The sequence below is a fragment of the Hyla sarda genome, chromosome 10, assembly GCF_029499605.1.
Source record: "Hyla sarda isolate aHylSar1 chromosome 10, aHylSar1.hap1, whole genome shotgun sequence".
Classification (NCBI taxonomy): domain Eukaryota; kingdom Metazoa; phylum Chordata; class Amphibia; order Anura; family Hylidae; genus Hyla; species Hyla sarda.
In genome coordinates, this window is record NC_079198.1 from 38784275 (window position 1) to 38856363 (window position 72089).

A 72089-nucleotide genomic window follows, 5' to 3' on the forward strand; every position below is an offset into this window, starting at 1 on the left:
AGAGCGTTTGTCAGGATCCATTTGAAGGCCTTGGCTGGACACAATGTAACCCAAGAAAGGTAGACTACTGCGTTCAAAGAGACACTTTTCAATCTTAGCATAAAGGTGATTTTTGCGTAGGCGCTGTAACACCTGACGGACATGGAGGCGATGTTCCTCAGGGATAGAAGAAAAAATAAGAATGTCATCCAGGTAGACTACTACACAGGTATATAGCATGTCACGAAAAATGTCATTGACAAAGTCCTGGAAAACTGCTGGGGCGTTGCAAAGGCTGAAAGGCATGACAAGATACTCAAAATGTCCGTCACGGGTGTTGAATGCAGTTTTCCACTCGTTTCCTTCACTTATATGGATAAGATTATAAGCCCCTCTTAGATCGAGTTTGGTAAAAATTTTCGCTCCCCGCAGACGGTCAAACAGTTTAGAGATAAGGGGGAGTGGATAACGGTTCTTAACGGTAATTTTATTTAAAACGCGGTAATTGATGCAACGAAGAAGAACCCTGCTCCAGCAGGAGACAAAGATTTTCTGATAAATCCTTTTTTTAGATTTTCTTGAACATACTCGGACATAGCTTGGGTCTCTGGGGCAGAGAGAGGATAAATTCTGCCACGCGGTGGAGAAGTACCAGGAAGCAAGTCAATAGGGCAGTCAAAGGGTAGTGTGGTGGTAAGGCCTCTGCTTGCTTTTTACAAAAAACATCAGAAAAGTCCTGGTAGGCCTTAGGCAGGCCTGGCAGAGAAGAAGCGACGGTTACTTGACTGATGGGTAAGGTCTTAAAGCATCGCTGGTGACAGGTAGGACCCCAACTTCTAATGTCCCCAGAAGACCAGACGAGAGTAGGAGAGTGGAGCTGGAGCCAAGGCAAGCAAAGTAGAACTTCAGAAGTACAGTTGGAAAGCACAAAAAATTCAATCTCCTCATGATGGAGGACACCTACGTTCATGCGCAAGGGCACTGTGCGATAGCACACGGTACAGTCCAGATTCTGTCAGCTCACAGAAGAAATGAAGAGAGGCTTGTCGAGACGGGTCACAGGGTTGTTGAATCTGTTGACTAATGAGGCCTCAATGAAGTTACCTGTTGAACCAGAGTCCAGAAAGGCCACAGCAGAAAAAGGCATATTTAGCAGGCAAAGAAATCGGTACAGAAATAGTTAAGCGTGGAGAGGTAGAATCCACACCCAGTAACGCCTCTCCCACGTTTACTAGGTACGTGCGTCTTCCCAGACGCGGAGGACGAATAGTACAGTCCTTCAGGAAATGTTCGGAGCTCGCACAGTAAAGGCAAAGGTTCTCATTCCTGCGGCGAGTCCTCTCAAGTTGGGTCAGGCGAGACCGATCCACTTGCATAGCCTCCTCGGCAGAAGGCACAGTCACAGGTTGCAGCGGATGCTGGAAGAGAGGTGTTGGGCGGGGAAACCGCCTGGTGTGAACGAGATCCTTTTCTTGGCGTAGCTCCTGTCGCCTTTCTGAAAAACGCATATCAATGCGGGTGGCCAAATGGATTAGTTCAGACAGGGTTGAGGGTATCTCTCGTGCGGCCAGAACATCTTTGATGTGGCTGGATAAACCTTTCTTGAAGGTCGCGCAGAGAGCCTCATTATTTCAGGCTAATTCTGAGGCAAGAGTCTGGAACTGAATGGCGTAATCTCCCACTGTAGAGTTTCCTTGAACAAGAATCAACAAGACCGTCTCGGCTGAAGAAACCCGGTCTGGTTCCTCAAAGACAGAGCGTATTTCTGAGAAGAAGGTCTGGACTGAAACGGTGACAGGATCGTTGCTGTCCCAAAGCGGAGTGGCCCAAGACAACACCTTACCAGAGAATAAGCTGACCACGAATGCCACCTTTGACCGTTCCGTGGGAAATTGGTCAGCCAACAGCTCCAAGTGCAGAGAACATTGGGTCAGGAAGCCACAGCACAACTTAGAGTCCCCATCAAACTTATCCGGAAGAGAAAGACGGACTCTGGTGCTGGAAGTGGCAGCTTGCAGTTGAGGAACTGGCGGAGAAGATAGCTTTAGAGGCAAGAAGTTGCTGAACCATTGCAGTCAGTTGTGGCAACTGATGTCCTTGTTGGACTACCTGTTGAGACTGTTGTGCCACAACGGAGGTAAGGTCTCCAAGGCTAGGTAGCGGCACCTCAGTGAAATCCATGGCCGGATCTACTGTCAGGATCCGGGTTGGCGGAGGGTGAGGACACTGGAAGTGGAGCCTCTGTACCAGAGAGGTGATGGCGTGGGCCGTACCAGGGGAACGGAGTCTAAGGGGTTACTGGTATTCACCAGAGCCCGCCGCAAAGCGGGATGGACTTGCTGCGGCAGGTAACCCCCAGGTCGTTTCACCCGGTAGCGACTCAACCTCTCTGGCGGCTGAGATGGGGCGGTACAAAAGGACAAGGCAAGGCAAGGTCAGACGTAGCAGAAAGGTCAGGGCAGGCGGCAAGGTTCGTAGTCAGGGGCAACAGCAGAGATTCTGGAAACACAGGCAAGGACACACTGGAACGCTTTCACTAGGCACTAGGCAACAAGATCCGGCAAGGACAGGAAGGGGAAGTGATGTTTTATAGGGAAAACAGTGATTGGACTAGATTGGGCCAGGCACCAATTAGTGGTGCACTGGCCCTTTAAATTTCAGAGAGCCGGCGCGCGCGCGCCCTAGAGAGCGGGGCCGCACGCGTTGGGATGGGATAGAGGAAGGACGGAGCAGGTGAGAAGAGACATGGGATGCGATCCGTGAGCGGGCACGTCCTGTCCCGCGGTTCGCATCCCCTCCGGTGACACGGTAGCAGCGCTCTCGGTCAGCAGTGCTGACCGGAGCGCTGCAAGCAGAGTAACGCCGCGAGCGCTCCGGGGAAGCAGCCGGACCCCGAGCGTTCGGCGTTACTCCACCTTTCTCCTCTCTCTGCGTTGCATCTCTCTGCGTTATTATAAGGTGTGTTAAGTAGTACTATTCCTATTAACCCTGTTATATCCCCTAACAGGGGATGTGTATATGGCCTCAATTTTAGGAACCGGGAGATGGAAAAAGATGCTTGGTCGGTCCTTCTACTTCAAATTTGGGGCACACGTGTGAAGGAAACTGACTGCTCTTATTTCACAGTCAAATTTCTATTTTTTTTTTTATGTACACTACTGTTACACCAGATATGAGTTGCACTGGTTGTGACACTGTGCCCTGGCAGGCCCTGAAACGCACACGTGTGAAGGAAACTGACTGCTATTATATTTCAGTCAAAAAAGTTTCTTTTGTTTTTTAAATGCAAGCTATTGTGACACCAGATATGAGTGGAACTGGGCAAGTGGGCACAGTATACGCTGTGTGCCTGACACACACGCTGGCAGGCAGGCAACTGCAATTAGATTACACAGGAAAAAAAAGCAGACTGATGTTCTAGCCCTAAAAAGGGCTTTTTGGGGTGCTGTCCTTACAGCAGAGATCAGATCAGGACTGTAGTGGACACTGAATACACTAGCCTAGCTATTGATTTCCCTATTAAATCAGCAGCACCTACACTATCCCTCCTCTCACTAAGAATGCCGCTTCAGAATGAAGCTAAAATGGATGCTGTCCAGGAGGTGGGAGGGTCTGGGAGGGAGGGTCTGCTGCTGATTGTCTGGAATGTGTCTGCTGACTGTGAGGTACAGGGTGAAAGTTTACAAATAAATTTGTACCTTGGACATTAGCATATTTTCCTTATATAATTATTACACATGTACCTCGTATTTTTCATAATTTACTCTTCTCAGCTATCAATATTACTGAATCACACTATAGAATGCCTGTACATTACATTTAGTCCCACTAATTTCAAACCACTGTACGTCCCAGTTTATTCACAACAATACATATAAGTAGTCCTTGAGAACCTGCCCATTTGTCAAATTTTCTTTTTACAATTAAAATGATACCCATGATTACATACTTTTCTATTATTGCACCGCTTTAACCAAATTAGTACATTTAAATCCCTCTATTTTGCTGACCTATAGCTTTTTCATTTTTCCGTATAAGCGGCGGCATGAGGGCTCATTTTTGTGCCGTTGTCATGTTTAGTGCTCCGACCGCACATGCTGGCCCTGAGCGCATGGCCCTGTCTCCTGCTGCTGACGGCGGGGCTGGAATTCCCAGCCTGTCATTCACCACCTACTCCTCCTGCACTCTCCTCGGCTTCTGTGCTCCAGCATGCTTGCCACCGTCCCTTAGGGCGCACGCGCCGGAGCTCTGAAGTTTAAAGGACCAGTGCGCCCATTAATTAAGTGACACCTTGCTCACGTAATATATTCCTCCCCCTCCTACACTTCCCTGCCAGATCTTTGTTGCCCTAGTGCCTGAGAGAAAGCTTTCCAGAGTATTACCTTGCCGTGTATTGTACCCTTGTTCTGTGACTTACCTTGCTCCTTTGCTGCCTACCTACTGACCACCTGCTGCGTTCCTGACTTCGCTACTGTGCCGCCTGCCCTGACCTCCTGCTTTCCTGACCACAAGTTGCCTCATCCTACCTTTGCCTCGAGTTTCCTTAGCCACCTGTGTGGTCGAGCCGTGCCACGGGTAGCGACCTGGGTGCCGCCGGCCGCAGCAAGTCTATCCCTCTTTGCGGCGGGCTCTGGTGAAAACCAGCGGCACCTTAGACTCCGCTGCCTGGTATGGTCCGTGTCATCTGCCACACAGGTCCAGTGGATCCACTACCACCTGTGTCCTGTCTACAAAAACGTAAGTGTTACAGTAAGATCCATCATGGATCCCATGGACGTCTCAGACCTTTCCTCCATTGTGGTACATCAGTCTCAGCAGTTGGCCTGACAAGCACAGCAGCTTTCACAATTACACTGTGCTCCATGCATCTGGAGCTCATGTCCGACCAATTCCCAACAGAACGAGCTAAGGCTGCCTTTGTGGTCAGTCTGTTATCCAGAAAAGCCTTTGCCTGGGCTACTCCTCTTTGAGACCACAGTGACCTGGTTACCTCCAACTTGACTGCGTTTCTAGCGGAATTTCGCAGCGTCTTTGAGGAACCCGCACGTGCCTCTTCTTCCGAGATGGCTCTTCTGAACCTCTGCCAGGGAAATTCTTCCGTTGGTGGCTATGTGGTTCAATTCCGCACCCTAGCCTTTGAACTGGCATGGAATGATGAGGCCTTTTGTGCTACTTTCAAGAAAGGACTGTCTAGTAGGATAAAAGATGCTCTCGCAGCACGTGAGCCTCCATCTTCTTTGTCAGAACTTATCCACCTGGCTACACGTATTGATGTGCGTTTTGCTGAAAGACATGAGGAACCTCATTTGGAGAGAGAACATCCACTGGCACCAGACTGGCACCCGTTTTTCAACATCCTCCTCTACATTATCCTGAGCCTCTTGCCGAAGAGGCTATTCAAGTGGCTCGTTCTCGCTTGACACAACAGGAGAGATCACGACTAGTGTTGCTCGCGAATATTCGCAATTCGAATTTTATTCGCGAATATCGCATATTCGTGAAATCGCGAATATTCGCGAATATAGCGCTATATATTCGTAATTACGAATATTGTTTTTTTTTTGTTTTTTTTTCACAGTACATATCACAGTGATCATCCCTCTCTGCTTCCAGCTTATGTGGTGTAAGAAGGCTCTAATACTACTGTGTGAGACTGGCGTGCAAATTTTCGCATATGCGAATATTTGCATATGCAAATTTTCGCATATACGAATTTTCGCTTATGCTAATTTCTGTATATGCAAATTTTCGCATATGTTAATTTTCGCGCACACGAATATTCGCATATACGAAAATAAAACGAGAATATTACGAATATGCGAATATTAGCGAATATGGCGAATATTCGTCCATATATTCGCGAATATTCGCGAATTCGAATATGGCCTATGCCGCTCAACACTAATCACGACAACGCAGTGAGAATTGGGGCCTGTATTGTGCTAGCTCTGAGCACTTCCTCAAGGATTGTACAGTTTGTCCTCAGCATCCGGGAAACGCTCGCACCTAGGGTATGTGGGAGAGGCGTCTCTAGGTGTGAATACTACCTCTCCTTGCTTAACCATTACATTACCATGTACATGTCTTTGCTTCTGCCAAGTCTTCCTTCAGCGCTACAGCCTTCTTGGATTCTGGTTCCGTAGGGGACTTTATTGATGCTTCTTTGGTCCACAAATATCACCTTCCTGTTACTTGGCTTGCCAATCCCTTGTTCATCTCCTCAGTTAATGGAAAAAATCTGGACTGTAGGTGCACTTCCGTACTGAATCTCTCGTCATGCAAGTGGGAGTCTTGCATAAAGAAAGGATAGAATTCTATGTACTCCCTCACTGTACTTATGAGCTTCTTCTTGGCCTTCCACATCATTCTCCACAATTGGATTGGAGAACTGGAGAAATTCTTCGCTGGAGACAATTCTGCCAAAATCTTTGCCTCCAACCAGTTCAGTCTGAAGTTGTTTCTTGTCTACCTTCTTTACCTGGCCTGCTGCCACCTTACCAAGATTTTTCTGACATATTGTGCAAGAAGCAGGCTGAATCTCTGCCTCCACATCGTCTTCTGCTTGGTACCACTCCACCACGTGGAAGGATTTACCTTCTATCGGTTCCTGAGACCAAAGCCATGGCTGAGTATATCCAGGAGAATCTCCAAAAGGGATTTATTCGTAAGTCTTCTTCTCCTGCTGAAGCTGGTTTCTTCTTTGTAGGGAAGAAGGATGTCTCACTTCGCCCATGCATTGACTACAGGGGACTTAACAAAATCACGGTCAAGAATCGTTGCCCATTACCTCTTATCTCTGAACTTTTTGATCATCTCCAAGGTCTTCTCCAAGTCGGACTTACGTGGAGCGTATAACCTCATTTGTATCCGCAAGGGAGATGAATGGAAAACGGCCTTCAATACTCGTGATGGACATTTTGAGTATCTCGTAATGCCTTTTTGACCTCTGTAATGCTCCAGCCGTTTTCAAGAGTTTGTCAATGATGTCTTCTGTGATCTTCTCTACACCTGTGTTGTAGTTTACCTAGATGACATCCTGATCTTCTCTACCAACTTAGAGGAGCACCAAACTCATGTTCGTCTGGTTCTACAGCATCCACAGAAGAATCATCTCTACGCCAAACTGGAGAAATGCCTATTCGAGAAATCTAGTCTTCCATTTCTTGGTTACTTTGCCTCTCATTAAGGCCTGCAGATGGATCCAGATAAATTGTCTGCAGTATTGGATTGGCCTCGTCCTTTGGGCCTACATGCTATTCAACAATTTCTGGAATTCGCTAACTATTATCATCAATTTATCCCACACATTTCTTCCTTGGTTGCTCCAATTGTAGCTCTCACTAAAAAGGCTTCTAATCCTGAAAGTCTTGGCCACATGAGGCCGAAGTGGCCTTCTCCTGTTTAATGTCAGCGTTTGCCTCTTCTCCCGTGCTTACAAGACCTGATCCGGAGAGGCACTTTGCTTTGGATGTTGATGCCTCATCTGTTGGTGCCATTCTTTCTCCTAAAAACACCAAGGGCAAGACTGTAACTTGTGGGTTTTTCTCCAAGACCTTCTCTCCTGCTGAGAGGAATTACTCCATTGGAGATTGTGAACACCTCACTATCAAGCTAGCTTTGGAGGAATGGCAAAATCTATTGGAAGGATCTTCTCATCCGGTCAGCATCTACTCTGATCATAAGAATCTTCTATACCTCCAGTCTGTTCAGCGTTTGAACCCCGCCAGGCAAGGTGGTCTCTGTTCTTTTCTAGGTTCAACTTCTTCATTCACTTCAGTCCAGCAAACAAGAACATTAGGGCAGATGCTCTCTCCAGGTCCTCTGACATCATTAGTTTGGACTCCACACCTAGACATATTATTCCTCCTGACCGTTTGATTTCTGCCGCTGAAATTCAGCAAGTTCCTCCTGGAAAATCCTTTATTCCTGCCAGATTGAGAAGCAAGGTACTGAAATGGGGTCATTCTTCCTTGACAGCAGGACATCGTGGAACACGTAAGACTCTACTACTAATCCCTCGGCACTACTGGTGGCCCCATCTTGAATGTAATGTCTCTGATTTTGTCCGTTCCTGTGATACTTGTGCCAAAACTTCTCGGCAGAGACCTGCCTTTACAGCCTTTACCAATTTTTGAGACACCCTGGTCCCATATCGCCATGGATTTCATCACCAATTTGCCACCATCTCGTAATAACACTGTCATTTGGGTCTTGGTAGATTGCATTTCCAAGATGGCTCATTTCATTCCCCCGCCTGGTCTTCCTTCTGCCCCACATCTGGCGAAGTACTTCTTTCTGCATATGTTTCACTTACATGGTCTTCCTCATCATATCGTTTCGGATTGCGGAGTGCAGTTTATCTCTAAGTTCTGGCGAGCCCTATGTACCCGTCTGGACATCAATCTGGACTTCTCCTCAGCTTACCACCCTCAGTCCCTCAGTGGAGAGGGTTAATCAAATTCTCGAGACTTATCTTCGGCATTTTGTTTTAGCTCGCCAAGACAATTGTGTCGACCTTCTCCCCTGGGCCGAATTTTCCTATAATCAGAAGGATTCCGAGTCCACGAGGTCGTCTCCCTTCTTTGTTGTCTACAGACTTCCTCCCCGTTCTTCTCTTCTACTCCCAGGTTCCTCCGGTGTGCCTGCTGATGATGAGCTGGTCCGTGACTTCTCCACCATCTTTCAACAAACTCCTCAGTCATTATCTCAGGCTCCCTCACACATGAAGGCGCAACTTGATAATTGTAGAAGACCTCCTCCGTCCTTCTCTCCTGGTGACATGGTGTGGCTTTCCTCCAAGTACATTCATTTCAAGATTCCCTGCTATAAGCTCGGTCCTCGCTAGCTTGGTCCCTTTCAGGTCCTGCAAAAAATTTATCCTGTCTCCTACAAACTCCGTCTGCCTTCTGCATTACGTATTCCCAATTCCTTGCACGTCTCACTCCTCAAGCCTCCTGTCATAAACCGGTTTTCTCAAAAGAATCTTGTCCCCATACCTGTCTCTGGCTCTTCTGACATTTACAAGGTTAAAGGGATTCTCGCCACAAAGACTGTGAGAGGTAAACAATTTTTTCTGGTTGACTGGGAGGGTTACGGTCCTGAGGAGAGATCTTGGGAGCCAGAGGAGAATAATCTCGACCGTGAACTTCTCAGGAGTTTTCTGAACCGTAAAAAGAGGGGGAGACCAAAGGGGGGGTACTGTCATGCTTAGCGCTCTGGCCGCACGCGCTGGCCGTGAGCGCATGATCCCGTCTCCTGCTGCCGTTGGCGGGGCTGGGATTTGCATCGCGCGACGTGCCCCCATGCAAATCTCCTTGGCTTCTATGCTCCGTGTCCCCATCCCTTAGGGCCCACGTGTGCTGGAGCTCTGATATTTAAAGGGCCCATGTGCCCATTAATTAACACCTGCGCTCACTTAATAAATTCCGCCACCTCCCACAATTCCCTGCTGGATCTTTGTTGCCCTAGTGCCTAAGAGAAAGCGTTCCAGAGTATTACCTTGCCGTGTATCGTACCCTTGTTCTGTGACCTGAGCTTGCTCCTTTGCCGCCTGCCTACTGACCACCCGCTACGTCCCTGACTTTGCTACTGTGCCGCCTGCCCTGGCCTCCTGCTCCCGCTCCTTGGTATGGTCCTTGTCATCTGCCACACAGGTCAGTGTTACAGCCGTGATCTGTACTTTTTATTGATACCACATTTGCATATATAAAACTTTTAATAATTTTTTTTTTAAAGAATGTGGGAATCCAATGTTATAAAAAGCAGCAAATATGGACTTTTTTTTCTTACGTTCACGCCATTTACCGTATGGGATCATGATAGTTCAGATATTTACACATGCGGCAATACCAAATATGTTTATTTATATATATATATATATATATATATATATATATATATATATATATTTTTTTTTTTATTATTATTTTTTTTTTTTTTTTTTACACTTTTTGGAGGTAAAATGGGACAATAAAAAAATTTTGGGGTAAGGGGATTTTTCTAATTTTTTTCACTTTAATAGTCTCCATAGGGGACTATTTATAACAATCATTTGATTGCTAATACTGTTCAGCGCTATGCATAGGGCATAGCACTGATCAGTATTATAGGTCATCTTCTGCTCTGGTCTGCACGATCTCCGAACAGAGCAGAAAACCCATGGAAGGCGGCGCAGGCAATTGAGGGGACCTCTGTCCGCCATTATGGATGATCGGATCGCCGCGGCAGCACTGCGGGTGAAGCGATCATTCATTCTAGTGACCACACTCTCGCAGATGCCGTGATCTGTAATGGTGGACATCTGTTCGATCACGGATGTCGGCCATTACCAGCGGGTCCCTGGCTGCAATCAACAGCCGGGACCTGCCGCGCATGACCCGAGCATCGCTCCAAAGCTCGGGGTCATGTACAGGACGTAAATGTACTTGCTGATGCGTTATGTACCACCCCACCAAGACGTACATTTACGTCCTGCGTCATTAGGGGTTAAAGGGGTACTTTGGCCCTAGATATCTTATCCCCTATCCAAAGGATAGGGGATAAGATGTCTGATCGCAGGGGTCCCACCACTCTGGACCCCGCAATCTCTCCTGCAGCAACCACTTATCATCAGCTTCACGGAGCGAAGATCGCTCCGTGTCTGATGACTCAGCGGTGGGACCCTCCGATCAGACATCTTATCCCCTGTCCTTTGAATAGGATAAGATGCCTAGGGCAAGAGTATCCCTTTAATACTTGAAGGTACCCAATAAAAATTACAACTTATTGAGCAAAAAATAATAAACCTCTGTCAGTGCAAAAATAAAAATGTTATGGGTCATTGAGGGGGAAGAGAAAAAAAACATAAGCTAAAAATCATGATTTGTTGATGACTTATATGTAAGGCTAGGTTTCTACTTTACCTTTAAAAAAAAAAAACTGGAGAAAAAGCACCACAAAAACTACCACTAGATTTTCCTGCATTTTTGCTTTTTTTGTGGCATTTTTCCTGCCATTTTTCCCTCTGTGTGGAAATTGCATTTTTTGCCCCTTTGTCAGGGTTTCCCTGCAGGCATTTTTTAGGAAATTTGTTGGGTACCATTAAAATAAAAATAAAATAATAATAATACAGTAGGGATGCAGGAATTTGTATGGAATTAATTTTATCATTTTTGTAATGATTTTTTATTTTATTTTTTTAAGCAGTGAACAATTACCAGGAGCGGGGCAGGGGATTAATAGCGGTCAATAATATAAAAATAGTGAAAATGTCCGATTTTTTTAATGTGTCATTTAATCATTTATTTTGTGTAATCAATGTATTGTTATGTGTAATGTATGTGTGTTAATTACTTTTTTTAAATTTTTCCTATTAGGTACTTTAAATTTCCCTCAGTGCTGCGCTATTTCCATCATGGAACAGCCTTTGTTCCATGATGGGAGTAGTAGTCCAACTGCTGAGGGATTAATGGCACCGGGTCTCTGCACCGCTCCCACCTACCTACATACAGAACTACAACTCCAAGCAAGTCCTAACACTGAGGACCTGCTGGAAGTTGTAGTCTTGTCTATATTTAGTGGGGAGCTATGTCGAAGCAAGCGGGGCTAAGGGGCTCAATAATAATGTGCTAAAATTGATTTTTAATAAAATTCAGGAAGATCATTTATACATATCAGCAAATGTGTATAATATGGGACCAGTGGGACCCGCGGACAGTTATCAAACAGCACAATGTACTTGTTTTATAACTGTCCACAGGTACTGCCAGTCCCAGATCATGAATAGTTGCAGATATGCATACATTTTTTTAATGAATTTTATTAAAAATTTTATTAAAAATCTGCCGCCTGCTTCCCTGGCTTTCAAGTTATGATTGCAGTGGGTTTTAGGAGTGAGACCCGATGCCATTGATCCCTCAGCAGCTGGACCACTACTCTCATTATGGAACAAAGGCAGTTCAATGATTGAAATACCGCAGCGTGGAGGGAAATTTAAAGTATTATACTACCATCAGCTCTTATTAATCCCCTGCCTTGCTCCCAATAATTGTTCCCTGCTTTAAATAAAAAAAAAATATATAAAATTGTTCCCTAAAATTTCAGCCATCCTTGCTGTATCATGTTTTTTTTTTTTTTATGTTATCCTAAGCCATCCCTTTTTTAGATGGCTAAAGTAAAATAAATGCCATAGACTTCTATAAGAGAAAAACACCAAGTTTTTTGTGAAAAAACTTCTCAACGTGCTGCAATTTTGAAAAACTGCCAAGGAACATAAAAACGCCAAAGAGGAATGAAAAACCACCAAAGAGGAGAGGAAAAATGCCAAATGGATATTGCATTTTGCGTTTTCACATTGACTTAAAGCTACCGTCTGAAAAAACACTACTCAGCAGAATTGGCATTTTTATTGGCATTTTTGCGAAAAAAAAAAAAAAAAAACAAGTGGAAACCTAGCTTAACTCAGCAATTGTTCAATGTTCATTATGGACAATTTCTCCTCAGACTTATGGTATAGCTAAATATTCGGCAAAATTAAGCTTGTGGAAAACTAAAATGCTATGTGTAGAACTGTGAATTATGTAACTTAAAGAGGTACTCCGCTGGAAAAAAAAAATTTTTCTTTTTATATCAACTGGTGCCAGAAAGTTAAACATATTTGTAAATTACTTCTATTAAAAAATCTTAATCCTTCCTGTATTTATTAGCTACTACTGGTGGCCCCATCTTGAATGTAATGTCTCTGATTTTGTCCGTTCCTGTGATACTTGTGCCAAAACTTCTCGGCAGAGACCTGCCTTTACAGCCTTTACCAATTTTTGAGACACCCTGGTCCCATATCGCCATGGATTTCATCACCAATTTGCCACCATCTCGTAATAACACTGTCATTTGGGTCTTGGTAGATTGCATTTCCAAGATGGCTCATTTCATTCCCCCGCCTGGTCTTCCTTCTGCCCCACATCTGGCGAAGTACTTCTTTCTGCATATGTTTCACTTACATGGTCTTCCTCATCATATCGTTTCGGATTGCGGAGTGCAGTTTATCTCTAAGTTCTGGCGAGCCCTATGTACCCGTCTGGACATCAATCTGGACTTCTCCTCAGCTTACCACCCTCAGTCCCTCAGTGGAGAGGGTTAATCAAATTCTCGAGACTTATCTTCGGCATTTTGTTTTAGCTCGCCAAGACAATTGTGTCGACCTTCTCCCCTGGGCCGAATTTTCCTATAATCAGAAGGATTCCGAGTCCACGAGGTCGTCTCCCTTCTTTGTTGTCTACAGACTTCCTCCCCGTTCTTCTCTTCTACTCCCAGGTTCCTCCGGTGTGCCTGCTGATGATGAGCTGGTCCGTGACTTCTCCACCATCTTTCAACAAACTCCTCAGTCATTATCTCAGGCTCCCTCACACATGAAGGCGCAACTTGATAATTGTAGAAGACCTCCTCCGTCCTTCTCTCCTGGTGACATGGTGTGGCTTTCCTCCAAGTACATTCATTTCAAGATTCCCTGCTATAAGCTCGGTCCTCGCTAGCTTGGTCCCTTTCAGGTCCTGCAAAAAATGTATCCTGTCTCCTACAAACTCCGTCTGCCTTCTGCATTACGTATTCCCAATTCCTTGCACGTCTCACTCCTCAAGCCTCCTGTCATAAACCGGTTTTCTCAAAAGAATCTTGTCCCCATACCTGTCTCTGGCTCTTCTGACATTTACAAGGTTAAAGGGACCCGCGGACAGTTATCAAACAGCACAATGTACTTGTTTTATAACTGTCCACAGGTACTGCCAGTCCCAGATCATGAATAGTTGCAGATATGCATACATTTTTTTAATGAATTTTATTAAAAATTTTATTAAAAATCTGCCGCCTGCTTCCCTGGCTTTCAAGTTATGATTGCAGTGGGTTTTAGGAGTGAGACCCGATGCCATTGATCCCTCAGCAGCTGGACCACTACTCTCATTATGGAACAAAGGCAGTTCAATGATTGAAATACCGCAGCGTGGAGGGAAATTTAAAGTATTATACTACCATCAGCTCTTATTAATCCCCTGCCTTGCTCCCAATAATTGTTCCCTGCTTTAAATAAAAAAAAAATATATAAAATTGTTCCCTAAAATTTCAGCCATCCTTGCTGTATCATGTTTTTTTTTTTTTTATGTTATCCTAAGCCATCCCTTTTTTAGATGGCTAAAGTAAAAAAAATGCCATAGACTTCTATAAGAGAAAAACACCAAGTTTTTTGTGAAAAAACTTCTCAACGTGCTGCAATTTTGAAAAACTGCCAAGGAACATAAAAACGCCAAAGAGGAATGAAAAACCACCAAAGAGGAGAGGAAAAATGCCAAATGGATATTGCATTTTGCGTTTTCACATTGACTTAAAGCTACCGTCTGAAAAAACACTACTCAGCAGAATTGGCATTTTTATTGGCATTTTTGCAAAAAAAAAAAAAAAAACAAGTGGAAACCTAGCTTAACTCAGCAATTGTTCAATGTTCATTATGGACAATTTCTCCTCAGACTTATGGTATAGCTAAATATTCGGCAAAATTAAGCTTGTGGAAAACTAAAATGTGTAGAACTGTGAATTATGTAACTTAAAGAGGTACTCCGCTGGAAAAAAATTTTTTTTCTTTTTATATCAACTGGTGCCAGAAAGTTAAACATATTTGTAAATTACTTCTATTAAAAAATCTTAATCCTTCCTGTATTTATTAGCTGCGGAATACTACAGAGGAAATTATTGTCTTTTTGGAATGCTCTCTGATGACATGACATCACGAACACACTGCTCACTGCTGACGTTATTATAATAATAATAAGACTTTATTTATTGTTGTCCTTAGTGGGATTTGAACCCAAGGCCCCAGCACTGCAAGGCAGCAGTGCTAACCACTAAGCCACCATGCTGCCCTTAGCATACATCTGCTATGCACAGTTGCTAAAATGGACAGAGATGTCAGCAGAGAGCACTGTGGTCGTGATGTCATCAGTGTTCCAAAAAGAAAGGAATTTCCTCTGTAGCATTCAGCAGCTAATAAGTACTGGAAGGATTAAGATTTTTTAATAGAAGTAATTTACAAATATGTTTAACTTTCTGGCACCAGTTGATTTAAAAAAGAAAAAAAATGTTTTCCCACAGGAGTACCCCTTTAACACACATCTGTATGTATCTGAAATTCACAGGGCTTTGTGCATTGTACTGAACATGCTTTGTAATATTTTTCTACTCAGATACATAAAAACAAAGGGAAAAGACCTTTGTGACTCATACTGTATGTAGTTCTGTGGATGCTATTAATCACTGTCTGAAAAGTCAACTTCATAAATCTGGATTTTCTGAAAAAAAGACTTTAGAAACATTTCCTCACAGCTTGATGAATCTATGTCCTTGTTTCTTAACTTCAAAAGAGCTGTGATAATAAGAGGGGAGTAATTTATACACTATACTAACTATTGATTAAGATTTCAGTTGAACTGCAGGAACTGTGTGTGCATCACTTTTATATCCTCTAACCTTACTATTTCATTAAAATATGACAGTGATCTCTGTCTCTATATTTCGTACAACCTCCATTGCTCCTTCTTTCATAAAAATAGAGTCTGTACTGTACATATCCATGGCTCGTGTGCTAAACATACCTATGCATATATTGGCAAATAAAAGATGGCTTTTGCCTAAGGTGTAGAAACTCTGTAGCAGAACTTCAATTCTCCAAGGTGAATGTAATATGCTATTAATATCTGTCAATCAGCTGTGCTGTCATTTATAGGACTTCCATTACAATGGGAGAGAAAACCAGGACACAAATGTTTTCTCAGTCTATAAATAAAATTAATTTAGGACTCAATAGATGTAAAATAGTTATAAAAAAAAACACTCATAATAAAATGTTGTAATTGGGTGATACAGTTGTGCTCATAGGTTTACATATCCCAAATGGATATGGGTACCATTTTTAGAAAACATAATTCATCAGATACAACACATCTATTATTTTCAATGTGTCTTAAAGGGAACCTGTCATCATCACATTCAGTAGATATGAAGAGCAAAATTCGACCCATACGTCAGGCACTGTTCCAATTTCCAAGGTAAAATAAATGTAGCCAAAGCAATATGGCGGTTATTTATATGGCAGTATATTTATTTGGTTCTTAAATAAATATAGTGCCTGCTGGCACTTTAACCGCCATATTGCTTTGGCTACATTTATTTTACCTTGGAAATTGGAACAGCGCCTGACGTATGGGTCGAATTTTGCTCTTCATATCTACTTCACTGAACAGGAGTGGGTTCCCCATTCCTGTTACCCAATAGGCTTCGCAGTTCATTCTGACCAAGCTTCTGTCTGCACCCCTATCTAGGGGCGATAAGCGCAATTTATCCACTATAAGGTGAGCGGCCAACCATAAGGCTGGTATCCTACCCTAACCCTCATTCCACTCTGTGTCTAATACACGAGGTAATAAATGAGGTAATAAACGAGGTAATTACACGAGGTAATACACGAGGCGCGGTCCCTCTTCTTTCTCTTTTATCATAGATATATCATCACATTCATGCTGCCTGAACCACGACCAAGGTCATTAATGATATGGGTGGATTAGAGTACTAAGACAGGTAATCAAGCTTGGGTTTTTTAGTCTGGATAAAAGACGTCTTAGGGTAGGATCACACGGAACGGATCTGACCCTACGTTGTGCTTCCAGCTGTGCCTGCTCGAGGCAGCGGATTGCAGACACACAGCGGTCTGTGAGTCACCATGTAGATGCTCAGTGTACTCGCAGACATCGCGACCACTCCCACTGCTCCCTGAGCTAAGCCGAGAGCATCCGCTATGAGTGCGAGTACACTGTGCATGTCACTGAGGAAAGGACCTAAAGTGGTCATGAAAAGCGTCTGACATCATTATTATTCACACTGCATTTGGATTTCGGATAAAGACAGTGCATTTTTTTTTTCCTTTTAAAGCATTTCCCTGATTTTATCCAAACCTGGTTTTCCAGCTTGCTTTTCAAACATTCCAACTTTAGGAGGCCATACCAACAGTACTCCATCCTGTATACTACCATCATTCTGCCAATCTGGTGGATGCTCTCGCTTTTGGACATCCAAAGCATTGACTGAATAGACACGTACCAGCTACCTCTGCACCAGACAAGCGTCATCGGCACAGCGGCAGGATCCTGTTTGCTCACCCCACAGCCAGTGTGCGGATTACACAGACAGCAGCTGTTATTGGAGGCTGGAGCGCTAGCCGTTAGTCCTGTAGCACACCGGTCGGATGAGCTGTTTAGTGCACTATATGCATGCAACACTTTATTACATCAAGGTGATGACAAGTAAGCTCCTGTATACTGTTTTTAAACAGTGAGGAGACTGCTGTGACATTTTATTAAGAGTGTGATACAAGCTTTTCTATGGGATTAAGCTTTATACCATTGGAAGCTCACATTTTGGTTAATATCCAGGACTTTAGTATCATATAAAGATCAGAAATGTTGTAATGGGAGGCATTTATTATTTAATTGTACATTACTGTTTACTGTCTGACTGAGTAAATTAGTCAGGTTCTGCACTCAAGGACCCTGTGGTGACATATTGATTGGATGTTCTTTTTAATTAATATTTTTAATACATTTATATTGCTTTATCTTACTTTTTATGGCCATATCCTTGAGCCCAATTATATTTATTTTTTCCTATGTCTAAATTACACATTTGTTTGAGTTTCTGGAACCAGTTGATTTACACCGGAGTACCCCTTTAAGCCACATGGAAGAGAGAATGATAAAGAATCACATGACCTCCTGGTAGCCCATAGATACTTGAAAACAGCTCTTCTAGCCAATCAAGAGGCCACATTTTTTCCAGACTCGAATTTTAGGTTGAACTTGATGGACTCTTGTCTTTTTCCAAACAGCTATGTAAAATCTGTTTCATTGCAAGTTAAGTAGGACATTTTTTGTATACTAATCAAAAAAATATAGTGAATAGAGAGTTTTATGTCATTTTTGTACACAGTCTGTTTAATTGCAAGTTAAGTGTAGCAGTTTTAAGCCATGGGACACCTATTTTTCTGAAAAGCAGTGCATAGAGAGTTTTTTTGTCAATGTTGTGTACTTTCAAGCCCAATAGGACTCCAGTCCTATTGCCACTCTCCAATACAGGAATTTTTTTTTAACGCTTGTAAAAAGCCATTACTTCTTACAAAGTAGCATAGTTTATAATGTTGAAAAAAGACAACAGTCCATCAATTTCAGCTTAAACCCCTACTGTGATAATCCAGAGGAAGGAACAAAAAAAACAAAATAAAAACAAAACATGAGGCTGATGCCAATTGCCCAAACATCCTTTCCAATTCCAATATGGCAATCAGAATTAATTCCTAGATCAAAATTCTATCCCCATCTAGTATCCAAACCTTGTAAAAGTATATTTTTCCAGAAAAGCATCCAGGCCCCCCTTCACTATGTTTATTTAGTCAGACATTACAACATGATGTGATAGAGAGTGCCATAGTCTCACTGCTCTTACAGAATCTAAGTCTGTGATGATTGTAAAATCTTCTTTCCTCTAGACATAGAGGATTCCCTCTTGTCAAGGCACCTTTTTTAATCTTAAAAATGCATGAAAACTACTAGTACAGTGTGGTTTTTGCCTACAGTCAAGCATGATGGTGGCACTTGAGAGCTACAGTTTATTGAGGGAACCATGAATGCCAATATGTACTATGACATACTGAAGCAGAGCATGATCCCCTCCTTTCGGAAAGTGAGCCACTGGGCAATATTCCAACATGATAATGTCCCCAAACACACCACCTAGACCACCACTGCCTTTATAAAGAAGCTGTGGTAATGGTAATGGACTGGCCAAGCATGTCTCCAGTCTTACACTCTATTGAGCACCTGTGGGGCATCCTCAAATGAAAGTTGGGGAAGTGCAAGGTCTCTCACATTCATCTGCTCTGTGATGTCATCTTGGAGGTGTGGCAACTTGTGAAGCTATGTTGAACTCCATTTCCAAGAGGCTTCAGGCAGTGCTGGAAAATAACTCTGACCACATAAAATATTTAATACTTTGGACACTTCCACTTAGAGATGTGTTGTCACAGTGTAGACATGATGGTTGTGTGTTGAGTTATTTTGAGAAACAGCAACTTTAAACTCTGTAGAAGAGTGACCTTTCTTCAGTGTTGTCACATGAAAAAATATGATAAAATATTTACAAAAATGTGAGGGGTGTACTTACTTATGTGATATATGTATATATATATATATATATATATATATATATATATATATATATATATATTATATATGAGGTCTGAGTCAGAGTACGGCCATTGCTAATAGTCCTGAACAGCGCTTTGGAGGTCACAGTCCCATTAGGAAAAGATTAACATTTTTAATTGCTTAGCTTAAGAGTCCAAAGCTTGTTTTAACCTATAGAAATCTATCACTTACTCAACTACTTGTTTCATCATTAGTACTGAAGGCTCATTGACTTCATTACCTTCAGGCATCATTTAGTCAGGACACTTTCTCTTGTACTGAAGCTTCTGACCAATGTTCGGTACCATTCTATGCTTTTGCAGCTTCCAGCTTTAGTTTCATTAAATAAATATACACTATCATAGTACTGTTTCTGTATATGCACGGGGAGCAAACAATGAATATCTGTTCATAACCACTGACCGACAAATTCCGCCTGAATTGTGCACCAATGCCACACAAAATCTGAACAAGCCAGAAACCACTCAAGGAAGCAGAAGCTGAATTGATGCTGAAATTCTGCCCGTGTGAATAGACCCTTAAATGTCCCGACAAAACCACAATAAGCCAAAGGGGCATAGGTTCAAATTAAGATACAAACTCGACATATGTATTATATTTTCCGATAAAATAATGAGTATTCTGTAGGAAAACTATCAGAAATCGATGGCCAAAAAAGCACACAAATAACAACTTAACCACTCATTGTTAATAAATTACCTATTTGTAATGTGTGTAGAATAATTCATTTTTTAAGAAAATGATATGAATGAAAAAGGAACAAAGTAAAAAAAATCTCATAACTTAATGAAACAATAAACTTTTGGGTTGTCAAATGTTGAATGAGGGGAAAGTTTTTTTTGGTATTTTTTATTGTCATGTGCCAGAATTGTCATATGTGCCAAATCTGGGCCAACATTTTCCAACAAAAGATCCACATTAGTAAATAATGGAAGTAAATATGACACATATAAAAGAAACCACACAAAATCAAAACCCAACCCCATTAGTAAATTAGAACCACTGGGGGTAATTTACTAAGAGTGGAATGTTGTTTTCTTTGTGGGTACATTTCCCAATAGGTATTTTCCATGGTATTTACAAATTTTGCCCTTTTCCCAGAGTTTGGCTGTTTTTCAACTGCTTTGAGATGTTGGTTTTCCAGAGCTAAAATTCATCAATTTTTTTGTGGAAATTGTAATGTTTGTTTTTGTATTTTTCTGTCTTGTATCCTGAGCTGTTTTCCCCCATGTTCTGTAGTTTGGTTTTGTGGTTCCTGTACTCCTTCATGTTATGGAGTTTTGTTTTTTCTTGTATCAGTTTTTATAGAGGTAATGATTGCTGACCATGAGTGTTTTAAGTACATGCACTGATCATAGTGTACAAGATTACTGATCTTTAGTGTCCTCTGTACATTACCATTGATCTATAGTGTCCTCTGTACTTCATCACTGGATTGTGTCCTCTGAACTAGTATCTGTTTATGTTTAGTGTTCTTTGTTCAGAGTCCAGTGTGAACAGTGTTCTATGTTTCCTGACCTGTTTAGTGTTTTACTTTCAGTTCATCCCCTGCATCTCCTGTTTTCTGCTGTATACTTATTTCATATCTAGTTTTGTTCATTTATTCATATCTGCCTCTTATCTTGATTCCGGTTTATGAACTGTATGTTAGTACGCTATATCTTGCCCTGTTTGTATATTTATATCCTGCCTGGTTTATTTGGTTGTTTTCCCATTACGTTTCTGACCTGTCCCCGACTATGTACAGTATTATTTGTGTACCTTTCCGCCCATTGCACTATAACACAGGTAGGGACCTGCACCGTGGTTGTCGATCCACTGTTTAGGGCAGATGGGCAAGTAGGATGGGAGACTGTTTCTAGGGACAGCTTAGGGCTCACTCTCTCTGTCCACCCCCAGTCATGACAGACTAACCAATCCACCTATGTGCTCTGGTGCCACTTTCTGTGTTCCTGGATCTCCATTTTTGAAGTTTACCAGATGCAAAGCTGGCAGAAATATGTTGGTAGTACACCCTGTGGTAAGGTATGTTGTCCTATGTGTCATCTTATGATCAAAACTCAACAAGTGGTGTCGGCAACATATAATTGTGTATTTCCCATTAAAACCTATGTTTCTTGCGAGACAGATCATGTTACATATTGCATATCTTGCCTGGAGTGCAAAAAGCAATATATAGGTTCAATGGTACGCAGATTAAAACAAAAAATCTCAGAGCACCTTGCACGTGCATGTGGTGATGGCAGTGTTCACACACGTGCACTGTCAGGTGCATCTTGGCACTTCAGGGATGTGCATGATGGTAAAGTTTCTCAAATGATGGTTACACTGATAGAATATGTTACTAAATCCCTGAGGGGAGGTGATAGAACACGCAAATTACGTTCTAGAGAAGCATATTGGATTATGAAGATGGCGACGAGAGAACCTGAGGATTTTAACCAGAGGTCAGACATAATGTTATTTTATTAATTGGGAGTTTTCTTATAGTATTTTGCCATTGTATTCTTACAGACGTTATGTATATCTACATTGACATGTATTTTTTATGGCTCCTGCTAATTTTCTGATATCATGTGTTGGCCAGGTGGGAGCTTGAAGTTAATTTCAGGAATGATACAGGAGGTGATATGCACATCAGGGAGGAGTTGTATTTTCACTAGTGTATTTATTCAGCATTTTGCATGTGTTCAAGCAGACCAAGAAGGCTACATAGCCGAAACGCGTCGGTCCTCGTTTTTATCTAATTTTGCACCTTGATGTTTTTAACTATGATGGAATAAAAGTTTGTGTTTTACACATATCCATGTGTCTGGAAGTGCTGGGGGATCATTGCTTCTAGTAAGCACTTTCTTCTTTTACTGATCCAGAGTGTCCTCTATACATTAACATTGGTCTATAGTGTCCTCGGTACTTTATCACTGGTTTGTGTCCTCTGAACTAGTATCTGTTTATGTTTAGCGTTCTTTGTTCAGTGTCCAGTGTGAACAGTGTTCTATGTTTCCTGACCTGTTTAGTGGTTTACATTAAGTTCATCTGTTCATCCCCTGCATCTCCTGGTTTCAGCTGTATACTTATTCCATATCTAGTCTTATTAATTTATTCATATCTTCCGTTTATCTTGATTCCGGTTTCTGAACTGTATGTTAGTACGTTATATCTTGCCCTGTTTGTATATTTATATCCTGCCTGGTTTATCTGGTTGTTTGTTTTTTTTCCTGTTAAGTTTCTGACCTGTCCCAGACTATGTACAGTATTATTTGTGTGAATTCGGGTAGAAAACAGACATGGTGCACATCTACAATCTTGTATAATGATCTGATTGCTTCTCAGCATACTATCAAAAACGAACAGGTTGTTAGTATATATTTTTGATCAAAAAATACAAGCCCACTCGCCACGTCAAGGCCACCTATTTAGAGTGGGTCCCTAACGTCCCTAGCATAAAATGGCGTAGCACTGGGCGGCGACCACCACCGCCGCGACACCAGTGCCCACGGGGGGGAAACGACCCACTGGCAGAGCGGCCCCAATGCCACTCAAAAAAGGAGGGGATAGAAAACACAGTGTGAATTCGGGTAGAAAACAGACATGGTGCACATCTACAATCTTGCATAATGATCTGATTGCTTCTCAGCATAATATCAAAAACTAACAGGTTGTTAGTATACATTTTTGATCAAAAAATACAAGCCCACTCGCCACGTCAAGGCCACCTATTTAGAGTGGGTCCCTAACGTCCCTAGTATTATTTGTGTACCTTTACGCCCATTGCACTTTAGCACAGGTAGGGACCGGCACCGTGGTTGTCAATCTGCCATTTAGGGCGGATGGGCAAGTAGGCAGGTAGGGACAGCTTAGGGCTCACTCTCCCTGTCCACCCCCGGTCATGACAGAAATATTTGTTAGGATTTGTCAAAACTGTCAGTGAGTAGAGAGTAGGTCAGGTTTTCTGGATTTTTTTTGGTTGCAATATCTGATGTTCAAAGCCTGTAACACAGTTTAGGTGCCAGACCAACGAAAAACAGTTGGGATCAAATTAGTAAATATCCCCTATTGTGTTTAATAATTCACTACACACATCTGGCTATGGGGAAAACAAAATGCTTGAAAAACACTGTGGCAGGAATTTGTCAGATCAGCGTATCATATGTTGATTTTAATTTTGCACACCTTTTACACTGTCTGTGTACTAACTTGAAAAGAGCAAAAGATGGAAAGACCGATGGGAAGGCGCCTAGTGTGATACCGTTGATGACAGGTGGGAGGGGTTAGTCGAAGAGTAGATAATGGGCGCTCACCTTAAGCGAGCAGAAAACTCGCATGTAGACCCACAGTGGGGTTAGTGGTATGGATAATAGTCCACCGGATGCAGCTGCTAAGCCCAGGGTACAGGACAGGACTAGCCAGTCCTGGATAGATATGCAGTGGTAAGGAAGAAAAAAAACCTTTTCAAAGGGCGCTGCTGTTGTCCTGGTGAGATGAAGATGAAAAGTCCGAGGCAGAAGTATTTTGCAAGATATAGCTTCTTTATTGGTGTAGAATCATAGCAAGCAGGGATACAGGCTAGATAACGCGTTTCGGGGGACAGCGCCCCCTTCTTCAGATCAGTGATAACAACTGGTGGTGCTTACATGGTATATATACACTTAAAATGGGCGCCAAACATAAGGGGCACATACTGTAAAGGCATGATAAATACATCAAAATAGACATGCAAATCATGAAAATCTATTCTGACACATAGAACAGCCTGATGGAATGGAGCTATTACAAAAACTCAAAATAAAATCATTGGTGAACAGCAGTAGGTAATATGCGCGCATCTGGAGCCGCTGGCCGCAGCTCCGGAGTGTGCGGCGGAAGTGGCCGTTGCTACAGACGAGTATCCAAGCAGTCTGTCGGAAGCGTCCGGCCAGAGAGTGTTGCCCGGGAGACGCGCGACGCGCAGAGGCGCAGCGCGTCACGGGCAGCGCTCAGGAGGCCGGCTCACCCGTGATGACAGGCACTGAAGTCCCTCGCTGGAACCCACAGGAGGGAAAGTGTCAGGATGATAGTATATGATGAATAGGCAGTGGTAGTTAATGTGTATAGACGTCAATAAAAATGTCACTGAATATGGACATCTTGAACTAGAGCCAGTGATGTGGCAATGAGAAAAGTGGGGGGGGGGCTTAAGGGGTGGAGGGAAAGTACTAAGGGGGGGGAACAATGGGCAGAAACAGAAAAACGTTCTATAATAGTAGTAGAAATAATAATGAAAATAAAAATAAATATAAATAAGAATAAAAATAAAAATAGAAATAGAATTAGAAATAAAAATAAATATAAAAATAAAAATAAAGATAAAAATAAAATTAAAATTAAAACTAAAAATAAATATAAAAATAAAAATAAATATAAAAATAAATAAATAAAAATAAATAAATATAAGAATAAAAAAAAAAAAAAAAAGAGGAATGGAAAATGGAAAGTGAGAAATGGAATATGAAAAATGAAAATAAGAACGTGGCAAATGTAACAGCAGGATATGACACTAAAAAAAAGGGGGGGGGGAACCAAACTAATTATGAATGTATATTGTGGGGGGGGGGGCAGCAAAGAGACAGCAAATGAAGTAAGATAAATTAGAAATAGAGATGCAAATGAGAATAAAAATATTATTATTAAGAAAAATGCATAAAAAAATATATATAAGTATAATGTATATAATAGTGATGCCTCACAAATTGCACTCAATCATCTCGTTCAGTCCACGGGGTGAGAGAGTCTGGAGACAATGAATCCAAAAATTCTCCCTGCGTCTCAGGGTGCTGTATCTGTGGGACTGATCACTGCTGATGTGTTCAATTGGAGTTGCAGTGATGGAGTTAAAGTCTTTTGCATGAGCTTCAGTCAGGTGGCGGGATACGCTATGCAACAGGAAACCATTAGCAGTGTTGCTGCGATGCTTGTTGATGCGTTCCCTAAAGCAGCGAATTGTGCGCCCCACATATTGTAGTCCGCATGGGCATTGTAGCAGGTATACAACGTATTTGGTGCTGCAGGTAATGTGGGTTTTGATGGGATATGTAGTCTTGGTAGAAGTGGAGGAGAAAGAGGTACATTTGTGTTTAATAACGGCACAACATTTGCATCTGGGGAGGCCGCACTTGAAACACCCTGTAATGGAAAGAAAACCGGTACTAACACACTTGTTTGTCTGAGGTTTTAACTTGCTGGGAGCTACTATATTCCGAATAGTACGACCTCTTCTGAAGGTAAGGGAAGGTTTGGTAGGTAACAATGGTCCCAAGTGTTGATCCTTTAGAAGGATGGGCCAATGGGAACTCAGAATGTTCCTGATTTTTGTGTGTTCCCGGCTGAAAGTGGTGATGAAATTAAGTGACCTATCGCCTATCTTGGTGTCGGCCTTAGGTTTAGGGAGAAGGCAGTCCTTCTGAGTAAGATTTTGTGCCCGGATGAAGGAGGACTGCACGAGAGAGTGGGGATACCCTTTAGCCCTAAATCTGGATTTGAGTATATTGCTCTGTGACACAAAGTCTCTCTCACTCGTGCAGTTCCTTCTGATTCTCTTAAATTGTCCGAAGGGTACGTTGCACAGCCATTTCTTGAAATGTCTGCTGCCAAAATCTAAATAGCTATTGCTGTCAACTTTTTTGAAAAAAGTTTTGGTGGTTAGTTGGTCACTGTTATTATGGGAGACCAAAACATCCAGGAATTCGGCGTGGTCCTGGAAGATGGTCTGGGTGAACTGAAGTGACCAGCTGTTAACGTTAAGGTCAGAGAGGAATTCCATAAGCAGAGAGACTTCGCCATTCCAGATTAAAAAGATGTCATCTATGTACCGTTGGTAGTACACGCAGTTCTTGAAAAGGGGATGAGTATAGATGTGTTGTTCTTCGAACATCCCAACAAAGAGATTAGCGAAACTGGGGGCCATTTTAGACCCCATAGCGGTGCCTTTGTGTTGCAGGTAAATCTGACCCAGAAATTCGAAGTAATTATGGGTCAGTATATGTCTGAGACCTTCCAGAATAAATTCCTTCTGAGCAGTGGGCATTCCTGAGTCTTTAGCCAGGAAGAAAGATACTGCCTGAATACCAAGTTCATGGTCGATTATGGTGTATAGTGATGTAATGTCCATGGTAACAAGTGTGTAATTCGATGACCATTCAAATTGTAGTATGGACTGGATAAAAGCTGTAGTGTCTTTGAGGTGAGAGGGGAGACTGGTAACATGTTTCTGAAGTAGAAGGTCAATGTAGTGGGAGAAGTTGGAGGATATAGAATTAATACCAGAGATGATCGGATGGCACGGGGGCTGGGTGAGGTGCTTGTGGATTTTGGGGAGATAATAAAAAATGGGTGTAGATGGTTCTGTGATGATGAGGAAATCCTTTTCTGCTTTAGATAGGACACCTTGGGAGTGACCGAGATTGACCAGTTTGGTGAGTTTGTCTTGGAAAGTTTTGGTAGGGTTGCTGGGGATAGGTTTGTAATATGTGGTATCAGTAAGAAGTCTGGTGGCTTCGCTGATATAGTCACTTCTGTTTAGAACAACAATGCCACCTCCCTTGTCTGCTGAACGAATAACGATGGTATTGTTAGAGGACATTGTCTTGAGAGCCGATTGTTCAGATGAGGATAAGTTAGATAAGTAATTAATCCGTTTATCATTCCTACACAGGGCGTCAAAGTCAGATTGCACCATTGTGGAGAAAGTGTCAATATGGCTGCCCTTTGCATGTAAGGGGTAGAATGTGGATTTCGGGCGTAGGTCGGTATTGATGGGGGGAGGTGATAATATGGAGGCGGGGTGAGTCTCGATATTGGCAGTGGTGTGGCCATTGGCTTCTTTGAGAGCAAAGAATGTTTGAATTGTGATTTTACGAATGAATTTGTTGAGATCCAGAAACAATTCAAAACTATTAGTTTTATTGGTAGGACAGTAGGAAAGCCCCTTTTTAAGGACTTGGAGTTCAATTTCTGTGAAAACATAACTGGAAAGGTTGAAAATTTTAACCATATTCAGTTCGTTTTCTTTTTGGTGTCTGATTCTCTTTTCTTCTTTCCTCTCCCTTCTGTTACGGCCTCCTCTGCATCCCCTCTTTCTGGAAGCCCATGCGGACTACAATATGTGGGGCGCACAATTCGCTGCTTTAGGGAACGCATCAACAAGCATCGCAGCAACACTGCTAATGGTTTCCTGTTGCATAGCGTATCCCGCCACCTGACTGAAGCTCATGCAAAAGACTTTAACTCCATCACTGCAACTCCAATTGAACACATCAGCAGTGATCAGTCCCACAGACACAGCACCCTGAGACGCAGGGAGAATTTTTGGATTCATTGTCTCCAGACTCTCTCACCCCGTGGACTGAGCGAGATGATTGAGTGCAATTTGTGAGGCATCACTATTATATACATTATATTTATATATTTTTTTTATGCATTTTTCTTAATAATAATATTTTTATTCTCATTTGCATCTCTATTTCTAACTTATCTTACTTCATTTGCTGTCTCTGCCCATTGCCCCATCTCCCTCTCCCTCCCCCCTTCCCCCCCCCCACAATATACATTCATAATTAGTTTGGTTCCCCCCCCTTTTTTTAGTGTCATACCCCGCTGTTACATTTGCCACGTTCTTATTTTCATTTTTCATATTCCATTTCTCACTTTCCATTTTCCATTTTTTTTTTTTTTTCTTTCTTAATTCTTATATTTATTTATTTTTATTTGTATTTATTTATTTTTATATTTATTTTTATTTTTATATTTATTTTAATTTTTAATTTAATTTTTATTTTTATCTTTATTTTTATATTTATTTCTAATTCTATTTCTATTTTTAATTTTATTCTTATTTATATTTATTTTTATTATTTCTACTACTATTATAGATCGTTTTTCTGTTTCTGCCCATTGTTCCCCCCCCCCTTAGTTCTTTCCCCCCCCCCCCCACACTTTTCTCATTGCCACATCACTGGCTCTAGTTCAAGATGTCCATATTCAGTGACATTTTTATTGACGTCTATACACATTAACTACCACTGCCTATTCATCATATACTATTATCCTGACACTTTCCCTCCTTTTGGTTCCAGTGAGGGACTACAGTGCCTGTCATCACGGGTGAGCCGGCCTCCTGAGCGCTGCCCGTGACGCGCTGCGCCTCTGCGCTTCGCGCGTCTCCCGGGCAACGCTCTCTGGCCGGACGCTTCCGACAGACTGCTTGGATACGCGTCTGTAGCAACGGCCACTTCCGCCGCACACTCCGGAGCTGCGGCCAGCGGCTCCAGATGCGCGCATATTACCTACTGCTGTTCACCAATGATTTTATTTTGAGTTTTTGTAATAGCTCCATTCCATCAGGCTGTTCTATGTGTCAGAATAGGTTTTCATGATTTGCATGTCTATTTTGATGTATTTATCATGCCTTTACAGTATGTGCCCCTGTTTACTGTAGCCCCTCCCCCTTATGTTTGGCGCCCATTTTAAGTGTATATATACCATGTAAGCACCACCAGTTGTTATCACTGATCTGAAGAAGGGGGCGCTGTCCCCCGAAACGCGTTATCTAGCCTGTATCCCTGCTTGCTATGATTCTACACCAATAAAGAAGCTATATCTTGCAAAATACTTCTGCCTCAGACTTTTCATCTTCATCTCACCAGGACAACAGCAGCGCCCTTTGAAAAGGTTTTTTTTTCTTCCTTACCACTGCATGTGTACTAACTTAGAAATCTACTAGTCTTTGTATCTTCCCTCTGGACACTTTCAGTGTCCCATTTGTAAAGTTATTATTAATTAGGATAGTATAAGCACATCCTATATGTAACTTGTAGTAACTTCTAGGTATTCTGAGTGTTCCATTTATAAAAGCTACTATACATGAAGAAAGCTACCTTTATTCTGCCTGCTTACTCTCTTATTATGCCCTTTTGCCTTTTTGGGGCATAATGTATGATCTTATAGTATTCTTGGCTATGTATTAATATATATATATATATATATATATATATATATATATTGCTTTTTATCAATTAACTTTGTGCTTGAAATTCCAAACTGTTTATGCACCTTGGGGGGCATTTATCAATGAATTCCTGGCAAAAGGGGTCAACAAATTACAATCATTTTGTCAAGGAAGGGTTTTGCACAACAATTAGAAGAATTTTTGCTCATCTCAGAACTCCTTGCTGATTGGGCGTGGCCTGTGGTGGAGGGGCATGGAAGGGGGCGTGTTTATCCCTGTTCACCGAATTTAACTCAGTTTATGCTTGCTAACAAGTGTAAACTTTGTTTGAAATCTCTCCCAGCTCAGGACTGTTGTAGATTTCAGGGACAGTGCACAGACAGCCATTATGTACAGAGATTTATGCAGAGATGTCCTACCAACTACCACCAGACCTACACAAACAAAACATATATCTTTTTCACCATTTTGGTTCATCAATCCTATTGATGCTCCCAATAGGAAGAATTTTTGGAACTCTTGGAAAAAGCTATAGTGTATTCTTCACTTGGCAGGCACATTACTTGTTGCAACTTGCAAAAAGTAAGAATTTCTTATATTTTTTTTTTTACTTCTCAATATTTACAAAATCTATTTTTTCACTATTTATTAGTACTTCACTATGTTTCTGATTTGCGGAGAACCTGTTAACCACAAACTAAACTTTATCCAATTTGGCCAGTCCTCCAAGCCAAACTTTTGAAAAGTTCACTCAACCCTACTCCTTAGTATTGATGAGTTATAACAGCAGACAGTCAGTTTAATTGGCATTAATGTCTAAAGGAAACATCAAGGCAATATGGAAGTGGGCTAAAATTAGATAGATTTGTATCTTCCTGATAGGAAGGTCAGAACCCGGGGCAAGTAGTGTGAATTGATAAATGCTTCCTGCCAGATATCAACAGTTCAGGCTTGTGGAGATGGCATAATGATGTGGGGAATTTTTTTCTTGTACATAATGGGTTATCTTAAACCTGTAAATAGACAGTAGGGCTTAGATAAACATTTTAGTAGACCAAATCTATCTCTTCATTGCAACTGCTCATCATATCACAGCAGGACACTGTCATCAGGACACTGTCATCAGCACTTTTCTATATTTTTCTGTATGGGTTCCAAGAACATGGTGAGTTTCCCTTGCTTCACTGACTTTCAGTATCCCTACATTTAAAAGGAGACTTCTAAGATTAGAAAAACATAGCTTATTTCTTCCAGAATCAGTGCCACTGAAGTCAATTGAGTCCAATTGTAATACCATACACAACCTGAGGGCATGTGAGGGCTGTTTTTGGAAGAAAGGAACTATATTTTTCTAATGCTGAATATTCCCATTAATCCTATAGTGCAAATTTGGGAGAGGGAAGAACAGGATGTTCAGCTCCTGTCACTACCTCCATCTAATTTGTAGCAACTGTGAGAAGTTTTATTGTATGCATGGGCTAATACTTCTGTCGAATGGTTTTAAAGGGGTATTCCAGGAAAAAAACTTTTTTTTTTATATATCAACTGAACTAAAAGTTAAATAGATTTGTAAATTACTTCTATTAAAAAATATTAATCCTTCCAGTATCAGCTGCTGAAATTGAGTATTTTTCTTTTCTGTCTGGCAACAGTGCTCTCTGTTGAAATCTCTGCTTGTCTCAGGAACTGCACAGAGTAGAAGAGGTTTACTATGGGGATTTGCTTCTGCTCTGGACAGTTCCCGAGACAGGTGTCATCAGAGATCACTTAGACACAATACTCAACTTCAGCAGCTCATAAGTACTGAAATGATTAAGATTTTTTAATAGAAGTAATTTACAAATCTGTTCAACTTTCTGGAGCCAGTTGATATATATATATATATATATATATATATATATATATATATATATATATATATATATATATAAAAGTTTTTCCCTGGATAACCCCTTTAACACCTCATTGCAGTAATGCAATGAGGGGCAATGTTTGCAATATGTTTTCATTGTGTGGCTGTGTGCAGTCATTCCTCCAGCCTTTTTTTGTTGTGTTTTTTGCTTACTTGCACCAAATTTATCAAAAAGATGCACAGACTAAGTTTTGCCCAAATAAAAAATCACCCCAGAACTTGCTGTAGCAGAAGTAGTATGAATTTGTATGTGTTTTTTTTTTGTTTGCATACTTTTTTTGTGCTTTTTTTTCTAAAAGGCGCACATGGAAAATATCTTCCACTGCAATATCTATAATGATTTACTGCATTTCACAGTCAATTTTGCCAAAAGTGTCTATTTTGAAATTGCACAAATTTTTTAGCAATAACAAACTGTAACAAAATGTCAAGAAGGCAATAGTAATTCTCCTCCTTAGAGTCTAAAAGCAAACCGTATCTTTCCTGCAGCTCATGATGGTTTTTCTATTTATAAAATTGCCTTTATTTTTTTCAGCCAAGTGACCGAGCTGCTCAAATGCCACAGCCTGGCATGGCCTTAACCTCCCAACCCCTCCTTGATTGATGTACAGGGCTCTGTATATCACCCAAAGAGGAGCTGGGAGGTGAGAGTAAACGTGAGGAGGTGTGCCGGGCTACATCTCTTTAGCAGCTCTGCCCTGCCTCCTTAAAGGGGTACTCCACTCCCCAGCATTTGGAACATTTAGTTCCGAACGTTGGTGTGGGCTTATGGGTCACGCCCCCTCCCATAGACTTACATTGAGGGGGAGGAGCAGAGTGTGATGTCACAAGGGGTCATGGCGACCACAAAAACCCTCACCAGCATTGGGAACTAAGTGTTCCAAACACTGGGGAGTGGAGTATCCCTTTAAATCTTGAATCACATATAAAAAGGGAATGTTATACAATTGACAACCACCAACACCAAGAAAGGTACAGTTAGTTGGCTTTTATACCCTAACAACTATCCAGCTGTGTCTGCAGCTCTTAGCAGCAAATACAGCTGACAGGTTCCCTTTAATTTCTTTTTTTTTTTTCTTTAAATATATGTTAATATATGAAATGTTTTTCATGACTTAATTTACAAATAATTGCATTGCTGTACAATAAAAATGACAGAATATAAATGCTTTTTCCAACCTATTTTCAATGTATTTTTTTATTTATTTCTGTTTTATAAAACAGTGTTTATTCATTTCCATAGAGATGATTATATCCTGCAGAGAAAAACAACGAAATAGAACAAGAAAGTATATTCTAGATGTGCAGTGACAGAAGTGCTTTTTGTGACTCACTTGCTGATGACACCTTAATCACACTGTAAATTTAGGCATAGATTGGCGCATATAGACAAGGCCTTTATTGATTTGGACACTCAAAATTCTAGTCATGCTGCACCCTAGGGACATGATTAGCTAAACACGCATACACAAACATCTCAAATGCCACTGAGCACTGTAATCTTGTGTGTTGTCCACTGACCCAGACATCAGCACAAAGACATATCTTATGCAGCCAGTTGGAGCCAACTGACTTCAATTATCCCCATTACAGCATGTCAGGGAAGGAAGGCATCATAAATACAGTGTGTTAAGCAGGCGGTGAGGCCCTGGAGCTTGGGTAATGATGCTCACATGAATATGTGAGAGAGCTTTTGGAAGTAACCTCTTCTCTTCATCATTTCCTGAAACATTAGTGCACAGAAAACAGCATGAGTTATGGGTTTGATATTAGATTTATGTATTCAAGCAAATATTCAAAATGCTCCAATTTTAGAATTATATCTCCTAACTGTATATTGCATTTGATTTGCTTTAGGAAAAACATGATATCACGTTGCCTACATTTGGTAATTGAATTCAGGTTGTTAAACACAATGAGATTCCCTCTATAAAAGTTTAGGACGTTCATATTTTGCCTACTAAATATGGAAATGTTGTTCTATAGCAACAGATTGGCAATTTTCTGTATTAATATAAGGCTCTTGTAGCACCACAACACATTATATGCTATCATAATTCGTTGTAAATCAAATGAGTTAGTGGCTTTACTTTGCTTTCTGTTTCAAACAATGGCAAAAAGAAATTAAGTACGTTGGATATAATGAATATTCTATAATATGTTTGCTGTGTATATTGTACACCATACCTTACGGGCAACTGATTTTTCCTAACACAATGGAGTATACTACGGAGAATATACAGTCGGCAATCTTACATCCATAAAGCATAGGTTCATCCTCTTAAATTCTGGCCCTGTCATCTCTAGCTTCGCTATTGTTGGATGCAGTTATTTTATGCTATTTCTATCAAAGACACCCAGTATAGTCCACTATTAGTGCCAGTAAAAGCATGCCTTAGGACAGTATTGACTAATGTGTGTTTTGCATATTTGTAATGTCATGCACAAATCTCTATATATAAAACTCAATGGGGGAGATTTTTCAAAACCTGTCCAGAGGAAAAATTTGCTGAGTTGCCAATAGCAACCAATCAGATCGCTTCTTAAATTTTTCAGAGACCTTTTCAAAAATTAAAGAAGCGATCTGAATGGTTGCCATGGGCAACTCAGCAACTTTTCCTCTGGATAGGTTTTGATAAATCTCCCCTAATATATGTATATGTGTGTGTATGTGTGTATGTTCTTGCATCACTAGACCGCTAGAGATACTTCAGTGAAACCTGATACACAAGTTACTTATATATCAATTAAAAATATAGTTAAATAAACCCTAACCCACCCCCATTTGCATGGGCCAGAGTTTTTATCTAAAGTCCCATGCAAATCTATGGGACTTTGGTACCTTACTACACCATTTTTTTCCCTTCTGCAGTTAAATAGATCCCCTTCTAAAATATAACTTTTAAAGGGGTACTCTGGAGGAAAACTTTTTTTTTTTAAATCAACTGGTGCCAGAAATAAATTAGTAAATTACTTCTATTTAAAAAAAATCTTAATACTTACAGTACTTATTAGCTTAATACTACAGAGGAAATTCTCTTTTGGAACACTGTGCTCTCTGTTGAAATCATGACCACAGTGCTCTCTGCTAACATCTCTGTCCATTTTAGGAACTGCCCAGAGCAGCATATGTTTTCTATGGGTATCTTCTACTCTGGACAGTTCTTAAAATGGACAGAGGTGTCAGCAGAGAGCATTGTGCTCATGATGTCAGTAGAGAGCTCTGTGTTCCAAAAAGAAAATAATTTTCTCTGTAGTATTCAGCAGCTAATAAGTACTGGAAAGATTAAAAATTTTTAATAGAAGTCATTTAAAATCTGTTTAACTTTCTAGCACCAGTTGATTTAAAAAAAAAAAAAAAGGTTTTCCACTTGAGTACCCCTTTAATGACCACGGACATAAATGTATGTCCTGGCTTGTCAGTATTTCGCGCACCAGGACGTACATTTATGTCCTGTGTATGACCGCGAGCATCGGAGCGGTGCTCGTGTCATACACGGCAGGTTCCGGCTGCTATCAGCAGCTGGGGACCTGCCGGTAAAGGCCGACATCCGCGATCACGTCTGTGGCAATGCGCACGTTAAAATAGATTATCGGATCGCCCGCAGTGCTGCCACGGCGATCCGATCATCTGTAATGGCGGACGGAGGTCCCCTGACCTGCCTCCGTCCGTCTCCCGGCATCTCCTGCTCTGGACTGTGATCGAGCAGACCAGAGCAGGAGATAGCCAATATACTGTTCAGTGCTATGTCCTATGCATAGCACTGAACAGTATTAGCAATCAAATGATTGCTATAGATAGTCCCCTATGGGGACATAAAAAGTGTAAAAAAAGTTGAAAAATTTAAAAATAAAAAAAAATCCCCTCCCCCTTTAAAAATTGTCAGTTTTTCCCATTTTACCTCCAAAAAGCGTAAACATTTTCTTTATAAACATATTTCGTATCGCCGCTTGCGTAAACGTCCGATCTATCAAAATATAATGTTAATGATCCCGTACGATGAACGGCGTAAACGTAAAAAAAAAATCCAAAAATGCTGCTTTTTTGGCACATTGTAATCCAAAAAACATAAAAAATTATATCCCAAAAAAAGTAAAGATGATGGTGCAAAAAATTAGCCCTTATACCGCCCTATATAAGGAAAAATGAAAAAGTTATAGGTGGCCAAAATAGGGCAATATTAGATTACTGATTTTGTACAAAAAGTTTAAGATTTTTTTGATCATTTTACTCATATTGATCCACAGAATAAAGAACACATTTCATTTTTACCGTAAATTGTGCAGTGTGAAAACGAAACCCTCCAAAATGTGCTAAATTGTGGTTTTCATTAAATTTCCTCCCTAAAAAATTTTTTTTGGGGTTCGCCGTACATTTTATGGTAAAATGAAAAGAGTTATGGATTTTACAAGGCGAGGAGAAAAAAACCAAAACACAAAGATAAAATTGGCCTTGTCCTTAAGGTGAAAATGGGCTTGGTCCTTAAGGGGTTAAATACATTGTCAGGATGTCCTCTTTCAGTGAAGTGTTTCCTTTGGTCATTAGATTAATAAATTATCCTGTGCTTGAGCAATTGCACCTAACACACAGATACTGACTCTTTGGAATTCCTTTTCTTAAAGAGAGGATGATGACATTCCCAGCATAATAAATTATTACTCACTGTAGGTTTCTTGAAAATGGTGGTGGCTAAACCCCCCATGCCATCCTTCTTGATTAGTACATCGGAGAAGGGAAAATACTATACATTGCATTCACAGGTAAACCTCAGTCCAATGACATTATGATTTAATGAGATAACAAACTCCTGAACCTTCGGACCTGACCCATTCCAATGGATAAAGACGTCTTTAATGAACTATCCCCAATTTAATCCTCCTACCAAGCCAGGAACAAGTAGTCGTAGCTGGCGTCTAAAAGGATCCCTATAGCTGTGCCCCTGAGTTAGTGGTAGAACTTCTGGTTAAACAAAACGTAGTTATGGTGTAGTACAAACCTGAGTAGTTCAATTACAAAGATTTTGTGTTAAAAAATATTCACCAGCACTAATTCCCTAGTCATTGGGGATGCTGCTGTAGAGGGCTTCCATATTTATAGATGCCAATAAGGTACTGTCCTCCACAGCAACACCCTCAAGCTTCTGCAACAAATCCAAAGCATCCCGTATATATGACGGTCACAAATTCTCTCAGGATTCTATCGACATAAACACCACAGTTTTGGGTAATTAAAGACACCCCAGAAACTATAGGAAGTCCTTTGAGAAGCCTAAGCCCCCTATGGATCTTAGGTAATGTGTAAAATGTTGCAATCTGCAATCTGGAATTCTTGGGTAATAGCAAATGTAACTCATCACATTGAATGAGTTAATAGTCAAGCGCCTCAATCAACAGGGTTTCTAATTTAATAAGATACATAGACAGGGGATCACTGGGAAGGACAGCATAAGCATTTCTATAATTTAGGAGTTCAAGGCACACAATCTTGCAATACTCATGTGAGAGTATCACAAGATTTCCCGCTTTACCTGCTGGTTTCCAAATAATGCTTGTATCAGATTCCATGGATTTAAGGGCACACATGTTGTTGAACAATTATTTTCCTAGATTCTAGGTTTTCCAAGTAATTTTCCACAATTTTTTTATCCATGAGAATACATTAAAATTTCCTATTGGGACTTACTCCACAAACTCTGCTCATCTACTGGTGAGTGTGTTGGTCCTGCTTACGAGCCACAACCCTTCTTTTTTTGTCCCTTTTTTGTTTCAGCTCAAGGCCAAAAACCCCATTTTGGCCCGATACACTCACATTACAGGTCCTTTAACCACAATCCCTTCATTACAACTGTGGTGTCGTGGTACTGTACGTGCACTGTACCTTGTGTAATAAGTCCCCAAAGTCAGAGTTCCTCTGTACCGATAGGATGCTCTTAGTGGGATAACCACTAGTCGCCTCTTCCTTCGTTAATTTTATGTATATATTTTATATATTGTATAGTGTAAATGTTGCTAATACAAAACCTTGAGTTCAATCTAACTCAATCCTAATCCTACGTGACCTAAACAATACCCCTAAATCCAGTGGAACAGCGTAAAGCAATTACTTCAAGCTTATTCCCTTCAAGGTCCCAACCAAACCTGGGAGGAACCTAAAGTCCGGTCCTCAGTAAAGACTGTTACTACGTTTAACCTGCATAAAATCTGCAGTAAAGTTATCTTCAGTTTACTAAAATTCCAGTTGTGGACAATCCTTTATTCCTTTCTATCGTTCCTGGGAAAGGTGGCGGTAGGATATATATACAGAAAGGAACCCGTACCCTGGCGTCACGACAGTTAAGGGTTAATCCAACACCCTTTTATCACTGCACAGCTACAACCTACCTACCCTACTCCCCAAGCTACCACACAACTCAGTCCCATCTTACTCTATAAGCTCTGCATCTTCAGGTCAGTCTGATCTATCAGTCTGGCTTGCAAGTCACACCATTCCCACAAGCCACACCCCTTCTATTTTTGGCCCACAATCTCTTCATCACAGCTTAGCCCCAGCTGGGGAGAGGATATGAGGACAGAATATGAGTTCAGAATATGTGGACAGGATATGAGGTTGGAATATGAGGTTGGGATATGAGCATGGGATATGAGGACAGCAGAGGAGGTCATTATATAAATATAGGATATGAGGTCAGGATATGAGGATGACATATGTGTTCAGGATATGAGGATGGAATAGAGATATGAGAACAGGATATGAGGTCGGTATATGAGGACGAGATATGAGAACAAGATAGGAGGATGAGATATGTGAACGGGATATGAGGACGAGATATGAGTTTGAGATATGAGGTCAGCATATGAGGATGGGATATGAAGTTGAAATATGAGGATGGGATATGAGGTCTGGATATAAGGATGAGATATGAAGAAGGGATATACGTTTGCGATATGAGGACAGAATATGAGGATGGGACATAAGGACGGGATATGAGGATGAGATATGAGGACGAGATATGAGGACAGAATATGAGGTCAGGATGTAAGGATGGGTTATGAGTTGGGGATATGAAGATGGGATATGATATCAGGATATAAAGTCCAGGATATGAGGACAAAAGCATCATTGTTGCTTTTCCTCTACCACAAGAACAGGCAACACCGGATACACTGCTAGTATAACATTAAATATAATTTCAAAAAGATTGATACGCTGCACTCACCAAAGTTCCAACAAAGGTGTCTTCTTTATTCATAAAGGATAAAAGCACGCCAGCAGGTACAGCGGGAGAGCGGGTACACAGACATGCGGGGGGAGTGGCGACGGACCGTTGCGTGCTCACAGCACTTCCTCAGGCCATAAGGAATATTCTGTATTAATTAAAACCTAAAGAAGTCTTACAGGCAAAAGTGACCAATATTCTGGAGCCTATCTTCTGGATGGGTCATGGGTAAAACCTGTAAAAACTAATGAAAATTGTCCCAAAATGCTGGATCCATTTATGGCTCTTGCTCAAAAACTGCAGTGGCAGTGAAAGTCAAAACCCAGCCTTAGACAGAACCCTATACAAAGTTATTGAATCATCCTAAGGCATCTTTTTTCTAAACTCCACAACTCTCAAGTTTAATCATCTTTCTTGGTACTGTAATCCATCCATGCCATAATAACTTTGGCTGTTATCCTTTTCACCTCTTTTGGCTCATTCTCATTCACAAGAGAACATTTTTTGAAGACTGGGTCAGATATATTGATTTTTTTTTCAGACAAAGACAGCATAAACCTAAAGGAGAGATACCGGAAGATGAGAAAAAATATCACAGTGGCACACTATGACACTTTCATTTGTTTGCACCAAAACTTTGCACACCAATAATAAATGTGGAACCATTTTAGGACTCCAGCTACTCATGCTCCATTTTTTAAACACTTTTGGAAAGTGGGTAGCTAGTACAAAAATTATCTAAAAACTAAAGAAATCTGATGCATGGCACAGAAGTTTCGTGTCGGGGGAGGGTAATGTGTAAATGAACCTTATTGTGATGCCAGGGCATTGTTGACATATATACCACCCGAGATAGGTCAGCTTATCCTGTGCCAGGCAAGGTTACGGATAACTGGTTAGCTTCACTGAGGTTGGAAAGATGGTACAATCCGTTACAGCTTAGATTAGCGTGAAGGAGATGCTGGGTGAACTTAGGGAAGCTTATTGCCTTGCTGGGATTTATAGCTGATTGTGCTGGATATGATTAACTTGACTTGTATGCAGCCCATGCTAGACTTTAGCGACATGAGCTTGACTAACTAGCTGGATTTGACTTGTAATAAAGGGGTCCTCCACCATAAGGTGATTTTAGTACGTACCTGCCAGACAGTAATGGATATGCTTAGAAGTTGTGAGATTACCATAACACTGTTGCTAGCTTTTTATGAACTGGCATTTCCTTTTTGAGTTTTCTTCTTTGCATACAAATCCCTTAATTCCACTTTCCTCCCTCCCACACATCAGCCACCCCACCCATTGAAACATAAATGAGCTTCATCCATTCAAAAGACCTATGGTTTTTAATCAGGGTGCCTACAGCCGTTGCAGTAGTTGCAGATTTATTTCTCTCACAACAAGTGATCACTGCACCCATTGAAGCAGACAGGCTCCCTGTCATCATATATAGTTACATAGTTAGTACGGTCGAAAAAAGACATATGTCCATCAAGTTCAACCAATGAATTAAGGGGTAGGAGTGACTAGTGAGTCAGGTCTGGGCCGCATTGCAACCTGGGAAAAATCTGAGACAACATTCATTTTGTATGCTGTTAAAAATAAACCGTCACAAACATTTACAGACACTATATTATGAACTACTCTAACTTTATAGCCCCTGTAGCATAGTCAAATAAAAAAAAATAATAATCCTGGAATACCTCTTTAATCCCCGGACTGTAGTGCTTACCGCAAGGCTTTGACTTTCACCTGGGTACTGGGGTTAACTGGTAGTAGATGCGTGGTTGCTGGACTAGGTCTCAGGCCTCCTTCAGATCACCTCACAGACAGACTACACACTTCACCAAACTGTACCACAGCAAGAGAGAACAATTTAGAGAGAAAAATTTAGAGAGATCCCATTGGCTGGATAAGTCATCTGATTCCCCTTTGCATACTCCCCTAGCAACAAGGTTCATGACTTTGCTGTCGGGCCGACTTCGCTGTCGGTTACCGGCTCTACCGTAGGGACAAGCTTCACCTCAATGGGGAGGGTGCAGCTGTGCTTGGGGAGAAGATGGCTAGAAGGGCGGACTGGGGGGGAGGGTACCTATAACATAGAGGAGGAAGATAGTGTAAATATAGAGGGGGGACTTATCAATGTACCTGGGGTTGGAGCAGAGGGAGGGGTTAGAATAGTTATTAGGGATAGGTTTCATAGAAAAAAAAAACATACACCATTGAAATGCAAGTTGACTTATGCCAGAAGTCTGTCCAATTGAGTTGTTGATGTCTGAGGAGAATTATGACATAGTGGGTATAACACAGACTTGGTTGGACGATAGCTGTGACTGAGCGGTCCAAATACAGGGTTATAGTCTATTCAGGAAGGATCGGACAAAACGGAAAGGGGGAGGAGTTTGTCTGTATGTGAAATCAAGTCTGAAGGCTGCACTGCGGGAGGATATACGGGAGGGAAAAGATAATGCGGAGTCATTATGGGTAGAAATATATGGAGATAAAAAGAAAAAAAATCTGATAAGGGTTAATGGGATATTGTCCTCAGAAACAAGATTACTGACACTAAATGGGAGACCTTTAAAATATCTTAAATTCTCACTGCAAGATGTTTATACCTTAAGGGAATAAAAGGGTCAGAAATAAAAGAAAACCAATATGGATGAATAAAAATATTAAGGGGGCAATAAATCGCAAAATAAAGCATTTAAACTACTAAAACAGGATGACAGTGCAGAAGCATTAAAAAGCTATAGAGAAAAATGTAGAATATGTAAAAAACTGATAAAAGCTGCAAAAATAGAGACAGAAAGACTCATTGCCAAAGAGAGTAAAACTAACCCCAAAATGTTCCTAAAAGGGGTACTCCAGTGGAAAACTTTTTGTTTTTTAACCCCTTCCCGCAGAATGTCATATATAAACGCCGGGTTGTGCAGTGCGTTCGCGCATCCCGGCGTTTATAAATGACATGCAGTTAACCCGGCGATGCGCAGCATTGCACGGGTTAACTGGCAGAAGTCCCGCTGTTTCCAGCAGGGGACAACTTCTGCTTCACCCCCAGGACCATCAATTGATGGTCCTGGTCAGCGATCACTGTGATTGGTCCCTGTGGACCAATCACAGTGATCTGGGGTGAAAGTTCAGATCCCCCGCACTGCCCGCCCCTGGAAGTCGGGCAGAACGGGGGACGAAGGCTGCAGGGGCTCGCGGGGACCTGCGGCATTCGGGGGGAACACGTGGGGACCGGCGGACTTACCTGATCCAGCGGCGGGACCGAGGAGCAGCGCGGGACCGGCCACGTGGACGAGCAGCGACGGGTAAGTATGTGGTCCTCAGAGGCAGCAGTGAAGATCTTCACTGCTGCTTCTAGGAGTCTGAAAACTACAACTCCCAGCATGCCTAGACAGCCTTTGGCTGTCTGGGCATGCTGGGAGTTGTAGTTTTGCAACATCTGGAGGGCCCCAGTTTGGAGACCATTGTATAATGGTCTCCAATCTGTGCTCTTCCAGCTGTTGCAAAACTACAACTCCCAGCATGCACTGACTGTCCAGGCATGCTGGGAGTTTTAGTTAAGCAACATCTGGCCCTTCAGATGTTGCCGAACTACAACTCCCAGCATGCCCTTCAGCTGTCTGGGCATGCTGGGAGTTGTAGTTTTGCAACAGCTGGAGACACACTGGTTGGGAAACATTGTTTCTAACTCAGTGTTTCCTAACCTGTGTGCCTCCAGCTGTTGCAAAACTATAACTCCCAGCATGCACTAAAAGACCATGCATGCTGGGAGTTGTAGTTTTGCAACATCTGGAGGGCCCCAGTTTGGAGACCATTGTATAATGGTCTCCAATCTGTGCTCTTCCAGCTGTTGCAAAACTACAACTCCCAGCATGCACTGACTGTCCAGGCATGCTGGGAGTTTTAGTTCAGCAACATCTGGCCCTTCAGATGTTGCCGAACTACAACTCCCAGCATGCCCTTCAGCTGTCTGGGCATGCTGGGAGTTGTAGTTTTGCAACAACTGGAGACACACTGGTTGGGAAACATTGTCTGTTTCTAACTCAGTGTTTCCTAACCTGTGTGCCTCCAGCTGTTGCAAAACTATAACTCCAAGCATGCACTAACAGACCATGCATGCTGGGAGTTGTGGTTTTGCAACAGCTGGTGCACCCCCCCCCCCCCCCTGTGAATGTACAGGGTACATTCACATGGGCGAGGCTTTTACAGTGGGTTTCTCGCATCTTGAGATGCAGCTAATTTTGCGCTGGGAAACTCGCTGTAATCCCCCGCCCATGTGACTGTACCCTAAAAACACTACACTACACTAACACAAAATAAAATAAAAAGTTAAAAACACTACATATACACATACCCCTACACAGCCCCCGTCCCCCAATAAGAACGTCCGGTACGCCACTGTTTCCAAAGCAGAGCCTCCAGCTGTTGAAAAACAACAACTCCCAGTATTGCCGGACAGCCGTTGACTGTCCACGCATGCTGGGAGTTTTGCAACAGCTGGAGGCACCCTGTTTGGGAATCACTGGCGTAGAATACCCCTATGTCCACCCCTATGCAAATCCCTAATTTAGGCCTCAAATGCGCACGGTGCTCTCACTTTGGAGCCCTGTCGTATTTCAACGCAACAGTTTAGGGCGACATATGGGGTATCGCCGTACTCGGGAGAAATTGCGTTACAAGGTTTGGGGGGCTTTTTCTTCTTTAACCCTTCATGAAAAGGAAATGTTGGGGTCTACACCAGAATGTTAGTGTAAAAAAATTAAATTTTTTACACTAACATGCTGATGTTGCCCTATACTTTACATTTTCACAAGAGGTAAAAGGGAAAAAAGCCCCCCAAAATTTGTAACGCAATTTCTTCCGACTACGGAGATACCCCATATGTGAGCGCAAAGTGCTCTGGGGGCGCACAACAAGGCCCAGAAGGGAGAGTGCGCCATGTACATTTGAGGTGATTTGCACAGGGGTGGCTGATTGTTACAGCGGTTTTGACAAACGCAAAAAGAACAAAACCCCACATGTGACCCCATTTCGGAAACGACACCCCTCACGGAATGTAATGAGAGGTGCAGTGAAAATTTACCCCCCACAGGTGTCTGACGGATCTTTGGAACAGTGGTCCGTGAAAATGAAAACTTGTACAGCCCACTGTTCCAAAGATCTGTCAGACACCAGTGGGGGGCAAATGCTCACTGTATCCCTTGTTACGTTCCTCAAGGGGTCTCGTTTCCAAAATGGTATGCCATGTGTTTTTTTTTGCTGTTCTGGCACCAAAGGGGCTTCCTAAATGCGATATGCCCCCCGAGCAAAATTTGCTCTCAAAAAGCCAAATATGACTCCTTCTCTTCTGAGCATTGTAGTTCGCCCATAGTGCACTTCAGGTCCACTTATGGGGTACCTTCATACTCAGAAGAGAAGGGGTTACAAATATTGGGGAGTATTTCCTGCTATTAACCCTTGCAAAAATGTGAAATTTGGGGGGAAACACACATTTTAGTGGAATTTTTTTTTTTTTTTTACATATGCAAAAGTCGTGAAACACCTGTGCGGTAATAAGGCTCACTTTATTCCTTGTTACATTCCTCAAGGGGTCTAGTTTCCAAAATGGTATGCTATGTGTTTTTTTTTTGCTGTTCTGGCACCAAAGGGGCTTCCTAAATGCGATATGCCCCCCGAGCAAAATTTGCTCTCAAAAAGCCAAATATGACTCCTTCTCTTCTGAGCATTGTAGTTCGCCCATAGTGCACTTCAGGTCAACTTATGGGGTACCTCCATACTCAGAAGAGAAGGGGTTACAAATATTGGGTGGTATTTCCTGCTATTAACCCTTGGAAAAATGTGAAATTTGGGGGGAAACACACATTTTAGTGAAAAAAAAATAATTTTTTTTTTACATATGCCAAAGTCGTGAAACACCTGTGGGGTATTAAGGCTCACTTTATTCCTTGTTATGTTCCTCAAGGGGTCTAGTTTCCAAAATGGTATGCCATGTGAGGGGTTTTTGCTGTTCTGGCACCATAGGGGCTTCCTAAATGCAACATGCCCCCCAAAAACCATTTCAGAAAAACGTACTCTCCAAAATCCCCTTGTCGCTCTTTCCCTTCTGAGCCCTCTACTGCGCCCGCCGAACAATTTACATAGACATATGAGGTATGTGCTTACTCGAGAGAAATTGGGCTACAAATATAAGTATAAATTTTCTCCTTTTACTCCTTGTAAAAATTCAAAAATTGGATCTACAAGAACATGCGAGTGTAAAAAATGAAGATTGTGAATTTTCTCCTTCACTTTGCTTCTATTCCTGTGAAACACCTAAAGGGCTAAAATGATGACTGAATGTTATTTTGAATACTTTGGGGGGTGCAGTTTTTATAATGGGGTCTTTTGTGGGGTATTTCTAATAAGAAGACCCTTCAAATCCACTTCAAACCTGAACTGGTCCCTGAAAAATAGTGAGTTTGAAAATTTTGTGAAAAATTTGAAAATTGCTGCTGAACTTTGAAGCCCTCTGGTGTCTTCCAAAAGTAAAAACTCGTCACTTTTATGATGCAGACATAAAGTAGACATATTGTATATGTGAATAAAAATGTTTTTTATTTGTAATATACATTTTCCTTACAAGCAGAGAGCTTCAAAGTTAGAAAAATGCAAAATTTTCAAATTTTTCATCAAATTTTAGGATTTTTCACAAGGAAAGGATGCAAGTTACCACAAAAATTTACCACCATGTTAAAGTAGAATATGTCACGAAAAAACAATCTCGGAATCAGAATGATAACTAAAAGCATTCCAGAGTTATTAATGTTTAAAGTGACAGTGGTCAGATGTGCAAAAAACGCTCTGGTCCTTAAGGCCAAAATGGGCTTGGTCCTGAAGGGGTTAATCAACTGGTGCCAGAAAGTTCAACAGATTTGTAAATTACTTCTATTAAAAAATCTTAATCCTTCTAGTACTTATTAGCTGCTGAATACTACAGAGGAAATTATTTTTGGAACACAGAGCTCTCTGCTGACCTCATGAACACAGTGCTCTCTGCTGACATCTTCGTCCATTTTAGGAACGGTCAAGAGCAGCATATGTTTTCTATTGGGATTTTCTCCTACTCTGGACAGTTCTTAAAATGGACAGAGATGTCAGCAGAGAGCACTGTGGTCATGATGTCAGCAGAGAGCTCTGTGTTCCAAAAATAAAACCATTTCCTCTGTAGTATTCAGCAGCTAATAAGTACTGGAAGGATTAACATATTTTAATAGAAGTAATTACAAATTACAGTGTAAATAAAAATAAACATATATGGTATCACCGCGTGCGGAAATGTCCGAATTATAAAAATATATCATTAATTAAACCGCTCGGTCAATGACGTGCGCGCAAAAAAATTCCAAAGTCCAAAATAGTGCATTTTTGGTCACTTTTTATATCATTTAAAAATGAATAAAAAGCGATCAATAAGTCCTATCAATGCAAAAATGGTACCATTAACAACTTCAGATCACGGCGCAAAAAATGAGCCCTCATACCGCCCCATACACGTAAAAATAAAAAAGTTATAGGGGTCAGAAGATGACAATTTTATTTTATGATTTTTTCCAGAAGTCCGACAAAATCAAACCTATATAAGTAGGGTATCATTTTAATCGTATGGACCTACAGAATAAAGATAAGGTGTAATTTTTACCGAAAAATGTACTACGTAGAAACGGAAGCCCCCAAAAGTTACAAAACAGCGTTTTTTTTTTCAATTTTGTCGCACAATGATTTTTTTTTCCGTTTCACCGTAGATTTTTGGGCAAAATGACTGACGTCGTTACAAAGTAGAATTGGTTGCGCAAAAAATAAGCCATCATATGGATTTTTAGGTGCAAAATTGAAAGAGTTATGATTTTTTAAAGGCAAGGAGCAAAAAACGAAAATGCAAAAAGGGAAAAACTCCGGTCCTTAAGGGGTTAATTTTCTGGCTTAAATCACCCTGGTTTAACTAGATTTAAAAAAAGTTTTCCACCAGAGTACCCCTTTAACCACTTAAGGACCAAGGGCGTACAGGTACGCCTTTGCTCCCTGGTACTTAAGGACCAAGGGCATACCTGCACGCCCATGGGAATTTCGGTCCCCGCCGCACGCCGGGTGGGGACCGAACCAGGGTGACTGTTGATATAGATAGGATACACCCCCCAATCACCCACTGTATCTATGGGTAGGTTGCGATTTTGTCACCCTTCCAGAATCGCTGCTATTTGCCAGACGATCGTTTGGCCAATAGCAGCCGGCAGGGGAGGGGTTTACGGCCCCTTCTCGAGGCTATGCTAGCCCACTGAGTTCATTCAGTGGGCAGAGCTGCGAGAAAGAACCAGGGACCCTCCCTCTGTGAAGATCGGAGTCCCTCACTGAAGAAGACCCCTTGTTAGAGCAGGGACAGAATACAGTAAGGGACAGGTAGGGTTAACAGAAAAAAAAAAGTGTAAAAAAAGTTAAAAAAATATTTTTTCCCCCCTGACCCCCTTATATGACCTAAAGGGTCCGCCACAATTTTTTTAGCGTGACATGGGCTCTATAGGGGTTCAGGGCGCTGCATTTGCCCCCTCCCCCATATTTTTTTTGGGGCCGCAGCGCTATTTTTCCCCCATGCAGTTACAGTTACACCAAGCACACACACTACTTACTCCCCCCCCATGTACCCCCCCCCCACTTGCCGGGCATTTTCGGCAGCGGAGGCTTACACTTTAATGGCCTCCGACTCTGAATCTGTCAGTGAGGACGAGGAAGATCCTACATTCCTGTGTTCTTCCTCATCCTCCTCATTATCTAGTACTGATGATGAGTCCCCTGTACGGTGGCGGGGACACCACCAGGCGAGGCCCCGCACCCCCCCATGATAGTGGCCCAGTGGCCGGCACTAGTACGAGTGGTCATGTCGCTCATACTAGGAGTCCGACCCCCCCCAGACAAGTGTACAGGAGCCCCCTTCCAGTGAACCTGTCTGGAGATCCCCAGAGGCTTATCAGCCACAGATTCCGGAGTTTGTTGGCAACTCCGGAATCCAGATTGACAATTCTGGATTCACTGAAATTGACTATTTCAGTTATTTTTTCAGTGACAGTTTTGTCAATCATGGTGGAGCAGACAAATCTGTACGCACAGCAGTTCATCGCACACCACCCTGATTCTGTTTTGGCCAGGCCCAATGAATGGTATGCCATAAATGCAGCAGAAATGAGGACATTTGGGGGCCTCGTGCTGCATATGGGCCTGGTCAAAAAGCCTAGTGTCAGACAGTACTGGAGCGGGGACATCCTATACCAGATCCTGCTTTACCGTATGGACATGACATAGAGACGGTTCGAGGCCATTTGGAAATGCCTCCATTATGCAGATAATGCGGCATGTCCACCCCGAAGTGATCTCGCCTATGACCGTCTTTACAAAGTGAGGCCGGTCATCGATCACTTTAGGGCCAAATTTTTGGAGGCCTACGTACCCCTGAGGGAGTTCTCGGTAGATGAGTCTCTTATCAGTTTTAAGGGGAGACTCATCTTCTGCCAGTATATTCCCTCGAAGCGGGCTCGGTATGCGTGAAACTCTACAAACTTTGTGAGAGTACCTCCGGGTATATGAAGGACGAGATTCCCGTATTGAGCCTCCAGATTGTTGTCCCACTCTGGGTGTTATCGGGAAAATCGTTTGGGACCTTGTGCACCCATTGCTGTATAAGGGTTACCACCTTTATGTGGGCAACTTTTATACCAGCATCCCTCTGTTCAAATTCCTTGCCGCCAGATCCACGTCCGCTTGTGGAACCGTGCGGAAGAACCAGAGAGACCTCCCTCTGAATTTGATCCGGACACCTATGCCCAAGGGTGAGTCCTGTGCCCTTACCCATGAAAACCTGTTGCTGGTCAGGTATAAGGATAAGAGGGATGTCGTTATGCTGACCACAATTCATGGTAATGGCAGCTCACCTGTCCCTGTGCGAGGTACCACAACACCGGTCCTCAAGCCCAATTGTATTCTGGACTACAATCGGTATATGGGGGAGTTGATCTTTCTGATCAAGTCCTCAAGCCATACATGGCCATGCGGAAAACACGGGTACGGTACAAAAAAGTTGCGGTCTACTTGGTACAGGTTGCCATGTACAACTCTTTTGTACTATCCAAGTACGCTAGCAACACAGGGACATACCTTCAGTTCCATGAAGAAGTCCTAAAGGTCCTGATTTTTGGCGACTGGGAAAGAGCAGGCCGGACTTCCCAAGGAACTGAAGTTATAGGTGCCAGGATCGTCCCAGGCCAACACTTTCCAGGTGAGGTCCCCCGCACTGGAAAGAAGGGACGATCCCAGAGTGTGTAACAGGAGTGGGAAACGGAAGTATACCACCACATAGTGTGACACTTGCCCCGATCATCTGAGCCTCTGCATTAAAAACTGCTTCAGGGAGTATCACACTTCCATGTAGTACAAAATGTTCCCTTTTCGTTTAAATTTTCCATAATTTGACCCCAATGTACCAAGTCTAGAGTGCATTCCAAATTTTAACACCATAAAACCACTAAATTGCCCAAAAAACTCGTATCTAAAAAAATAAAAAAAAATAAAAAAAATTTATATGACCTCTGGTGGTATTTTTTCCTCTGGGTCCTGGGTCACTGAGTCAATATCATCAGGGACTTTTTATGTTGCCTCAAATGCGCAGCACTCTCTCTCCACCTTAGCGGGATGCGCATTTGAGGCAACAGGTTAGGGACGGCCAAAGACATCACATTCCCAGAACCATGATTCAGAGCATAGGGTTTGGGTTGGGCATATTTTTTAGTTTTAGCTATGCTCTGGGTCATCATTCTGGGAACATAACCTGTAATTTTATGTCCCACTGTACCCCATTTTATTATTTAGGGTACCCCATGTAATGCCCCTTGGGCAGCAATGCAGAAGCTCAGGGCCCCTGAATGCGCTCCTGCTCCTCCGAAACCGGTGTGCACGCTGTTTACGCCCAGATATGAGGTATGTCCTTACTCCAAAGAAATGTATTTACAAATTTACAATGACATTTTCTCCTTTTACCACTTGCGAAAATGAAAAACCCCAGCATTTTAATGTAAAAAAATTACATTTTTCATTTTCACATCCTACTTAATGAACATTTATCAAACACCTTTGGGGTGTTAAGGATCACTGTACCCCTTGTTACGTGCCCTGAGGGGTATAGTTTCCAAAATAGTATGTCATGTTTTTTTTTTTTTTGCTGTCCATAGGGGCTTCCTAAATGCGACATGCCCCCCCACCTCCATTTCAGCAAAATTTGCAAATGTCACTCCTTCTCTTCTGAGCATTGTAGTGTGCCCACAGTGCACTTGACGTCCACACATGGGGTATTTCCATACTCAGAAGAGATAGGGGTTACAAATTTTGGGGGGCATTTTCTCCTATTACCCCTTGTAAAAATGTAAAATTTGGGGGAAAAACAGCATTTTAGTAAAAAAATTAAATTAATTTACAAGTCGTCAAACACCTGTGGGGTGTTAAGGCTCACTATACCCTTTGTTACAGTCCTTGAGAGGTATAGTTTCCAAGATAGTAGGCCATGTGTTTTATTTTTTTTGCTGTTCTGGCACCATAGGGGCTTCCTAAATGGGACATGCCCCCCAAAAAAACCATTTCAGCAAAATTTGCTTTCCAAAAGTCAAATATTACTCCTTCTCTTTTGAGCATTGTAGTGCGCCCGCAGTGCACTTGACATCCACACATGGGGTATTTCCATACACAGAAGAGATGGGAGTTACAAATTTTGGTGGGCATTTTCTCCTATTACCCCTTATAAAAATGTAAAATTTGGGGGAAAACCACCATTTTAGTGAAATTTTTCCACTAATATAAAGTAGAGTATGTCATGAAAAAATGTTCTCGGAATCAGAATGAAAGGTAAAAGCATCCGAGAGATATTAATGCTTAAAATGAAAGTGATCAGATGTGCAAAAAACGCTCTGGTCCTACAGTGAAAATTGGCCTGGTCCTTAAGGGGTTAATTATATAAATAGCAGAAAGGTTAAAAATGAAAGTATATTCACTGAGGTAAATGAAATGCCAAGTGAAATATAGCGAGATAAGGTAAACTCCCCAGTACAGGTCACCTGTCTAACCCAGGAAGAAGTACAGTGCCGCCTACAAAAAGTCAAAATAGACAAATCACCAGGTCCAGATGTCGTTCACCCCTGTGTTCTAAAGGAATTAAGTAATGCAATTGACAGACCCCTATTTTTAATATTCAGGGACTCTATAGTAATAGGGACTGTTCCCCAGTACTGGCGCATGGCAAATGTAGTGCCAATATTTAAAAAGGTGACCCCGGGAATTATAGGCCTGTTAGTTTAAGCTCCGTTGTATGTAAATGTTTAAGGGTTTTCTAAGGGATGCTATTTTGGAATATTTTGATAAAAATAAATGCATGTCTCCATATCAGTATGGCTTTATGAGGGATCGGTCCTGTCAAACTAACCTGATCAGCTTTGATGAGGAGGTGAGCTCCAGACTGGACATGGGGCAATCGCTGGATGTCGTATATCTTGATTTTTTCCAAAGCATTTTATACGGTTCCACATAAAAGATTGGTGCATAAAATGGGAAGGATTGGGCCAGGGAGAATGTGTGTAAATGGGTAAGTAACTGGCTCAATGACAGGAAATAGAGGGTGGTTATTAATGGTACTTATTCTGATTGGGTGACTATTACTAGTGGAGTTCCACAGGGGTCAGTCTTGGGTCCTGTTCTATTTAATATATTCATGAATGGCCTTGTAGAGGGGTTGAATAGTAAAGTAACAATCTTTGCAGATGATACTAAACTCTGTAAAGCTGTAAACTCAGTGCACTGTTACAAATGGATCTGGATAGGTTGGAGGTTTAGGTTGAGAAGTGGCAGATTAGATTGAACACTGATAAATGTAAGGTTATGCACATGGGGAAGAATAATCCGGGCTGGGATTATGCATTAAATGGAGCACACTTGGGACGACTGATGTGGAAAAGGACTTAGGAGTCTTAGTTAACAGTAAATTTAGCTGTAGTTACCAGTGTCGGGCAGCTGCTGCCAAGGCAAATAAAATCATGGGGTGCATCAATAGGGACATAGATGCCCACGACAAGGAAACAATTCTACCACTGTACAAATCACTAGACAGACCACACATTGGCACCAGTGTACAAGAAAGATATAGTGGAGCTGGAGAGGGTTCAAAGACGGGCAACCAGGGTAATACAGGGAATGGGAGGACTACAGTACCCAGAAAGATTATCAGAATTCGAGTTATTTAGTTTAGAAAAAAAGAAGGCTTAGGGGAGACCTAATAACTATGTATAAATATATCAGGGGACCATACAGAGATCTCTCCCATGATCTATTTATACCCAGGACTGTATCTATGACAAGGGGGCATCCTCTTTATCTAAAGGAAAGAAGGTTTCTACACCAGCACAGACAGGGGAGCAGTGGGACTATGGAACTCTCTGACAGAGGAGGTGGTCATGGTGAACTCTGTAAAAGAATTCAAAAGTGGTCTGGATGCATTTTTGGAGAGTAATAACATTGCTGGTTATGTATACTAGATTTATAGGGACAGAACGTTAATCCAGGGATTTATTCTGACTGCCATATTTGGAGTCGTGAAGGAATTTTTACCTCTAGTATGAGGGTTTTTTGCCTTCCTCTGGATCAACTCAGTAGGGACTCATTAGGGTTATAGGTTGAAATTGATGGACTCTGGTCTTTTTTAAACCTTATTAATAGAGATGAGTTAACTTACAGTGATTCGATTCGTCACAAAGTTCTCGGCTCGGCAGTTGCTGACTTTAGCCTGCATGAACTAGTTCAGCTTTCAGGTGCTCCAGTGGGCTGGAAAAGGTGGATACAGTCAGAGGAGACTCTCTCTTAGGACTGTAGCCACCTTTTCCAGCCCACCGGAGCATCTGAAAGCTGAACTAATTTATGCAGGCTAAAGTCAGCAATTGCCAAGCTGAGAAGTTAGTGAGGAATCGAATTACTGGAAGTTTGCTCATTTCTACTTATTAAATATATTAGTGTGTTACTATGACAACAGATTTCGTAAAGTAACAGGTGCACAGAAAATACCAATACATTAACCATTATGTAACATTGCATTATACTGCACATTATAGAGAGTTCTGAGGTGAGCGGGCCCGAGACGGCCATTGAAGCAGCATCTGCCACAAAGGATGGGCAGGAGTACAGAAGACGTTATTCTGTACTGGGTCACCACAGAAGCCTATTTCTTAACTTTATTCTACAGTGTTTTACATTATACCTTTACTCTATTATTCTTCATAGAAATCTATGAATTAATTACTAGCTACAGTATGTTTACCCTTCAGTTTGTCAACGGGGTGGGTACTTAGGGCCATTTATACTACCAAATTCCCATCGCACTGCGCTGCAGTGATTGGGACAGCACTTATGCTCTGTTTTCAGTGTAAAGTGAAAGTAAACATATAGAATAAAATATCATCATTTTAATATACAGTACAGACCAAAAGTTTGGACACACCTTCTCATTCAGAGTTTTCTTTATTTTCATGACTGAAAAACATTAAAACTATGAATTAACACATGTGGAATTATATACATAACAAAAAAGTGTGAAACAACTGAAAATATGTCATATTCTAGGTTCTTCAAAGTAGCCACCTTTTGCTTTGATTACTGCTTTGCACACTCTTGGCATTCTCTTGATGAGATTCAAGAGGTAGTCACCTGAAATGGTTTTCACTTCACAGGTGTGCTGGTGTGGAGGAGGAGGTGTGATGGTGTGGGGGTGCTTTGCTGGTGACACTGTTGGGCATTTATTTAAAATTGAAGGCATACTGAACCAGCATGGTTACCACAGCATCTTGCAGCGGCATGCTCCATCCGGTTTGCGTTTAGTTGGACCATCATTTATTTTTCAACAGGAGAATGACCCCAAACACACCTCCAGGCTGTGTAAGGGCTATTTGACCAAGAAGGAGAGTAATGGGGTGCTGCGCCAGATGCCAGATGACCTGGCCTCCACAGTCACCCGACCTGAACCCAATCGAGATGGTTTGGAGTGAGCTGGACTGCAGAGTGAAGGCAAAAAGGGCCAACAAGTGCTAAGCATCCCTTGGAACTCCTTCAAGACTGTTGGAAGACCATTTCAGGTGACTACCTCTTGAAGCTCATCAAGAGAATGCCAAGAGTGTGCAAAGCAGTAATCCAAGCAAATGGTGGCTAGAACCTAGAATATGACATATTTTCACACTTTTTTGTTATGTATATAATTCCACATGTGTTAATTCATAGTTTTGATGCCTTTAGTGTGAATCTACAATTTTCCTAGCCATGAAAATTAAGAAAACTCTAAATGAGAAGGTGTGTCCAAACTTTTGGTCTGTTCTGTAATCCTTTTCATCTAAGAACATGCACAATGAAAGTCTATGGAAAAGTGTCTGTTAGTGTACACACTGTTTAAATATGTTATTTCAATGAAAATTCCATAGTGTGAGTAGGGCATTACAGTGAGACATTATCAGACATTTTCAACCTCACAAAATATGATTAGACAGTGTAGAGATGTTACCGCTTTTTTATGGATAAACAGAAAAAATACTAAAGAAATGGCACAATACAGAGGTTTAAAAAGACAATGCTCCAAAATTGTTATGGACAGTTTCATTATTTACTGAACCAGGCATGTCAGAGTGTATGACAGTTTATCTATAAAAAATATATCTGTAAATTTTGTTTTCCCTGCATTTCACTGAGCATAAATGTAAAATTATTCACATTAAATTAATCTGTCATGTCTTGGTCCAAACCTCCAGCCTTCTTCAATCCCTTTGTAGAATTATGTTATCCTTCTCAGTGTTGATTACTTTGCAGAATTTAGTATAATCTGCAAATATTGAAATTATATTCTGTAATCCTCCTACAAGGTCATTAATAGTGTTGAGCGGCATAGGCCATATTCGAATTCGTGAATATTCACGAAGATATGGACGAATATTCGTCATATATTTGCAAAATTTGCATATTCGTAATATTCTCGTTTTATTTTCGCATATACAAATTAGCATATCCAAAAATTAGCGTAAGCAAAAATTTGCATATGTGAAAATTTGCATATGCACATTTTCGCATATGTGAAAATTCGCACACCAGTCTCACACAGTAGTATTAGAGCCTTCTTTACACCACACAAGCTGGAAGCAGAGAGGGGTGATCACTGTGATGTGTACTGTGAAAAAAAAATATTTGTAATTACGAATATATAGTGCTATATTCGCAAATATTCGCGAATTCGCGAATATGCGATATTCGCGAGCAACACTAGTCATTAATAAACATATTGAAAAGAAGATGACCAAATACTGACTGCGGCTGTAATTTACCAACCAAGTCTTGATATACAACACCCTCCGCCCAACCCAGGTCTAGAACTTAAAGGGTAGTTCCCACCATCCCTTTTTTTTTCCCTCTCTGTCCCTGCCTATTTCCCATCTATCCCTAACCTCCTCCCTGCCTATTTTTTTTTTTTTTACTATGTAAAAAATGCAGTTTTGTCTGCCTGGTAGTGTGCTCACTACCGGGCAGACTTCCCTAGCAGGCACCACGTCACTGATGCCTGCTGGGGGGGACTTCCGCCATTAGTTCATCTACACAGGGTGCCTCCAGCTGTTTCACCACTACAACTCCCAGCTTGCCCTGACATCTATTGGCGGTCAGGGCATGCTGGGAGTTTTGTGGGGAATAACTGGAGGCACCCTGTGTGAAAAAAAATACATGGCCGCGGCGCAACCAGAACAAGCGCCCCCCCTCCCCTGAACCCCGCTACCCGAACCCCCCCCCCCCTTCCCAGACATACCAGAACAGTGCAGCGACGGGGCCGGTGTAATGAACAATTCTGTGTCTTCACAAGTTCGTTGTCCCGATCAGCTGGTGCAGGACAGCAGCGACGGGATGCCGGGAGGGGGGTCGGCGTGCAAGGCCAGGGAGCAGGGGAGCCAATGCGCGCTTCTTCTGTTCTCAGCGCTCGCTCCCGCCTGTCTGATTGACAGACGGGAGCGAGCACCGCAGTGATTGAATTTCGACTCTTTGCCAGGCTTCAATGAGTCGAAATTCATTAGTGAAGTCACTGCCGAATGCATTCGGCCACTAGGCGGGTGACCCCTAGTGGCCGAATTTAAAAGTGATTCACTTTTTTTAATTAAAATATATTAGAGATATGTTGTAGTACTTAAGTACTACAACATATCAATTTTTTTTATTTCATAACAGTGCCCATTTAACTCCTCATAGAAACTTATACTATTAATTCTACATCCCTCAAAACAAGCTTCCAATATTTTACATTTTATTTGAATTTCTTTTAATTTAGTTCTACATCCTATATGAGCTTAGGGCTGGCACACCTACTAGCGTTCCCTCCCATCCCTGTCCCTGTTTGATTCTGTTTCCAGTCTGTTTCCAGTTTGCTGGAAGCAGAGCCATGTTTCCAAATCAGCTGTAAGATGTATCTAGCACCACCAAATATAGCTTCAAAGCCCAATTTATATTCAATTACACTGAGTTGCTGTAAAAAGGTGTATTGATGGTAATTAAGGGGAATCTTTATAATCTCCATTAGCTCTCCACAGTAAATTTTAGATGCAGGGCACACAACCATTCCCCATTGCTACATTATAGCAAAAAAATTACTTCCCTTGGGATGAGGGCAGGGACATAATTACTACTTATGCTGTGGCTCTACCCCTATGCTTATTTAGCCAGCAGTGGGGAGTGGTGAAAAAGGTAGAAATATTTTTTTTTACATAGTGTGGCATGGAGGAAGATTACTGTCCCTTGCTTCTAACAGGTACTATTAGGTTCCCTTTTAAGTAATAATTCAGTATAAATGTAATATAATATACAGTAATGCTTGAAAGTTTGTGAACCTTTCAGAATTTTCTGTATTTCTGCAAGAATTTGAGATAACACTAAATCAGATTTTCTTAAAAGTAGATTAACCCCTTAAGGACGCAGGACGTTAATGTACGTCCTGGGGCGGTGGTACTTAACGCACCAGGACGTACATTTACGTCCTGTGCATAACCGCGGGCATCGGAGCGATGCCCGTGTCATGCGCGGCTGATCCCGGCTGCTGATCGCAGCCAGGGACCCGCCGGCAATGGCCGTCACCTGCGATCTCGCGGGCGTCCGCCATTAACCCATCAGGTGCCAGGATCAATACAGATCCCGGCATCTGCGGCAGTGCGCGATTTGAATGAACGATCGGATCGCCCGCAGCGCTGCTGCGGGGATACGATCATTCAGAACGCCGCACGTAGGTCCCCTCACCTTCCTCCATCCGGCTCCCGGCGTCTCCTGCTCTGGTCTGAGATCGAGCAGACCAGAGCAGAAGATCGCCGATAACACTGATCTGTTCTATGTCCTATACATAGAACAGAACAGTATTAGCAATCATGGTATTGCTATGAATAGTCCTCTATGGGGACTGTTCAAGTGTAAAAAAAATTTAAAAAAGTATAAACGTAAAAAAAAAGTGAAAAATCCCCTCCCCCAATAAAAAAGTAAAACGTCCGTTTTTTCCTATTTTACCCCCAAAAAGCGTAAAAAACTAATTTTATAGACATATTTGGTATCGTCGCGTGCGTAAATGTCCGAACTATTAAAATAAAATGTTAATGATCCCGTACGGTGAACGGCGTGAACGAAAAAAAAAAGTCAAAAATTGCTACTTTTTTAATACATTTTATTTAAAAAAAATTATAAAAAATGTTAAAAGTTTTTTATATGCAAATGTGGTATATAAAAAAAAGTACAGATCATGGCGCAAAAAATTAGCCCCCATACCGCCGCTTATACGGAAAAATAAAAAAGTTAGAGGTCATCAAAATAAAGGGATTATAAACGTACTAATTTGGTTAAAAAGTTTGTGATTTTTTTTAAGCACAACAATAATAGAAAAGTATGTAATAATGGGAATCATTTTAATCATATTGACCCTCAGAATAAAGAACACACATCATTTTTACTATAAATTGTACGTCGTGAAAACGAAACCTTCCAAAATTAGCAAAAGTGCGTTTTTCGCTTTAATTTCCCCACAAAAATAGTGTTTTTTGGTTGCGCCATACATTTTATAATATAATAAGTTATGTCATTACAAAAGACAACTGGTCGCGCAAAAAACAAGCCCTCATACTAGTCTGTGGATGAAAATATAAAAGAGTTATGATTTTTAGAAGGCGAGGAGGAAAAAATTAAAACGTAAAAATTCAATTGTCTAAGTCCTTAAGGCCAAAATGGGCTGAGTCCTTAAGGGGTTAAAAAACCAAGTCAAACTTTGGAGAAGTCTCACATCAAACCTGCATTGATGTTACTGGGATTGCCGTGACTCTGTTCACGCATGGAAATTTCCATTGTGGATCCAAATTCTGTTGGAAGAATGGACATGTCCATGTCTAAAGAGTTTGAATTTCACCAATCCACAGTCATACAATTTGTGTACAAATGGAGGAAATGATCATACCATGAGTAAGACGAAGAATAGTCTGCAAAGTCACAAAGTATTTTTATACCAAAGAGCAATGAGTCTCTATACGACAATTTAGTAAATACTAAAATCAAGCTTTATTAAATCCATTAAATAACAATCACCAGTTGAACATATAGACAGAACATCTAAAATAAAGCAGACTACCAAATAATAATGATGTCATTGACAAGTACAAGGAGTCTACTAGTAACACAGATATGGGAGCTGGTGATCATACAGCAAAAGCAATGTGTGCTAATGCCCATTTATATCCACTTAGGGACTCAGGGTTTTTCAGTTTTAGCACTTTTGTTTTTTCCTGCTCACCTTTTAAAAATCACAACCCTTTTAATTTTGCACCTACAGACCCAAATGATGGGTTATTTTTTGCGCCACCAGTTCTACTTTGTAATGACATCAGTCATTTTACCCCAAAATCTATCGCGAAACCCAAAACAAAATCATTGTGCGACGAAAATGAAGAAAAAACACCATTTTGTAAATTTTGTGGGCTTCAGTTTCTGCGCAGTACTTTTTTCGGTAAAAATGACACCTTATATTTATTTTGTAGGTCCATATGATTAAAATTATACCCTACTTATATAGCTTTAAACATAAGTTTATATTTATTTTTATTTTCATGGTTTTTTTTTTATGGCAAAAGGGGGGTGATTTGAACTTTTATTAGGGAAGGGGTTAAATCACATTTATTAACTCTTTTTTTAAACTTTTTTTGCAATGTTATAGGTCCCATAGGGGGCTATGACATGTAGTACATTGATTGCCAGCACTGCTCAATGCAAAGCCATAGCATTGCATTGATCAGTGTTTTCAGTGGTCGATTGCTCAGGCCTTAATCTCAGGCTTGGAGCAATAAATCGCTGATTGGACGCCTGGAGGCAGGTAACGGGCCCTCCACTCGCGTTCTAGCTGATCGAATCACCACAGTTTCACTGCGATGGTCCTAATCAGCCTGACTGAGCGGCCGGGAATGCTTTTTTTACAGTTTAGATGTGGCGATCAACTTTGAACGAAGTGTCTAAAGAGTTAGTAGTAAGCGTCACCACGATCGGTGATGCACGCTATTAGCCCCGGGTCAACTTGATATGACGAGGGGTCACCGCGTGACTCCACGTTATATTGCGGGAGCGGTAACAGGACGTACAGGTACGTCCTTATTACCCAAGAGGATATAATTAATATGCTGACCAGCTACACAATATGGAGGTAGCTAAAGCATAATCTTGTTACCTCTATCAATAAAGACAATATTTATGTGTATCTGTTGCTGGATCCCTCCCCAGCCAGGTCACTTACACATGCCACTATTACTGGTAGGTAACGTACTGAACCTCGACGCATGTTTTTGTGTCCTCCTCAGGAGGTATAACCTATCTGTCTCTGCTGCCTATCATGGCCAGGGGGAGGCGCCCAAACTATGGAATTTCTGAGCGTGCGCACAAGGAAGATGTAGAATATTGTAATGAATTGGGGAGTTTCCCTACTCTATACAAAACACTCCATATTAAAGTGACCAGTGCATTACAAATTCATTCGCTTATATATGTGACTGGTAAAAGTGCATGTGGTGTCAAATTCATGAAATAAATAAATACATATATTTATAATTACGTTGTGACGGGCGATAGTAACGGGAGAATTAGTGCATGCACTATTTCTCCCGTTCATTCGCCCGTCGCAAAATAACGGCCGTTATTAATAACGGGCGATAACGGGTTAAAACGGCTATTAGAAAATAGATTATACTGAGATTTTCTAATTGACGTTAGTGATTTTGTACCGGCCGTATAAATGCCGATTTCCCCTCGTTTTATAACGGGCGTTCATAACGGGTGCATTTTTATAGTGTGAAAGCACCCTAACATAGGAAGGTAGAAACTCGACTTAAGGTTTCAAATAGTAGTCTATACATTTACAGACAGGGTCACAAAGACCCCCTATTCTGGACAAAATGGGGGGTCGAGGGGATATTTATGGATTTTAGGTAAAATGTAGAAAGTAGGTACCTGAGGAAGGGAGTCAGAAGTCCATTATAGAAATCTTTTTAGTAATAATACCCTGTTCAAGGGCCCTGTCCAGGATTGCCTTCAACATTTCTGAGAAATAAATCAGGGGATTATAAGTAAATTTTTCATAGAAATATGATAAGTCTTCTTATCACGTATTTGGTGAAACTCCAACAATTGCGTGGCGCTGGTCTTTAGTTAAATTTTCATTGGATATCCTATCAATTTTATCTTCGTCTCAAGCACCTGTCTGAATCTACGTGGTTTGGAGGAGTTTTCACATTATATCTTGATTAATGGAGGGCGCTCAGGTATCTGTGGCTCTATAAAGATTATTGTAGAGGGCGCATGCCGACTCCTGCTTCATACAAGAGGAGAGCCAAAACCCTGTGCAGGAGATTGCAGGGGTCCGACTCCTGGGACCTCTGTGATATGAAACTTATCCTCTATCCAAATTTCCCTACACTGCAGTACACTTTTAAGTCACTGAACATTGAGTTAATAAATATACATGGCATACATATACCATTATTCCATTCACCCCCATCTCTATCTATTGAAAGATGGGCAAAATATTTAACAAAGAATGTTTGAGTCTTTTGTACATGACACTACTCTGACATGGCCTCTTCTCAGTGTCCATCTGTTACCAATAATCTGAAAATGTTAAGTGCCACTAATTCAGATGGAATGAATACTCACAGATGGCAAATCATTCATCTCCTGCACTTCATACAGAGATCAACAATATTTGAATTTTTTTTGCTTACACTATCTGCCAACTTCAAATTTTGTTTGGTGCCATGATATTTCTTTATTTTAACAATTTATACAATTTATAAAAGAGATATAATAAACATAAATCCACATAGGCATAAAAACAAACAAAAAGAGTGGTTATTATCAATCTGTTGTATTAAAACATTGTTCACACAGCACAGCTTTGATGCAGTGTTTATGAATTTTGTTTTACAGAAAACTGGGATTGGCTCAAAAAGAAGAGAAAATAAGTATATGTTTTTTTTCTTTTTGTATATTCATGCTTTAGATAAAAAGCAAATAAAAGCTTTGTCAAAGTTGCACTATGTATGAAAGGTCTGAAGAATATAACATTCTATTTTAATTATTAATATATTAGGATTTTAAATTAGGTAGAAGAAATGTACAAGTGTAGAACACAACAAGGCAAGGGAAAGGGAAATCAATCAATCAATCATTGAAGGGCAATCATTCTATGACTATTGTTATGGCTTGTTTGTTGTACATCTGAAATGTGTTGAACCTTTTGCTCAAGCTTAGTTTTAAAGGATACTCTGGTGGAAAACTTTTTCTTTTTTTTAAATCAACTGGCACCAGAAAGTTAAATAGATTTGTAAATGACTTCTATTAAACAATATTAATCCTTCCAGTACTTATTAGCTGCTGAATACTACGGAGGAAATTATTTTCTTTTTTGAACACAGTGCTCTCTGCTGACATCACGAGCACAGTGCTCTCTGTCCAGAGTAGGAGAAAATCCCCATAGCAAACATATGCTGCTTGGACAGTTCCTAAAATAGACAGAGATGTCAGCAGAGAGCACTGTGCTCATAATTCAGCAGAGAGCACTGTTTTCCAAAAAGAAAATAGTTTCCTCTGTAGTATTCAGCAGCTAATAAGTACTGGAAGGATTAAGATTTTTTTAATAGAAGTAATTTACAAATCTGTTTAACTTTCTGACACCTGTTGATTTAAAAAAAAAAGTTTTTCACCGGAGTACCCCTTTAATAACAGGTTAAAATAAAGTTGGAAGTACTTTGTCTACTAAAGTGCACTAGGCTATTACTTTGTTTGGATATCTTCCAATACCTAGGCCCAGCTGAAGTTTGTGCATTGCCTTGTGGATGAAAGACAGTGCGGGAAAACCACTCTTCATGAGTCTTTCTGCACAGAGGAATTGTTACGTTATGCGCTCCGGCCACACATGCTGGCCGTGAGCACATGGTCCCGTTACCTGCTGCCGGTGGGGCTGGGACTCGTATTGCGGGACACCCGCATGCGAGCCCCAGTCCGTCACTCACCTGGTGCTTCTCCTGCCCCAGTCTCTGCCTCTCTGCTCCAGCGCGCGTGTCCCTGTCCCCTAGGGCGCGCATGTGCCGGAGCTTTAAGATTTAAAGGGCCAGTGCGCTCATTAGTGTAATTCACTTGTGGCTCATTGATAAATCCCTCCACCCTCCTCATTTCCCTGCTGGATCTTTGTTGCCTTGTGCCTGAGAGAAAGCATTCCTGAGAGTTGCCTTATTGTGTATCCAATCCTTTGCTCTGTGACTTGACCTTGCTCATCTGCCGCCTGCCTACTGACCTCCTGCCACGTCCTAACTGCGCTACTTTGCCGCCTGCCTTGACCTTCTGCTATCCCGACCATGAGCTGCCTTATCCCTCCTGTGCCCCGCATCTCCTCAGCCGCCTGTGTGGTCGAGCCATGCCAGGGGTAGCGACCTGGGTGCCAGCTGCCGCATCAAGTCCGTCCCGCTTTGCGGCAGGCTCTTAGACTCAGCTCCCTGGTCCGGTCCGAGTCATCTGCCACACAGGTCCAGCGGATCCACATCCACCGGAGTTCCTGTCTTCTGAAACGTGAATGTTACAGTAAGATCCGGCCATGGATCCCGCTGAGGTACCCCTGCTTGAAGTTGCGGATTTTCCCTCCGTTGTGGTACATCAGTCACAACAGTTGGCCCAACAGGTGCAGCAACTTTCAACTATGATGCAACAGCTTTTGGCCTTGCAACAGCAGCAGGTACCACAACCTGGCCCACTCCCACCACCAGCTCCTGCAGTGTCTTCTGGCTCCCAGCTACATCTGCCTTTACCTTGCAAGTATTATGGGGATTCCAAGTCATGCAGAGGCTTTGTTACACAGTACTCCATGCACTTGGAGCTCATGTCTGAACTGTTTCCGATGGAACGTGCAAAGGTGGCCTTTGTCATTAGTCTACTGACTTGTCTTAGTCTACCACAGGGATCCAGTACCTTCCAACTTGAATGCTTTTCTGGCAGAATGTGGCTGTGTCTTTGAGGAAACCGCACGTGCCTCTTCTGCTGAGACGGCTTTGCTGAACCTATGTCAAAGGAATTCTTCCGTTGGTGACTATGCGGTTAAATTTCGCACTCTAGCCTTAGAAATAGCATCAATGATGAGGCCTTGTGTGCCACATTCAGAAAAGGACTGTCTAGCAGGATTAAAGATGCCCTTGCTGCACTTGATCCTCCATCTTCTTTGACTGAACTTATCCACTTTGCCACATGTATTGATGTGCGTTTTGCTGAAACGCAGGAAGAACTGCGCTTAGAGAGTGAACCTCCCCAAACACGGAGATATTCTCACCTGGCACCTGTGTTTCAACATCCACCTTTACAGTTTCCTGCGCCTCTTGCCGAAGAGGCTATGCAAGTGGACCGTTCTCGTCTTACGCAGCAGGGGAGATCACAACGACGCAGTGAGAATTTGTGCTTGTATTGTGCTAGTCCGAACACTTTCTCAAAGATTGGTTTGTTCGTCCACAGTATCCGGGAAATTGCTTGCACCTAGGGCACGTAGGAGAGGCGTCCCTAGGTATGAATACCACCTCTCCTTGCTTAACTATTTCTGTACAAGTCTTTGCTTCTACCAAGTCTTCCTTCAGTGCTAAAGAATGACTTTAAAGAATGCCACCTCTCCTTGCTTAACTATTTCTGTACAAGTCTTTGCTTCTACCAAGTCTTCCTTCAGTGCTAAAGAATGACTTTAAAGAATGACTGCAGGTGACTTTATTGATGCTTCTTTGGTCCACAAGTATCATCTTCCTGTCACTCGGCTTGCCAAGCCCTTGTTCATCTCCTCTGTTAATGGACAAAATCTGGACTGTTTGGTTTACTTCTGGACTGAATCTCTTGTCATGCAAGTGGGTGTATTGCATAAAGAAAAGATTGAATTCCATGTAATGCCACACTGTACTTCAGAGATTCTTCTTGGCCTTCCTTGGCTGCAACGCAATTCTCCGCACCTGGATTGGAGAACTGGAGAAATTATTCACTGGGGACAATCCTGTCAAAATCTTTGCTTGCAATCAGTTGAGTCCACAATATAGTTACTTTTGACTTAAAATGTAGAAAACAAAGACAGGCGGGGAAGGCAAAAACATATAACTTTAAAAAGGCAAACTTCCCTGGGCTGAGGGCTGCACTACAGGACATAGACTGGGGGGAGGTGTTCTCAAATACTGATACAAAAGGTAAATGGGACATCTTTAAATCAACTCTAAATAACTATACAGCTAAATATATACCAAAGGGGAACAAATATAAACGATTAAATCTAAATCCTACATGGCTGACAAATGATGTTAAAAGAGCAATAAACAACAAAAAAATAGCCTTCAAAAAATTCAAATCTGATGGGTCTGCTATAACATTTAAACAGTACAAGGAGCTTAATAAAATCTGTAAAAATTTTATAAAAACAGCAAAAATTCAAAACGAGAGACAGGTGGCCAAAGAAAGCAAAACTAATCCTAAATATTTTTTTTAGATATATAAATGCAAAAAACCAAGGACAGAGCATGTAGGACCCCTAAATAATGATAATGGGGAGGTTGTCACGGGCGATCAAGAGAAGGCGGAGCTACTGAATGGGTTCTTTAGTTCTGTATACACTATGGAAAAAGGAGCTGACATTGGCCAGATCAGTGCTGGTAACACATCGTGTAATGTACTGAACTGGCTTAATGTAGAGATGGTACAAGGTAAGTTAAGTAATATAAATGTAAGCAAATCTCTAGGGCCGGATGGATTGCACCCAAGAGTTTTTAGAGAGGTAAGTTCAGTAGTATCTGTACCCCTGTTCATGATATTTAGAGATTCTCTGGTGTCTGGTATTGTGCCAAGGGACTGGCGCAAGGCGAATGTGGTGCCAATCTTCAAAAAGGGCTCTAGGTCTTCCCCAGGAAACTATAGACCGGTATGTTTAACCCCTTAAGGACTCAGGGTTTTTCCGTTTTTGCACTTTCGTTTTTTCCTCCTTACCTTTTAAAAATCATAACCCTTTCAATTTTCCACCTAAAAATCCATATTATGGCTTATTTTTTGCGTCGCCAATTCTACTTTGCAGTGACATTAGTCATTTTACCCAAAAATGCACGGCGAAACGGAAAAAAAAATAATTGTCCGACAAAATCGAAAAAAAGCCCGCCATTTTGTAACTTTTGGGGGCTTCCGTTTCTACGCAGTGCATATTTCGGTAAAAATTACACCTTATCATTATTCTGTAGGTCCATACGGTTAAAATGATAACCTACTTATATAGGTTTGATTTTGTCGCACTTCTGGAAAAAATCATAACTACATGCAGGAAAATTTATACGTTTAAAAATGTCATCTTCTGACCCCTATAACTTTTTTATTTTTCCACGTATGGGGTGGTATGAGGACTCATTTTTTGAGCAGTGATCTGATGTTTTTATAGGTATGATTTTTGTTTTTGATCACTTTTTATTCATTTTTTTTTTTTTTTTTTTAATCAAAGCAATGCTTTATTAAGAAAAACATAGATAGACAAGTCACGGTAATTAAGACAATAATAGCGGTATAAAAGCGTGGAGTTCAAGTCAACACCTTCGCTCCTACAACAATTTGTCATCGGAATAGGGATGTCGCGGCTAATTAGGTGAATCTGAGCAGTGAGACACAACATTGCATCAATAATAGTGAAACCAGGTAATAACTGGAGGAAGAACACGTAAGTATAAAAGTAGGGGGAGGGGGAGAAAAAGGTGGGGAATATTAGAAATAGGAGTAAAAGAGAAAAGAAAAAGAAAGAACAGGGTCAGCTTCAGCATAGCTGTGGTCGGTGTGAGGAGGACACCTCAAGGTTGCAAACGTAGCACTTACTTGAGGTCGGAGTCACAGTCACCGCCGGGGTCCCCAATCTCGGAATATCCCCATAGCTCTGCGACACGACAGACAACACCAGGGGAGAGGTCACTCCAAGTAAGAGGGGATGGGGGGGGGGAGGGGTGTAGTCTAGTTCACTAGTCCTCTCTATAGAGTCGGGAATTAAGGAAGTGCAACCATGGGCCCCATATCGCTGTGTACCTAGCGGAGCGGTCCCTCGAGTCGGCTAGGAGTTCCTCCATGCGGCTCACAAATAGAATCTCTGTGTACCAGTCAGTTATCGTTGGGGGGGCACAGTTTTTCCATTTCTTGGGTATCACTGACCTGGCAGCCATGAGCATCATGTTGGCTAAGAGTCTAGCAGGCGATTTCCTGGAGGTGGGTATAATAGATAGGAGGAGTCCCTTCGGGTCGTTGGGGTATGTCACCCCTGTCACTAGGGCGATTCGGTCGATTACTGTAGACCAAAAGGTCGTGAGGGAGGGGCAGGACCACCAGATATGGGACATGGTCCCCGTCTCTGTGCCGCAGCGCCAACACAGGTCAGACACTGTAGGGTAGAATTTGTGTAGCAAGACCGGAACCCTATACCACCTGGCTAAAATCTTGTAGTTAGTTTCTTGCGCCCTACATGAGATAGACATCTTGTGGCACATTACATAGGCTGTCAGCCAGTCAGAACGAGCGATGGTGGTGTGTAGTTCCTCCTCCCAGGCCGTTTCGAATTTGGGGGGTTCACAAGCCGCTTCTTCCATGAGAAGGCTGTACATTTGGGAAACTGCTTTATAAACCGGGGAGGCAGAAACACACAGCTCTTCAAAGGGTAGGAGGGGTCGGGCAAGCCTAAGGGAGCGTCCCGTAGTGGTAACAAAGTGGCTCAGCTGAAAGTACTGCATCTGACTTAGAGGCGTCCTGAGGTGTGGCGGTACCAGTTCCATGTATGGTTTCAGTTGAGTACCGCTGAGGAAACATCTGATGGGTAGAGGTGAGTGATGACCTAGGAAGGATTCAGTCATCATACCCGGTGGGAAGCTAGGGTTGCCTAGGATCGGGGTCAGAGGGCCATCGGCCGCCATGATCTGGGACCTCTTCAAGTATCTGTCCAGGGAAACGATCAGTTCCCTGGACACCCGGGGGAGGGACTCTAGCACCCGAGGAGAGAATGTGTTCGATGGTAGCCAAGGGTACAGGGCTATATCTGTAGCAGTCCCGTATTCTTCCAGCGCCACCCATTGTTTAGAACCCCGACCGTGTATGAAATCCAGGAGTCGGGTCAAGGTAGCTGCTACATAATAAGCCTGACAGTCCGGTACCGCCAGGCCACCTGCCCGCTTCCTCCTGACCAGAACCCTGCTAGATATCCTAGACGGTCGTCCCGCCCATATGAAAGAGCGTATCATTTGGTCTAGCTTTTTGAAGTAGGAGCGCGGGAGCGCCAGTGGGATCGCTTGGAATAGGTATAGCAGTCGGGGTAGGAAGTTCATTTTAATTATATTAGCTCGCCCCAGCCATGAGAAGGTACCAGTTGTCCATTTACGCAGATCCCTGTCTAGTGTCGCTGACAGAGTCTGGAAGTTAAGGGCAAAGGTAGCTCCCGGGTTTAAGGGAATGTGTACGCCCAAGTACTTGAAGGACTCAGTAGTCCAATGAAAAGGGTGTTCCCTCTTAAGACCCTCTATGGTGGCTATCGGGAGTGCTATTGGAAGGGCCACACTTTTGGACATGTTGATCCTATGGTTGCTATAGTGGGAGTATTGCCGTATGACCGACAATGCTGCCGGTAGGGAGGTGCATGGAGAGGCTAGGTAGAGTAGGAGGTCATCCGCGAAAGCAGAGCAGAGGTGCCCGCTCCCCCCCAGGGTGAATCCCTGAACGCCCGGATCAGATCTCAGGGCAGTCAGTAAATGCTCCATGCATAAGATGTAGAGGAGGGGGGAAAGCGGGCACCCCTGGCGCGTTCCGTTTCGGATGGGAAATGGGGAAGACAGGGACCCGTTGACTCTCACCCGTGCCTGGGGGTCTCGATACAGGGCCATTACGCGTCCCATCATAGCAGGACCCAGGCCTATCTGTTCCAGCGTTGCTCTAAGGAATCCCCAGTCCACCCTGTCGAACGCCTTCTCGGCGTCAAGAGAGAGGAGCAGTAATGGCTTTTTGAGTGTAGTAGCTCTATTAATTACCGAGAAGGCTCGAACAGTGTTATCTCTCGCCTCTCGGGAGCGCATGAACCCGGACTGGTCAGGGTGGACTAGGGGGCCGAGGACCAACGCCAGACGGTCCGCCAGCAATTTGGCGAACAGTTTAAGGTCTACATTCAGAAGAGATATGGGTCGGTAGCTGGAGCAAAGACCCGGGTCGCGGCCCTCTTTGGGAATTACTGTAATATAGGCACTGAGCGATGCCGTGGGAAAACCCAGGTTCGGGGCGATGCTATTGAACGTCTTGCAAAGAATGGGAAGTAGGCTATCCTTTAGGGTTTTGAAGAACCTGGCCGTGTACCCGTCTGGTCCCGGGCTTTTACCAGTAGGTAGGTGTGATATTGCCTGGGCGATCTCCTCTTCCGAGAACGGGGACTCAAGGGCCTCTATATCCTCCTCAGTTTTATTCATTTTTTAATGGTATAAAAAGTGACCAAAATACGCTTTTTTAGACTTTGGAATTTTTTTGCGCGTACGCCATTGACCGTACGGCTTAATTAATGATATATTTTTATAGTTCGGACATTTACGCATTTATAGTTCGGACATTTTTTATTTTTTTTACACTGTTTTATTTTTTTTATGGGAAAAGGGGGGTGATTCAAACTTTTATTAGGGAAGGGGTTAAATGAAACTTTTATTAGGGAAGGGGTTAAATTAACACTTTTTTTAAAAAATTTTTTTGCAGTGTTATAGGTCCCATAGGGACCTATAACACTGCACACACTGATCTCCTATGCTGATCACTGGCGTGATCAGCATTAACACGCCTGTGATCAGCATAATCGGCGCTTGACTGCTCCTGCCTGGATCTCAGGCACGGAGCAGTCATTCGTCGATCGGACACCGGGGAGGCAGGTAAGGGCCCTCCCGGTGTCCAATCAGCTGTTCTGGATGCCGCGGCGGTCCTGAACAGCCCGACTGAGCAGCCGGGTCACTTTCACTTTCACTTTAGAAGCGGCGGTCAGTTTTGACCGCCGCTTCTAAAGGGTTAATACCGCACATCGCCGCGATCGGCGATGTGTGGTATTAGCCGCGATCCCGCTTCATATCGCGGGAGCCGGCGCAGGACGTAAATATACGTCCTGCGTCGTTAAGGGGTTACCGTGCATTGTGGGTAAATTGTTTGAAGGACTTATAAGGGATTACATACAGGAATACATAGGGGATAATAGTATTATAAGTGATAACCAGCATGTGTTTACTAAGGATAGAAGTTGTGAAACCAATCTAATTAGCTTTAATGAAGAGGTGAGTAGAAGCCTTGACAGAGGAATGGCTGTGGATATAGTGTTTCTGGATTTTGCTAAAACATTTGATACTGTCCCTCATGGACGTCTGACAGGTAAATTAAGGTCTTCGGGTTTGGAAATTTTAGTTTGCAACTGGATTGAACACTGGCTCATGGATCTTACCCAGAGAGTGGTGGTCAATGATTCGTACTCTGATTGGTCCCCGGTAATTAGTGGTGTACCCCAAGGTTCAGTACTGGGCCCGCTGTTGTTTAATTTATTTATCAATGATATAGAGGATGGTATTAACAGCTCTGTTTCTATCTTTGCAGATGACACCAAGCTTTGTAGCACGGTACAGTCTATAGAGGATGTGCATAAGTTACAAGATGACTTGGATAGACTAAGTGTCTGGGCATCCACTTGGCAAATGAGGTTCAATGTGGATAAATGTAAAGTTATGCATCTGGGTACTAATAACCTGCATGCGTCGTATGTCTTAGAGGGGATTAAACTGGCAGAGTCACTGGTAGAGAAGGATCTGGGTGTACATGTAGATCACAGACTACAGAATAGCATGCAATGTCAGGTTGCTGCTTCCAAAGCCAGCAGGATATTGTCATGTATCAATGGAGGCATGGACTCAAGGGACAGGGACATAATACTCCCCCTTTATAAAGCATTGGTACGGCCTCACCTGGAATATGCTGTTCAGTTTTGGTCGACTGTACATAAAAGGGACACTGCGGAGCTGGAAAGGGTGCAGAGACTAAACTAATATGGGGCATGGAACCTCTTAGCTATGAGGAGCGATTAAAGGAGTTACAATTGTTTAGTCTTGAGAAGAGACGTTTAAGGGGGGATATGATAAACGTATATAAGTATGGCCCATACAAAAAATATGGAGAAAAACTGTTCCAGGTTAAAACCCCCCCCCCAAAGGACGAGGGGGCACTCCCTCCGTCTGGAAAAGAAAAAGTTTAGTCTCAAGGGGCGACACGCCTTCTTTACCATGAGAACTGTGAACTTATGGAACAGTCTACCTCAGGAACTGGTCACAGCAGGAAAAATTAACAGCTTTAAAACAGGATTAGATACATTCCTGGAACAAAATAACATTAATGCTTATGAAGAAATATAAAATCCCATCCCTTCCCCAATATCGCGCCACACCCCTACCCCTTAATTCCCTGGTTGAACTTGATGGACATATGTCTTTTTTCGACCGTACTAACTATGAGTCTAAAATTGTTTTTTGTCCTCATCCTTTACCTGGCCTGCCGCGACCTTACAAAGATTTCCCTGACATTTTCTGCAAGAAACAGGCTGAGTCTATGCCTCCACATCGTCCTTATGATTGCCCTATTGATCTTCTGCCTGGTACCACTCCTCCTTGTGGAAGGATATACCCTCTATCGGTTTCTGAGACCAAAGCCATGGCTGAGTATATCCAGGAGAATCTCAAAAAGGGATTTATCCGTAAGTCCTCTTCTCCTGCTGGAGCAGTTTTCTTCTTTGCAGGGAAGAAGGATTGCTCACTACGTCCATGCATTGACTACAGGAGACTGAAAAAAATAACGGTCAAGAACCGTTACCCTCTACCTCTTATCTCAGAACTATTTGACCAAGGTCTTCTCCAAATTGGACTTACGTGAAGTGTATAACCTCATTCGTATCTGCAAGGGAGATGAATGGAAAACGGCCTTCAATACTCGTGATGGACATTTTGAGTATCTCGTAATGCCATTTGGTCTCTGCAATGCTCCAGCCGTTTTTCAAGAGTTTGTCAATGAAATCTTCCGTGATCTTCTCTACACCTGTGTTTTTGTATACCTAGATGGCATCCTGATCTTCTCTTCCAACTTAAAGGAGCATCGTACTAATTTTTGTCTGGTTCTTCAGTGATTGCGGAAGAATCATCTCTATGCCAAACTGGAGTAATGCCTGTTCGAGAAATCTAGTCTTTCGTTTCTTGGCTACATTGTCTCTCACCAGGGCTTTCTGGGATTTGCAAACTATTATCGTCAATTTATCCCACATTTTTCATCCTTGGTTGCTCCAATTGTGCCTCTCACTAAGAAGGCATCTAATCCTAAGTCTTGGCCACAAGAGGCTGAAGAGGCCTTCTCCCATTTAAAGTCTGCATTTGCCTCTGCTCCCGTGCTTACAAGACCTGATCCTGAGAGGCCCTTTGCTTTGGAGGTTGATGCCTCATCTATTGGAGGGTGCCGTTCTTACTCAGAAAAATGCAAAGGGCAAGACTGTTACTTGTGGATTCTTCCTCTCCTGCTGAGAGAAATTACTCCATTGGAGGTCATGAACTCCTCGCTATCAAGCTAGCTTTGGAGGAATGGCGACATTTATTGGAAGGTTCTTCTCTTCCGGTCAGCATCTACTCCAACCATAAGAATCTTCTATATCTTCCGTCTGCTCAGCGTTTGAACCCCCGCAAGGCAAGGTGGTGACTGTTCTTTTCCACGTTCAACTTCTTCATTCACTTCCGTCCAGCAGACAAGAACATCAGGGCTGATGCTCTCTCCAGGTCCTCTGACATCATTGGTTTGGACTCCTAGGCATATTATTCCTCCTAACCATTTGATTCCTGCAGCTCCTGCCGAGATTCAGCAAGTCCCTCCCGGAAAATCCTTTGTGCCTGCCAGATTGAGACGCAAGGTCCTGAAATGGGGTCATTCTTCCTTGACAGCAGGACATCCTGGAATAAGCAAGATTCTACTTCTTTTCTTCCGGTACTACTGGTGGCCCCATCTTGAACATGATGTTTCTGATTTTGTTCGTT